This window comes from Protopterus annectens, chromosome 13.part0, assembly GCF_019279795.1.
Source record: "Protopterus annectens isolate FY-2018-M chromosome 13.part0, PAN1.0, whole genome shotgun sequence".
Classification (NCBI taxonomy): domain Eukaryota; kingdom Metazoa; phylum Chordata; order Ceratodontiformes; family Protopteridae; genus Protopterus; species Protopterus annectens.
In genome coordinates, this window is record NC_056747.1 from 430,809,430 (window position 1) to 430,881,518 (window position 72,089).

Consider the following 72,089-nt stretch of genomic DNA (forward strand, 5'->3'; position numbering starts at 1 on the left):
AGTCCACTACTGTCAATACAGGCAGTTATTTGGTTTGATTTGGGGAAAACACATTTTTGAAAAATGAATTTTTGGCAGTGAGTTTAGGTATTTTGTTGGGAACACATGGATATTTGGCAAGAAACAATATGCTAGTGATTCTTGATTTAAAAAAAAACAGTTCTGTAGGCTGTTAAAGATATAGGTCAGGGAAAAGCTAGAATAAGTTATATTTAAAAATAGGAAAATCAGAATGTTTGTTAGTATTTAAAAAGATTATAGGTGATTGGATTGGGGAAATAGACTTTTGGGCTGCTTTCTCATGGATGTTGGCTAGCTATGATGTCTTATTAGGTTTCTTAGCCAATGCAAACATTGAAACATTAATTATTTTGTCGTAGCTTTGGGGAAGATTTGTTTTAACTTTTGTATTTCTGTTTATTCGTGATTTGCAGTGCCAGTATCCTCTTCTGTACTTGCATTAGATATTGACATTGATTTGATCGTGTTTTGCTCTTTCTTAGTCATAGAGTTGATGTAACACTTGTGCATGTATGGCTTTCTTTATGCGTAACTGTCAAATGCCGAATGAAATGTGATTATTACTCTGTAAATAGAATGTGTGTGCAATTCTTTATCTTGAAATCAACTGATTGTACTCTTGTTGCTTTTATCTTGCTCACCTTTGAGCCCAGATCATGGCTGAAAATAGGCAGGGATCATATTGATTGCTATAACCAAATAGAAGTAAAGGAAAATGAAATGGTACCTGTCTATGATGGTGTAACAGGTGGTGTGGCTAAAATGAAATGGTACTCCACTGTCTATGATGGTGTAATGGGTGGTATGGTTACTGTGCTTCAGTGAACACATCTGTTCTGTGGTGCTAGCTTTATGCATTCTGTTGATGTTCTTCATTCCACATTGCTGCAGTCCTAACTATTGGGGTAGTCCGCTGTCCAGTCGGCCCGAATACCAAAGTATATGGCTGACGTCGGTCAGGGCGCATTAGACTGACGTCAGTACGTCAGGGTACTAATGCGCATGACCGACGTCATATCCTCAGTCTTTTTTGCCGCATGGTCCGATGCAGAAGCAATTTTGCGAGTGCAGGTTGGCGTTCTGAAAATTTCTGAAGCCAGAGTTTCAGACCGAATCAAAGTTGGCTAAGTACCCCGTTGGGGAATATTTTGGTTTTTCTTGCCTCAGTATTTAACCGGATGTCAGAAAAAGTGAATAACTGTATTTCTTGTGGGAAACAGATACCTCATAGGGATTACCATACTTTGTGTATACCTTGTTTAGGGCCTGAGCACGACGTTGTTGGATGCCGTTCTTGTGCTAGATTTAACAAACGCACTATTAAGAGAAGGTTAGACTGTGCCAGGTTAGTGTTTGGGAAGCGTTGTAACTATAAAATGCCGTCGGATGTTCCGGCCGCTTCGGCTAAAAAATGCAAGGACAAAACAGCAAAGCCTAGAGGGGAAGAACCGACAGTCCCAGACGTCGGTTCTTTAGAGGGCTCAGTGGTGCCGGAGGTTTTGCCAGGTGTTTCTTTAGAGTCTCAGGGAGAGACTTTACTGTTACAGGATGTTTCCTCTCAGGAAGTAGGCCAGGCTGAGGGGGCTTCTCAGGTGGCTGTTCTTCCCTCACTTCCTACGGTGGTTAGGGCCTCCCCTTCTGTTTCCAAGGCTTCCTTAAGGGGCAGGCCAAGTTTTGCTTCAGTGGGGGTTTCTCCTACTGCTTCAGGGTCTTTGCCTAAGAAACATATGCTTAAAATGGCAGAGGATTTGATTACTATGATAAGGGGTTCTATGCCCCCTCCTGATAAGAGGCCTAGGGTGGAACCTGAGCTTGAGAGTTTTGAGCAATGCTCGGAGGCTTCTGAGTCTTCGGCTGAAGACTTGCAGGAGTTCCCTCCTTATTCTGATTCTGATGTGGATGATTCTACTCCGTCAGCTTCTCCTCCTGAGGATTTTTCATTTTCAGAGACTTTGCATTCCATGAGGGAGCATTTTAAATGGGAAGGCCAAGATTTCTCTGATTCCAGGAAAAGGCTTAGGGAGTTCTTGTTTTACCCCAGCATAGGCCTTTAGCTATACCTCCTGTTTTGAATGTGGTGGAAGATGTTTTTGCAGAGGCTTCCTGAATCCTGATTCTTTGCCTCCTGCCCCTGTTAAACCGGATAGATATTATAGGGTGCCTGAAGCTCATAAGTATCTTTTTAAGAGTCCTAGGGCAGACCCGGAAACTGTCTCTCAGGGGCCTAAAGGTGTAAAGGCCTCAGTTGTTAAAAATCCTGTCCCTCCTGATAAAGAGGCAAGGGCTTTGGATAGATGGGGAAAGAAAGTGTATACTTCTTCCACTTTAGCCATGAGGGCGTTGAATTGCCAGTTCCACATGTTAAAATATCAGAATTATCTTCTTTCACAGTTGAAATCTAAGGTGGATGCTCTAGCGGAAGGTATTGACTGTAAAGAGTTGCAGGATTTAGTTCATGTGTCTGAACAGGTGGGTAAACATTCCTTGCAATGTGGTTTTGATGCTGTACAGGCCTCCTCCAGGGTGGCTGCCACTGGTTCTGTTCTTCGTAGGCACGCCTGGTTGAGAGATCAGAATTTAGCTGAGCATGTTAAGACAAGAATTTTGGATGCTCCTTTGCAATCTGATGTGTTGTTTGGTTCGCCTGTGGAAGCAGTTTTGAAGAAAATGGAGGACAAGGCTAAATCTATGCAAACTGTTAAAGATTTTTGCAGGTACAGCCTCCAAGTTTAGTAGAAATTGGCCTGCTAAGGGTTGGACTTATCCTGCTTATGATTCCCAGTCTAGGGGTAGGTCTAGACGTGGTAGGGGCAGAGCTCAGGGTTCCTTTAGGCCTAGGACAGGAGTTCACCTGCTCAGACTTCTGGTGAGGGCAGGGGTCAGTCCTTTCGTAAGCAGACCCAATGACCTGCCTTTTCAGCTGCCAGTTCATTCTCGCCTGGCAGCACCGTTGGGAGGAAGGCTGTCTCTTTTCAAAGAAAATTGGGATTTAATTACCCAAGACAGATGGGTTCTGGATATCATTCACCACGGTTACAGGTTTTATTTCCATACCTTGCCTCCTTTCAAAGGCATGCCAGACATTCCTCCTCTACAAAGGCAAGAGGCGCACAAGCAAATTTCTCTGTTACTCCAAATAGGGGCCATTCAGCCAGTTCCTGTGCCAGAAAGGGGCCTAGGATTTTATTCTCGCCTGTTCCTAGTACCAAAGAAGGGGAACACGTGGAGACCAATTTTGGATTTATCTATCCTCAACACTTATCTGGACATTCCCAAGTTCAAAATGTTGACGTTACAACAGCTTTTACCTTTACTGGGCAAAGATCACTGGATGGTAACTTTAGATCTCAAGGAAGCTTACCTTCATGTGCCTATAAGATTAAGTTGCAGAAAGTATCTGCGTTTCGAGCTGGAAGTTCTCATTATCAGTTCTCTGCATTGCCCTTTGGCTTATCTACTGCGCCCAGAGTATTCACGAAGGTTCTGGCTCCAGTGATAGCTTACTTCAGGCTACAAGGATTCAAATATACCCTTACTTGGACGATTGCCTGATTCTGGCTCAAGAAAAGGAAGACCTTCTACAGCATCTGGAATATGTCATAGCAGTGCTAAGATGCCTAGGGTATTCTGTGAACGAAATAAAGTCCAGTCTAGTACCCTCTCAAGACATGTGCTTTCTGGGTGTGAGACTGAATACAGCAGCCCAGATGGCCTTTTTAACCCCGGACAAACAAAAGAATCTTTCCAGTTACTTCCATCAACTATCTCTTCAGTCCGGGCTGACTGCAAGGACAGTCCTTCAAGCCTTAGGGTTCATGGCATCTTGTATTCTGGTGCTTCCCAATGCCAAACTGCATATGAGGAAGCTACAATGGTATCTCAAAATGTAAGGACACAGCACTGCCAGGATTTGGACACTGTCATTCAAATAATACCTTGCATTCAAAAGGAATTTTTGTGGTGGGCTCAGGAATGTCACCTAAACAAGGGACTCTCTGTGACCCGGCCAGAGGCGAGTCAGATTCTAACGACAGATGCCTCAGACATTGCTTGGGGAGCTCATCTAAATGGAAAGTGGATACAAGACAAGTGGCCTGCCAGACTACAGCATCTACATATCAACATGAAAGAGATGTTAGCAGTCCAGTTTGCATTAATGGCTTTCAAGGAGTTACTTCTTCCAGGGCAGGTGTTGATTCTAACAGACAACACAACTGTCATGTGGTACATCAACAAACAAGGGGAACACATTCTTACCCATTGTGCAGGCAAGCAATGATTTTATGGGAGACTGCGCTCAGCTTGCAACTAACTCTTCAGGCAAGGTTTCTGCCGGGAGCACAGAACTCCTTAGCAGATGTGTTAAGCAGACAAATCATGGATCCCCACGAGTGGAAACTGGATCTTCATGTATTTCAAAAATTGACAGTGTCATGGGGAACTCCAGACATAGATCTGTTCGCTTCTCCACTAAACCACCAGCTGCCAAAGTTTTGCACAAAGAAGTTTCATCACACAGCTTGGAAAGTGGACGCTCTTTCTTTCAGTTGGAAAAATCTTCATGTGTATGCGTTTCCACCTCTGCCTCTTCTTCCAAAAGTGCTTCTAAAGGTCAGACAAGACAAGCCAAGGATGATTTTAATAGCTCCAGATTGGCCTCGGCAGCACTGGTACCCATTACTGAGGAGTCTGGTAAAGAAGCCTCCATGGCCTTTACCCTTGATTCCACACCTGTTGTCTCAGAGAGAAGGTCACCTGCTCAATGTCAAACTTCACTCTCTTCATCTAACAGCCTGGCATATTCTGTTTTGAAAGGCAGCAGGTCTCAACTTCCTCAACAAGTTTTAAATGTGATTATGGAAGCCAGGAGACCTAGTACAAGAAAAGTGTACGCAGAGAAATGGAAGAGATTTTTATTTTGGAGTGCAGCAAACAATTTGGAGATTTCGGAGCCAAATTTGAGTGTGGCTCTTCAATATCTTACTGAGTTATTAGACAAAGGTTTGTCTTTCTCTTCCATTAAGATTCATGCTGCAGCAATTTCAGCTCACTATGATTGTGACCCACCATTGTTTTCGCATCCTTTGTTCAAGCAATTTCTTAGAGGGGCAAAGAATATAAGACCCCCACGTAGAGCTCCTACTCCTGCTTGGGATCTCAATTTTGTGTTGGAGAAACTTACTCTACAACCTTTTGAGCCTGCGGCTGCTGCTGAATTGAAATACTTGTCTTGGAAGACTGCTTTTTTGTTGGCCATTACTTCTGCAAGAAGGGTTTCTGAGTTACAGGCCCTTATGGCAGTGGAACCTTTTTTGATTTTTCATAAGGATAGGGTATCTTTACGTACTAATCCTTCCTTTATGCCTAAGGTGGTTTCTAGTGTGGCTTTAAACCAAACTATTCATTTGCCTACTTTTTATGCAGATCCCCAAAATAAAGGGGAAAAGATTTTGCACACTTTAGATGTACACAGGCAATTGCGTTATTATTTGAGCAGGACTAAAGATTTTAGGCAGTCTCAGCAGTTGTTTATTTCTTTTGCTTTGAGTTCTCAGGGCAAGCCTGTGTCAAAACAAACTATTTCTAGATGGATTGGGTGTTGCATTTCATTTTGTTATTCCCATCATGGCAAGGAAATTCCAGCTGGGATTAGGCCTCATTCCACTAGGGCTACTGCCACTTCAACAGCATTTCTAAGGCTGGTGGCAACTAAGGATATTTTGGAGGCAGCTACTTGGAGTTCAGTGCATACTTTCTCTAAGCATTATCACCTTCCTCTCTACTCTAAGTCTAGGGCTGGTTTTGCCACTGCTATTTTGCAAGGCATGTTGTCAGTTCCTGCTTCCTTATGATTTGCCAGCCTCCCTTACCTCTGCTTTGGGATTCTACCCAATAGTTAGGACTGCAGCAATGTGGAATGAAGAACATAGTACAGTTTTGTACCTACCATAAATGTAGATGTTCGAGGATCCACATTGCTGCAGTCCAATTTACCCTCCCTCCTTCCCCTCTGTGTTTAGGGGTGGTTGTGTAGGTGAGGTTGTATTCTGCTACTTGTGTATATATTGTATATATATATTTTTTGGTGCAGGTATTTTGGGAGTTTTTGTTTTTGGCCTTATCTTTTCAGGGTCTTCTGACATCTGGGGCAAGAAAAGACTGAGGATATGACGTCGGTCATGCGCATTAGTACCCTGACGTACTGACGTCAGTCTAATGCGCCCTGACCGACGTCAGCCATATACTTTGGTATTCGGGCCGACTGGACAGCGGACTACCCCAATAGTTAGGACTGCAGCAATGTGGATCCTCGAACATCTACATTTATGGTAGGTACAAAACTGTACTTTTCTTGTATATTACATATGTATATTTTCATCTTGTAGGTAGCATTTACAGATTACATTGGGAAAAATTCCATAATTCAGTGTTTGTGTGTGTGTGTGTGTGTGTGTGTGTGTGTGTGTGTGTGTGTGTGTGTGTGTGTGTGTGTGGAAGAGAACACCTCCCTGAAGCTAGCACTGGTTGTGTACTGAATGCTGACAGTGAGAGCATTTAATACAGACTTTGTCAGCTGTCATATAAGTTTCTAGTTGCACTCTCTATATTGTACTAATTGGTCCACAATACTGTATGGGAGGACATTATTGGTTAAGATAATTTTTGCACAGCTGACCATCAACACACGTCATCCCTGAATGCTGATGGTAGGTAAGGTGATAGGTGTGATGCAGCATCTCACCCTGTGGCTGCTGATGCTGTGGATGTAGTTCCTAATGGGTTTCACACCAGATGCTGGTCCTCCTTGGTCTCTAGTCTGTTGGGTCTTATTCTGCATGTCTGCATAAACTTAGCAGCCGTACGGTATGGAGGGATAAGTTTGCAAACAAATTCTGATGGGTAGTGAGAATCGTCTCAAAGACTCTCGAGCATATGTAGTCAGACCTCTTTGCTCTCTGTAGGAGAGTGGATGCACAGCAAAGTCTTTAATCTTGATACCTGAACTGTTGCTTCAACTGCTGAGGTAAAAATAATAAAGGTGCCACTTTCTTGGCATACAGGGATAAAGCCTCGACTGTGGTGCAGTCTACACAAGTTCATTTTCCAGCACATGCCCTTATTGAAGCTGAAAAGGACAAGAGAGGAGCGACTCTGCATTGCCTGCTAACCTGTTTGGGTGCGAGTAATGGGGTGTGTGCCTATGTGCATTTGTCACATGGTTCTGTGAAAAAGACGGTGGTGGAGGGAAGAAATCCAGAGTGCTAGCTGTTTTAGTGAACAGGGCAGTCTTAATCATGGAGGGTTATTTCACTTGTAGAAGTGAGTAACACACCTATTCTGGTGCATTTTACATTCTAAATCCTGAAACATGTAACTGGATATGTTCTATAGAGTCAGGGCTAAGAATAAGTAAACTCCTTTAATTGTCATGTTGTGACTGTAGTTTAAAAAATCCCTGTAAATCTCTGAAATAATTGTCAAAGCCATCTCTTCTAAAACCAAAGAAATCATTATGCCCTGTCCTGGTCAGCCCCATTGTACAATACAGTGCACCCTTTGGCATATGTCTTTACTAAACACATCAAAAAAAGGCAGCAGAAGTTCCTAAAGAAACCAATCTCTAACCGTCATTTAAGATGACGGTTTTAAATATTTTGATCATTCTTCTGGCACTTTCATTTCATGTGGCTTTTTCATTTCATATTTATATGACTTAGTTTATTCATTTTTTTGCTGGCTCAGTCTATTCATTCTGTAACTCTTTATAACTCAGAAGTCAAATTTCATTCACGAGATGAAAGTGCTCATTGTGTTGGAATGCATTTTCTTTCATTTGAATTCCTGCGTCTGTTTTATGGGGTTTTTTTGTCTTTACAATTCTCCTTAGAGTCTTTAAACCGCTATGTCTTCTGGGAACCAGGAGCCGCCAGACCTCAAGCAGTATTTAAATATTTCTCCATATCACCTGTAATCCCCACTGGCACTGTGAGCGAAAATACATTTCTTGATTTTATATTGATTTATATCTCATTTAATCTGTTTAATTTCAGCTTAATTTTGTGGTTCAAAGAAAATGTTGCTTTCAATGTTGTTGAAAATGTTTAAAACCCTGCTGTGAATGATCCCCATTTTATGATAAAACGGTGCGCTCCCCCACCCTGAATATCTCCTCCACCACTGCCCCATTATTCTCATGTCGTTTGCAGTGCTACTTTCCTTTTGCTGAATGCATGGGTTGTCTTTTTTGATGATGTTGGCCACATTTTGGATTAGTACGAATTTGCCACGTCTGAGGATTTGTACTTTTCTGGGTGATGCTTTAGCCTTAGAACACTCATAGAGGTGTCGCTAAACTAAAATAGAGGGAAGGAAAACCGATACTGTTGATGGATAATGAGGAAAGCAAGTAGAGAAAGTTGGAGCTAGTGAAATATGGTGGGAAGGTTCAAGGGAACCGAAGGGAGGAGGTGTAGAGTGATGCTGTATAAAGCCAGGAAGATGAGCAAAATATCATATCTGCCAATGACTGAGTATATGGATGTAAACATATACAATGTTTTATTTATTATTTATCCTTCGTTAATCAGATAAGTCTCACTAAGCTAGTAGCCATTTTTCAGGAGAGACCCGAGATGTCATTTATATTACTAGGCCAAATTTTGCCAGGACATCAGGGAACTTCACCTACTCTTTTGAGCTGTTAGATGGTGCTAGAGGGCTCCTACAGCAACAAGGGAGAGACCTAAGGGAAACAGCAGCATGGAGGAGGTTACAAAAGCTATGGATAGTTTAAAGGTGGAAAGTGAAAATTTGGAGGAAATGTGTTCATTATAAAGCTTCATAATGCAAACAGATTCCTGTGTGGTAGATGTTACAAATGAGCAGTGTTTAGCTGTCTTTATGGAGAAGGAAGTGAGCAAGTCTGTTGAAGTGGTGCAGATAGCAGAAATGATGTTAGGAGGGTTTGCAAATTATGTTCTGATAAAAATAATTAAGCAGGATGATCCAGGTGGTTGTTATGCTGTTTCATGGGGTGAGATGGCAGAATTTTTTCAGAAGTGCTGAAGATGGTAATGTGGAAAAGGAACCAGGTGATGTGGCAGAGAATGCAGCAAATACTTATGCACCAGTGACAGAAAGTAAAAGAAGACAGCAACAAACTCAGGAGGAGTCTGGTTTTGTGGCAGCAGGTACTACAGTAACTAAAACAAAGGCAGCAGTGATAGCAGTCAAGAAAGAAGAGCAGCAACAAACTGCAAGTAAATCTATTTGTGACAATAAGAACAAAAATGACAGTCACTGCCATATTATGTTTGGAACAGTTTGGTAACTGTTTTGGGATTTAAAGGTCAAGAAATTCTGTCTTTTTGGACATAATGTTTTCTGACTTAACATTTGTAACTGAAGGACTGATGATGAAATTTCTGTAACTGTGTATCAGAAAGAAAGATGTTTATCCATGGAACAATTATTTGTCTCCTGGTAGTAACACGCGTGTTAAAAAATGCTACTTTGCAGTTTAGAACTGATGAACTGGAGGAAGACTATGTTAAAAATGCATGCAGGGAATGTGTGAAACTGTTAGTACCGTGAAAGTTAGACATGAGAGAAACGTATGGAATGCACGGTGGAGGCTGGAATATGTTTTGAAATGTGTAAAAACATGGTGAAACACTTGCCAAGTGTTATTTTTATGGCTGGTCATAGAGAGACATTAAGAATGCTGGCCAGCCTAAATCATGTTTCTTTTGTGGGGACTTTTCTCATTTAATTAATGGTTGTGACAAGGTACAGTGTAACCAGTACTGGGAGAAAGTACGTGTACACTAAGAAGGTGTGTGCCTGAGTGCAGGATGAGTAAAAAATGGGACACTTTTGGTATGTACCCTATAAGTACCTACAGCAATTAGAGAGGCCTCAGAGGTTTTAGAAAGGTGATCAAGGGAGTCCAACATGTACCTTACATGGACTGACCAAAATCCCTGTCACTATACTCCATATCATATAGCCTTTTTATGGGACACTTATGCCTGGCCTACAGAGCAACCCAAGACCCAAACCTTAATGAACTAACTGCATATCCATAAATAAAATGGGTCTATGGCCACCCATTACAGGGACTTAAATATGGCCTGCGAGTTAAATAGGACATGGTGGAGGGACAGGCTTATATCCCAGCAACTGCCATGTCGTCAGAACAGGCTACCAATTCACATGAAACAGAGCACCTCTAAGACATAGTTCAAGAGGGACATGGATGAGTGGATGGGGAACCGTAAATTCTTGCTGAGGTTAGTGCCTAACACCCTCCGGGACATGGGCAGTCATGACTAAATGCAATCTTGGGTATTGGCTAGTACCTTTATGGTATTATAATTGGTTGAAACGGCTAAGCTTAAAATGACCATCTGGCCAATAGCCTAGTAATCTCCTATGATCCTATGTAAAAGAATAAAAAATATGGAGGGGAAAAATCGAGAGAGTGGCTGCAGGTAGAGAGGTCAGGAGACGGAACTGATACTTTTTTGAAGTTCTAGCCAGTTGAAAATTTGCTTCTAGGATCACTGTTTTTATACATAAACACAGGAAAAAATATTCAGTTGGAGAAAGAGTAAAAATATTTCCCCTAAAATTAAAAAGAAGAAAAAGCAACAACTTTGTTGTACATTCAGTAAATGTGAACAGTATTAACACTATAAAAAGGATGTTATCTGTTAGAGAAAGTAAGATCCCTGACAAGTGAAGAAAGACTGCAAAGAGAAAAAAATGAGTGGAAATATAATATGGAACTTAGGAAGTGAGCATTATTCAGGAGTGGCTGTATAGTATTTAAAACTGTGAAAATGCTAGATGTAATATTGGTAAGGCTGGGAATGTTAATTGTTGTGGATGTGAGGTGGAGATTACATGTTTATAGAATTGTAGCATTATATTCATGTATAACTAGCAAGGAAAGAGATAATCTGTTTCATCAAATATTAGACTATGTAATGGTTAACCAGAAAATTATAATCACTGGGATCTTTAATTGTGATTTAAGGGGAAAATGTAAAAAGAAAGGGAAAGATGTAAAAAAAAATATAGGAAGTGATTAGTTGTGGTAAATTCACTGTGTGAATCAAAAGTCAATGGACTTGAAGGGTGGTGCTGAAATTGATTGTTGTATTATCAGAAGGTTTGTGTTAGCAGATGGTGATACAGTTGTAATGGGTTTTTCAGACCATTTAGCAATATGGATAGAGGTGATGGAAGAAAGCGAGTATATTTAAAATAGGAAAGGGAATAAATGAGAGATTTTTGGATGAAACTGGCGAGCGGGAAGTATTGAATAATGGAAGGATGATATGACCATGAAGGATATCTATAAAAAAAAATTATCTGAATGGCAGATTGTATTTAAAAAGAAGTATAAAAAGTGTTTTTTTTTTTTTTCATTGGCAGGACGATGTAAGAAAGTAAGAGAACGTGAAGTTTGGGAAAATGTATAGAAATGTATTAGAGAATTTACAGAATAATGTAAGAATGTTTGTGATATGGAAAAAAATATATAAAAGAAATCATTAAAAAATAAGCCATTACTCTTTAGACAGAAATATTTGCAAGGGAGAAGGGAGGTAGTATATGTTGCTGTTATGTGTATTAAGAAGACATTGAGGCTTGGGTGTTCATTTAAGTAGTTTATTGTATACAAACACATCAGGATGGATGGCAGAAACTTAGTGACTACTTGCTTACATGCTTACATGCTCACATGCTCACACTCTGGCTGCCCACTCCAAATGGCACTCTTGCTTGCATGTGCTCAGTTCTTACATGTATGTGCTGACTCTTAAAAGTATATCACACACTCTGATCTACATCCTCCTCCTTTACTGCGCTGTCTCATATAGACAACATTTTAATAGGCATGCGATTATACAGACACTAATAAAGAAAAACAAAGGTCATGTCCAGGTTGCTGTGTATCTGAAAGTATTTTTCAAGATGAGACCTGATCTCATCATATAATAGAACTGAGTTTAGCAACAGTGATAGTCACTAGGGAATGTTCTGCTTGAGAAGTCTCATGGATTTTCTCAGGAACAGGGATTGCTGATGGAATGTCCTCTGGACAGGAATATTGGACAAGTCACTCTGAGAACTAGAGTGTTTTGTCACAGGCAATATACTGTAACGCTGGTTCGGACACTGGTAAATTTGTTTATTTTTTTATTTTATTTTACATTTGTTAACCAGGACATTCCGACTGGACCAGGTCCATTTTCAGCAGAAGCCTGGGGAGAAATGCTCCAGCATCAAGTTATACAAATACAGTACATCCAGCATAATACACAAAACAGGTTAAATCATGTATGCTGAGCATAGTAATATAACAAGAAAGTAAACACTCCAGGTAAAAGAAGATACAGAACATAGCTAATTCCATTCCTTGTGTTCCACAGTGTACAATATTGGCTCTTGACTCAAACTTTTCACAAATCTGGTGTAATCAAAACCTTTTGATGTCTGCATCCTCACTCTCTCTCCTTTTTTCAGTGAACTGAGCAGTTTGCTGGTTGCTTTTTCAATTGTTGGGCTTTTACTGCTTTGTTGTTGTTAGTATTTAGAACCAACAAATTATGCTGTTTGGTTATGTGGTCCTGGTTTGTCTCGACATAAGTGCCTGGGCAGGTGAGCCAAGATGATCATCATGAGGAATGTTACTGAGATTTAACAAGTTTATAAAAACTTTGGTATTATCACATCTGGATTTATCTAACAGCTGTTTTGCACTTTGAACTGCACGTTCAACCAAGCCGCTTGACTGAGGGTATTTAGGAATACTTTTAATATGAACTAAGTCCCACTCTTCTGCAAATCTCTTGAACTGCAGATTAGTAAACTGTTCACCATTGTCAGAAATAACTGCGTAGACTACTATGGACAGAAAAATGTTACTTCAACTTACTAATGACAGTACTGGAAGTTAGGTTGGGAAGCAGGTCAATCCTGAACCAATTTGGAAAAAAGTCTACTAACACCAATTAATGATGACCATTGCACTCAAAGATATATGTGGCTACTCTCAACGAAGGTATTTCAGGAATCTGGCATAAATGACATGGTTCTTTTTGTTGATGCATCTTTGTACTTTTACATACTGAACAAGATGAAAGTACTTTCTAAATATCTCTTGACATATCCGGCCAAAATAATAGACCTCTCGTCCTTCTTTTGTCAGACTCAGTTCCTGGGTGGCCATGATGCAAGATCTTAATATACTCTTGTTGCAAGGATTTTGGAACAATCATTTTAGGGCCTTTCATGATGCCATTGTCTGATAAAATCTCATCTCTGTATGGAAAATATGGTTGCATTTCTACTGGTAAACAAGATTGCTTTAAACGCCATCCTCAACTGATAGAGCTTTAGCTTCTGGAGAATTGGATCTGAATCTGTGTGAGTTCTGAGTTTATTGAGACAGGTGGAAGAAAAATTTCTCACTTCCATGACATCAGAATCAAGTTGCTGATTGTTATGCTGTTTTTTGTTTTTTCTGGGAGATCTGGATAAAGTTTCCTCACGATAAAGAAGTTTGCCTTTTGTGTAGATACGACTGAAACTGTATTTTTGCAGTTTGAGCATCATGTATTGCAATATGGCTGGAAATGTATGCATGCTCTTTCTCAATAATAATGAAATAAGAAAAGAAAAGCAGGAGTGTGGAGAATTCAAATTCCAGCCTCAGTTGTAAAACAAAATGAACGCTTTATTGAGTATTGCGTTTTCGTCCAATAGACTTCATCAGATCAAGTACATACTTAAAAATCAAAGCTTTATACTAAAATTCATACTGTTTGTAACCAATCATGTTTCACTTCTAATTAAATAATAATAATAACAACAAGAGGTTGGTGGTCAGTTTCAATCTGATAGGTTGACCATAAAGATAACCATGCCAAAATGTCTTTCTCAATCTGGGCATATTGCATCTCAGTCTGAGTGAGTTCTTGATGCACAGACTACAGGTCTACCCTGTTGAAGAATGACTGCAACTAGACCAGACTTAGAAGCATCATAGGAAAGATTAACTGGTTTGTGAACATCATAGTAGCTAACAGTTGGTGGGTTAGCAGTTATTTGTTTCAGGACATCAAATACACACTGGTGCTGTCCTGAATATGACCAAATTACATCTTTGCATGTCAGCTCTCTTAGCGGCACTGAAAGTTGTCTTAAATCTGGAATGAACTTGCCTAGATAGTTGACTGTGCCAAGAAAATGTTGTAGGGTTTGGACATTACCTGGAGCTGGCATCTTGAGAATTGCTGTTTGCTTGGAAGGATGTGGTCATAAGCCTGAACTGGTAAACAAGTGACCAACATAAGTAACTTCTAGTAGCCTGAGTTTGCACTTCTGAGGATTTAGTTTGAGTCACTTCAAGTGCTGTTTCCAGAACTTTCTTGAGGTTTCTCTCATATTCAGCTTAACCTAGTACAATATCATATACTATAATAGCACAGGGATAGCCAGAAAAAAATTGCTCCATTGCATGCTGAAGACTTCACTGGCAGAATTTATTCCAAATGGCATTCTCAGACATCTGTATCTGCCAGATGGTGTACCGAATGTGGGTAACAATGAAGATTTTTGGTCAAGTGAAATTTGCCAAAATGAACACACTGCATCTAAGACAGAAAACGGTGGTGTTTGGCATGAGGGCAGCAACCTCTTCGACTGTGTGCATTGGATGATAAGGCTTTTTTAATGCTTTGTTCAGATGTCTTGTATCAATACATATTCTGATATCATCTGAGCTTTTCTTGTGAGCTACCACCATAGAGGATACACATTCATTTGGTTCTTCTACTGGACAAATTACTCCTAGCTGCACCATTCTGTCTAGCTCAGGTTTGACTCTGTTCTGCATAGCTACTGGAACTTGCAGTGTTGGTCTGATAACTGGGCTGCTTCTGAGTCTATCTTCATAGAGTACACAACTGGTAGTTTGCCTAGTTTATCTGCAAAAATATCAGCATACTCAGAAAAATAGTTTGGGGGAAATTTGAGCTGTTGTCGTGCAGGCTTACATGGTGAGCTTCTTTATTAAGTGAAAGTAGTCCCATTTTCAAACTGTCTCTGAGGGCTAATAATGACTGCATGTCTCTCTTGACTACAAAAAATTGCAAGTCATAGCTAGTCTCAGCAGAGTAACATGGAAGCACTCCTGAGCCTTTGGTTCAAATCTCTTCACCACCATAAGCAACATGCTTCACACACTTTAAATCAAGTTGTTCTGCAGTTTTTACTCTAGCAAATGTTTCTGCTGACATAAAATTGCACTTTGAGCCAGTATCTACTTTGAACTGTACAGGACACTCATGATTTCATGCTTTGCCCACAAATCTACTGCATTGGCTGTTTCACCAAGCACACACACTATCAATGTAAAAAGTAGGGTCGCAGCTTTCTAACTGATCAGCTTGCCTCTTGGAATGGTCTCTTTTAATAAAAAATGTGCTTTATTTGATTTACAAAACCTTTTGAAATGATTCAACTTATTGCAATAATGACACTGCTGACCAAAAGCTAAGCACTTTTCTCTTTTGGGTTCATGAGTACCACCACAATTACTACAGTTGACTATAAAGCTAGGTGGGGGCACATGTTTTGACTTTGTTGACTCACCCTTATGCTTCGCTGAGCATGCTCTGGAATTTGCCAGAAGGACTCTGGGAGTTTCCCCAGGGACTGTTACAGGACCTGTAGTAGCTGCCATGTGCTTGGGCCTGTTTCTTTTAACCACATGCTGCATACTATCAACATGAGCTTTGTCACTGTGCCTTCTGCAGCTATTCTCATCTCTAAGCATACTTGTGTGCTTTTCTGTAAGGTTGTATATCTGACAAAACTCACTGGCCTTATTTAACATTAAATCACTGTCTTGAAGCAAAATCTTTCTCACTGTGTCATTATTAATACCACACACAAGCCTGTCTTTTATCAATGCATCTCTCAAATCACGAAATCTGCACGTTTTAGCCTTATTTCACAAGTCAGTTATATATGCTGCAAAAGTTTCACCAGGGTTTTGATCCCTTATGTAAAATAAGTGCCTTTCCATTATAGTATTTATTTTGGGGGTTGCATACTTCTCAGTTTATGTTTTAAGCACTCTGGGTCTTCCCTTTTCAACTGGTACCACTCTATGGCAGCCTTCCCCCTCCCCTGCAAACACAGCAGGTGCATACATAAATGAGTGCTCTCTTTCAATGGCCTGTGAACCAGCTAAATTAAGCAGAATAAATGCCTTTGTATGTGTGGCTTTGTCGGAAAAAAACAGCCTGTATGAAAGTATCGTATTCCTGCTTCAACACACTCCAATTTTCTTCAATAGCATTATCAAACACAAACAGTGCAGGTCAGTGAAATCTTTCTGACATCCCACAGATTATAGTAAAACATAATGCAGAAGGGCCAATGTAATTATGTATGAACACTCTCAAACACCAGGTACTTGTAATAATCAAATGCACCATAAACTCTTCGAAATACTGTACTTTGTGAAATATGGTTTGAAATGACTGCACTTTGTGAAATAACTACACTGTAATGCTACACACACTTGCAAACACTTTTCACATTTCAGATATTTCAAATAGTTTTAGTTAATACAAAAAAGTAGCATATAGTGAAAAAATATGGTCGTTTTTCCCTTTGTTGTACATTTTGTGTTTCAGATATTTCAAACATTTTCATAATTGTTTCAAATATTTGTATCACTATGTCGCAGTTTTAAATATTTAATTTAATAAGAAAGTCATTTCAAGCATTCTGAGTGCTTGGTTTTATATTTATAGCAACAAAATCATTTAAGCAAGTTTTAGTACCTGGAATTTGTTTCTGACCTATTTTGTGAGTCATTTGAACAGTTGGGATGATCCACACCTGTATATTCATCCAACATTAATCGGTTGCTTCATAGCTGTAACTCTGGGTCCCATTCTAACATCATGTCACTCTTATGTACATTAAGAAGACATTTAGGCTTGAGTGTTCATTTAAGTAGTCTGTTGTACACAGATACATCAGGATAGATGGTAGAAACATTAAACTTAAATGAACCAGTCAGTTGCATACTTGCATGCTCTCACTCTGGCTGCCCACTCCAAATGGCACTCTTGCTTGCACGTGCTCAGTACTTATATGCATGTGCTGACACACTGGAAATCTTCTTAAATGTATATCACACACTCTGATCAATAGTACCTGCATATTTGGGTAAAATAGTAAAACTGGATATTAGTATAATGAGGGAAAAGAAAAATGTAAAAGGACAGGTAAAACGAATACTAGAGAAAATTGAGTGTTGCAGTGCAACATATGGAAAATGTGTATAAGAGTAGAGAGAGAATAAGATAGAATGGAAAGTAAAAAAAAAAAATCAATACAGAATGAATTAAGGAAATTTAAAAAAAAAAAATTTGTAATTACCGAATTGGATGTGTTTAAGCCTTTTGCGCCAAAGGTGAGTGTGCTAGCTGTTGCAGCACTGACACTGCTATTTAACATTACAATGTTAACAATAGAGTGACAACAATACAGAAGTATGGTCTGCAAGCAGCACACATGACAATGGAAAGAGCAGAAAGGAGATGAGTGGCAGTGTACATCCAAAAAAAAAGATACATTATAGAAGATGGGAGGTTGAGAATAAGAAGGGGAAAGGCAAACAATGTAGAATTTTTTTAGAAATATTAGCAAAAAAATGGAGGGAAAGCCTTTGGGCCTTCTGGTGGTTTACCATAGTATATAGTCCATCAGATGCAGATAAGCATGATGGTAGAAACAACATTAAAGAGTGGATGAATAAACTAGGATCTCCGGAGATGTGAGGCCTCCATCTTCTGCCAGTAAATAAACAGTGTTGGCAAACTCCTAGATATGGAGGGAAAAGGCATGGCAGAAACTGTGCCTACTGAGTCTGAGCAGAAGGTGATTGTTCCATTAAGGAAAACTGATATTCTGGACCTAATTCTTATCAAAAAATTGGCTGTGTAGAACCAGTAGACAACAGTAAGCATGGTAAAATGTCGTTCACAGTCCCTGAAGCAGGCATTGCAAGGACAACTTAAATGTGTCTTTGGGTCTGCTGGAGGCTAAGCTTTATCCATCTGAAGTTTGATGGAAAATAATACAGATTGGTAACAGCAGATAATATTTGTTTTACTTTATTTTATTTTATTTTGAAGTTGTTTACCAGGGTATAGCAAGAATGCCACTGGACCTATTTCAATCTTAGCCCTGGGGTAAAGATAATAGATACATGATATTAATATCAGTGGATGAATTGCAGAAGCGCATCAACAAAAGAATGACTGAAGGAATAAATACCTGCTAAAGAGAAGAATTCTGCTGACTAACAAGAAGGCTCTAGAATGAAGCAAGGGAAAAGCAATCCATATGGGAGAATGAGACCTGGAAATGGAGAAAAAAAGATGAAAAAATGAAATGGCCAGTATACCAATAGCTAAGGTCACTTATCAGGCCAAGACACACCTAGAGATCGAACTGAATGAAGGAGTCATTTTCAGACGTGTACAACAAGAAAAAAACTGAAATATATTGGAAAAGATGAAAAGGTATCTGAAGAAACAGGACATTAGTTTAACACACTGAATATATCCTCATACTGATAAAGGAATTGAGGGTTTTATAGCAGCTTGTACAAATGGACTGATGGGCAGTGAATACAGAAATGGTACAGAAAGTAGAAAGGGGAGTAAGGTGGATAAAGCAAATATGCTCAGTGGTTTGGGCCCCCCCTGTTGCTGACACAATGGGCATATTTATTTTGGGCACTGCTGGCAGAACTTTCTAGTCTGTTCTTGGTGACTGGAATGATGGCAGAGACTGAATTATGGCACAACAGTCCTGTTTCTCAAAGCATGACCCACAAATATCAGTTCTGGGCTAATGAGCTATACCTCATCTCTCAGGGTATGGGGAATCTGCACAGCAGAGTCTTTGCGGTCTATCTCACACTTCTCAGAGTGAGATGTCACTTTTGGTCATGCAAACATAGTAGATGAATCAAGAATCCATAAACAACAGCCACTATACACATACACAAGTGTTTTTTTCCAGTAGAACTCCACCACTTATGAAAGTAAAATGAAATGTAAGTTGGTGAAACATCCATTACCTTTATTAAATATATAAAGATCTGTGAGTGCTTTTTGTCCCTGTGGCTATACTAGGACTTGTGTCATGGGAGTTTGTGCTTGTGTTGACAAAAGTTTAAATACAACCACTTTAGATCTCATGACCAATACAGACATGATTTTAAACCCAAAATCCAATCAAATGTGAAAAGTCAGCTACCTAATTAAAAAAATAAATAAACAAATATAGGAAATCCTAAAAAGAACTACAGCCTGTGAAGAAATACATTTTTTAATATAATTTTATATTCATAAGTGGTGGTGTTTTACTAGAAAGACCATTTGTGTATGTGTAATTAGTGGCGGTTGATTTTGTATTCTTGGTTGGTTTGCTGCTGCATTTTGTCAGAAACATAGTAGATATCATACATATAGACTCCAGTAACACTTTTACAAATCATACATCACTGTAAATTAGTGAGAAATACACATATGAGTATTGAATAATTAATTATAAACTGACTAGTGATTTAGTTGATGAGGCAGGCAGCACCAGTTCAAGGGTATTTGTTGATCAAAAAGACATTGCTGTGAGCTTTATTTCAGGGATGTGACCTTGTCACCAGACTTTTTTTCTGGCAGCACATTTAGGTTAGAGAATAACACCCAGAATAACATTGTGGTAATCAGTAAGGTAGTCTGCATGGCTCCCTACTGAAATGTAATAACTGAAAATGTCGAGAGCCGACAAGGGAATAAAAGGACTTAAAACCCAGAAGAGTGAATCTTGAACATCGCAAGCACCCCTCCACTCCACTCTCCCCAATATGGGGCACGGCAAGATCCCCAAAGAAATGGCCATCTCGGTCTTACTATATACAAGTCCAATTTTTTGGCCATTCATTCTCCATGTTTTGAAACTAGATCTAGTGGGTCCCAACATTTCAAATGGTTTCCAGTCTGTATGTTACATGACCTACTCCACATTGTAAATTGGAAAGAGATAAAACAAATGGAGAGTAGCACAATAAATGTACTTCACTGGTAGGAATCAAGGAATATCTTGTGTTAGGAAGAATATCCCACATTGCAAACTGAATGAGAAAAGAAAGCTAGTAATAGAATTTGTCAGTACTGAGTCATATCAGTTTTGACACAACAGTGGCACAAGCCAAAATAATACTGGGAAGCATTGCGGGTTAAATACTCTATCAGATGTCTTCTTTCCTTATGTAAAGAGTTCTGGAGAAGACCCACCTTGTGCTCCATTCTTGATTATGGACTAGATGGAGGAGGAACATTTTAATGGTTAAGAGTATGCAGAGACTTTTTTCAAAATGATGAGCAGAACATGGATTACAAGAAAGAAGTCTGTGCACTGAGAATTTGCATGCTACAGGAGAGAAGGAAAACTGAATAAATTATATAGGCAAATCACAGCATCAAAAGGCAGCTGGCACCTTTAAAATGAACAGGAAGAATGTAGAGAAGGTAGTAAATTTAATGATGTGGCTTAAAGACCAATGCCAAATATTTACACAAAGGAAAAGTCATATTTCATTAGCATATATTGTTGGAGGAGATGGCATTGCTATGCTGTAGGCTTCATTGTTATCTCTGTGAGTGGGATGGTAAACTGATCTCTTTCAAACACACCCCAAGTTCAATATAAAAGCACATACAAAGACAGCACTACAAATACAGGTACACTTAAGAGATCAGTGATATATCAATAAAGGAGGAAAACATATTGAAGAAAATGTGCAACATTTGGGTCCCTATTATTTTATCAATGGAACAGGTCACCAAATGACATTTTATCAAACGTGCCATTCATCAAATCATTTTTACTGAGATTGCATTATGGTAGGGATCGGGAAATTTGCCCTTTCCCCTGTAGTGCAATCTCTGAGTTGGTGTATATAATTAGTGAGGGTGGGGGGAACAGCACCCCACATAAGGGGAGTTCATTGAACAGCATTTCTGATGAAATGCTATTTGATGATGTGATGTTTCGATGATTTAATATAGACATACATTTGTAAAGAAATTCTTTTAAGTCAGATGTATGGCTCTTTGTAGGCAGTGCCTCACTTTTTTTCATATGTGTTCTATTTAATACCTCATTTTTGCTTTCCTAACTTTAAAAATATCAGTCAAGACAGAAAAGCTAATCCAATTTCATTCCACTACTACTTTTAGTAGCTTGTGAATAAATTGTGACATGATACTTAATTACTTAAGAAAAGGGGAACACACACAATTTATTGCAAATTGCCTCTAAATTGTACAGATCAATAGATTATATTCATTCTGAAAACTGTGACAATGTTTCATTTTATTGCCATTCCCCCTCCCATAGGGGCATTTTTGAAATATTTTTGAAATAAGCGTTAAATCCAACAGACAAAGCCAAGAGTTAAATTATAGAACAGTAATTGTTTTCAAATTGCACATCTCCTTATTTTGACATAGTTAATATTGGGCATTAATTTTTACAGTGCAGTGCCTACACATTCTCTTCAAATGTCCATATGATCTGCTTTCTAGTCCATCAGTTCTCCAAAATATCATACTGTCATTATAGATATAAGACACTAAAACTCCTAATAAACTCATTCGTATCAAATAAATTAAAAGGAAGGAAGGAAAGAAAATTAACTAAGAAGTTGGCTGGAGTTTCTTTCCTGAATATACCTCTCCTAACAAAGAGGTTAATCATTTCTAAATGATATCATTATGACATTAATAATATACCTCTTTAGACAATTTCCTCTATATTTTCAAGGGTGGATAATGGTCAGCATCTCTCACAAGATGTTCTGTTAATCAAGCTGCTCTTCCTGTAGTTCAGTGTTATCCTTTACTAGACTAGCTTCCCTCAATATCGATGCTTTTCTAGCTGTGTTCCTAGCATTGCCTTTCTGTCCGCTAACATCACAAGATACGCACTTGTCCTTTCCATTTTAACCCACTCTGTGTCATTATTGTACCCTTATCACGTAAGCTTCTCCATTTTCTGAATTACCTGCCCCAGACTCTGATAACATTTGCTTTAATTTATCCTTTAAAGCTGATGATCTTGACCCAAGAGAGAGATTCTCATGTCCCAGTACCTTTTATTACAACTGTACCACCACATTTTAAGCAGTTATTCACAGTCTTTATGGATGGAAAAGTAATTGTGAAGTCAGTTTGATGCAAACATTGTACAATGTTGAGACTTTATTCCATATTGCAATATTAAACATATATTCTATCACATCTGTACATCGATTTGCTGTCCACTGCAGTCACTAAAACATTTGAATAAGGATCTTTTCCTCTAGCTTTTATTAATGATGGTATCTGCAAAGGCATTTCTGCAAAAGATCAGTGAGTCCTACATTTCATGCTGTATTGATTATTCTGCAGTTATTATAGAACCCCAAACTTAGGTTCATAGGTAAGTACTGGGCTGCCTACCCGAAGGCATATATTAGCCCAGCCACATTGTGCGGTATTCACTGCCCCTTTGGTTAGTTCCCTAGGCCCTTGATCTAGTAGCTAGTAACCTTGGCCCCTATCTAGTAGAGCTGTTGGTATGATCCCTGGTGTGAACTTTCTGTTACCCATCCACTCGTCAAGGTTCCTCTTGAAGAGTGATCGTGAGGGGCTCTGTCTTATGTAGATCGGGACCTTGTTCCATAGCAAGGGAAGTCTTTGCGAAGGGAATATATCCCTCCAGCATGTTCTATTCATTGTTGTGCTGAGGTTTATATCCCTAGAGCGTGTAGCTCGAGTAGATTTGGTTTTGCTAAGATGGAGCATGTTCAACATTTCTGGGTTGGACATGGCTCTGTATGTTAGACAGAGATCACCTCTGAGAAGGCAGTATGCAACAGAGAAAAGCCTTAGATTTTTCAATCGTGCTGCATAGGGCAACTGTTTGAGGCCAGTAATCCTCTTAGTGAGGTACCTCTGTGGTCTCTCCAGCTGCTGGAGATGCCTAGCCAGGTACATTCCAATTGGTGCATTGTACTCAATAATGGGTCTGATGAGGGAAGAGTAGAGGGGCACCACTACATCCTTAGATCTTGATGCAAACCCTTTCGTGATCAGATTGGTCACATAGAAGGATTTTCTAACCACCTTGGCAACATGGTTATCAAAGGAAAGCTGACTGTCTACTTGGGTCCCTAGATCCCTTATTACTTGTTCAGATTTCAGGGGGTTACCTCCTATGTGGTAGTTCGTGGGTACTCTGTTTTTTCCAAATGGGATTACTACGCATTTTTTAGCATTTAGCTTGAGACCATGGCTTTGACACCATGCATCAGTCTCATTAAGGCCCTTCTGGAGGATATCCACGTCGGCCAGAGATTCTGTTATAGCACCCAGTCTGCAGTCATCCGCAAACTTGGTCAACCACAGCCCTTCAGTGCTTGCCTGTACTTGTGAGAAGTATATGCCAAACAGGAGGGGCCCCAGGACAGAGCCCTGAGGCACACCATTCATTACTGGTCTGGATTCGGACATAGATCCTGCTACTCTTACTTTGTGAGATCTGTCTGAGAGCCAGTTAGCGATCCATCTTGTGACATAAGGGTTTATGCCCAGGTTGGTGAGTTTATCAATAATACCCGAATGGGGAATGGTATCAAATGCTTTAGCAAGGTCAAGATAAACCATGTGTACCTCCTTTCCCTTATCTATAGCCTGAGTAACTGTCTCAAAGAAGTCCACCAGGTTCAGGAGGCATGATCTGTCCTTGACGAAGCCGAACTGTATGGGGTCAAGTGTTTGGAGGTTCCCAATCTCTCCATTTATGAGTTCCATAATGATTCGCTCCATTGCCTTACATATTAGACTGGTCAGGCTTATTGGTCGGTAGTTCCCAGGGTCGGTTGTGGGCCCACCCTTTGCAGCGGAACCATCATTGCTGTGCGCCATTCTACGGGCACATATCCTGTCGAGAGGCTGGGACTGAACAGGGTATTCAGATGCAGAGTGAATTCATTTGGAGATCACGTATGACACAGCCTGGGACACCATCTGGTCCCACGGAGGCAGTGTTTTTAGCTTTAGATAGAGCCTTATTAACCAACGTATCAGTAATAATTGGAGTTACACAATCCCCTGGAGTAGTAATAGACCCTGTAGGTGGTGAGGGGGGGGGGGGGATTTGCACTGAACCTGTCAGCTAAGATGTTGGCAATGTCATTGGGGTCAGTGTATTTTGTTCCATTTTGTACTAGCTCAGAACAGACCTCAGCATTGCCATTTAGGTTTTTGACGTAACCATAGAAGGCCTTATGGTTATCCTTGGCATCCTTGGCAACTTTCTTTTCGAAATTGGCTTTAGTTGACTTGATGAGCGCCCTCAATGTCTTACTAATGCTGATCAGGGATGATTTTTCTACTTGAGATTTGGCCTTTTTTGTATAAGTCTCCTCCTTTTATTGTATAGTTTGCTTATGGCCGGGGTCCACCAGACTGGTTTCTTCTTGCTTGAGGAATAAGTCTTGATTTTAGCACGGTCCATGCTATCCTGAAGATGTAAATAAAGTGCCTTGGTGTAGGATTCTGCATCCTGGATATCATTATCCTTCTGCAAGGAAATAGTGAAGCTTTCCACTTCTGACGCAAGTAGTTTGAAGTTTGCTTTGGAAAGGTTTTTTATGATGATTTCTTTGACTGGGGGAGTTGGAGGGGTGAGGACATCCAGAGTTATCAGTTTGTGGTCTGATATGACCAGAGGGGGAGTGATAACGGGTGTGATACAATGGGCGCCCATATTTGTGATGACTAAATCCAATATGTTGTCTCCTCTAGTGGGAGAAGATACCAGTTGTTCAAGGGCATTTGAATTTATAAATTCTATGAACTGCTGGGCATAGGAGTTAGAACTTCGGTAGTTCTCCCAGTCTATAGCAGGGTAGTTGAAATCAGCCAAAATTATGGTGTTGGGTAGGACCTTTATATTTTCCAATGCCTCAAGGAATGCTGAGTGAGCATCTTGAGACATGGTGGGCGATCAATAACAGGCTATGACTTGAAATGTGGTTTTGCCTGCTGATAGTTGCACATGGATGATCTCTGGGGCATCATGCTGCGCCACTAACCTGGAGATGTGGGTATCCTTGATGAATATGGATACACCTCCGCCCTTTGTACTGCGATCCGGTAACTGAGGCCGGAAGGTATGATATGGATTGTAACCTGGTAGTGCTGGGGGTGCTCTCTGGAGCCTTGAACCAGGTTTCTGTCACTGCACAAACATTGATTTTCTCTATACTGAGGAGTGCCTCGAGTGCGTGCATTTTGAGGTTGAGACTGCTGGCGTTGAGTAGCATTACCCTTAGTTTTTGGTTAAATGTGCTGGTTACAGTGGTAGGTTTGTCCTTTGAGCCTTGCCTAAAAAAGGCACTATGGGGACGGCAAGAGCCTTTGCCAGTATTCGAAAGCCTAGGGGTGACGGGTGCAAATCATCTCTGGCAAAACAGCAAGGCTTGTTTATCATGTCATCCCAGGAAGACAGACACTGGATCCCCTTAGAATGACACCAGAAGCTTAGCCAATTGTTGAAATTGAAAAACTTCATGTTGTTTTGATTATTATTCCATTGTCATAGAACCCCAGACTTCAAGCTGTATTAATTATTCGTCCATTGTTATGGAACACCTTATCTTATCTATATTGATTATTCCACAGATATGGAACCCCACACATTATTCTGCATATATCATGGAACCCCGTACTTTATGCTGTATTGATTATTCCACAGATATCATGGAGCCACATACTCCGTGCTTTGATTATTCTGCGGTTATCATTGAACCCCATACTTCTGCTGCATTTGCCTTAGGAAACGCACACTGTCTTCTACCTAAATGGCTCCCAGTACATCACTTAAGATTTACTTTATCTACATGCCTGAGTCTGCTTTCCCCAGGTATTTCCACTCCACTTTCACCTGTAGGAATTGTATAATTAGGGTACATGCTGATCAGGTGACAGCAGTGAAGGACTGAGGTGGGGGAGCTTCAATGCCTAATCTCATGTCATACAACAGTGGAGAAGAAAAAACTCCACTGTCATCCATAATAGTGCTGTCAATCAAATGACGGGCACCTATATAATTAAGCTACGAATCCCTTCTCTTTCAACAAATTTCTTCTGAGATCCAAGGCTTGTTTCACTGTATGTCACTTCTCCCCCTCAGAACACTCAGTCCCTGCATTGCCTATCTTTCATACTTCTTATTTCATATTAATACTTTCATAATCATTTTTCATTTTGCATTGTATTTCCAAATTGAAAGTAGATACAGTAACTTTGTCTGTAACACATGATATAGCCATAAAGGTGATGCAGGCAACCTTCCACATTCCTTTTGCAGTATCATCAACTTTTAAACCACTATAGAATTATCTGCATCCTATGTATAATTCTGTAGAGCATTTATAACTGATTTATAGAAAAATTCCCCAAATCTCTGCCAAAAATTCTTGTAACACACATAATAATAGAGGCAACACAAAAATGATGTGATTGCACTATTCAGTCTAATTCTAGGCCTCTCTGCTTCCATCCCTGAATGTCAATTTCAGACTAGTTTTTAACTTTTCATACATTTTATTAGTAGGCCCCCATTATGTTTCTCAGCAGTATGCCTAAACATTTCTATTAATAATCATCCTACCACTACAAACTGTTAAATGGAATATAAAAAAGGGACTCACCCAATCAGTGGGTCTATATTAGATTTTTGAACACTTAGGTTGTTGAACACTAAAACATAGACACCTAAACATCAAAATCTGATAACCGCTAAAGGCCAATTACGCAAATTTTTTCCCAGGGAAAAAAATTTGTGTGGCCAACAAAAAAAAAATCTCTAAAACCCTAATCATGTGGTGGGCTTTGCCCCGCACACCCCCCTGACTAAATATACCAACTTCAGGATCTCTCTGCATCAGGGAAAGGGGCAAATCCCCGGTGACGACCATGGGAATTCTTTCCCAGGGAAAAAAATTTGCGTAATTGGCCTGTTGCATTTATTAGACTTCATTTAGGTGTCGATGTTTTGGCGTTCAACAACCTAGCATTCGAAGATCTAATAGAAACCCTAATCAGCAGGTATCCTAATTATACAATTCCTACAGGTGAAAGTTGAGTGGAAATACCCGAGGAAAGCAGCCTCAGGCATGAAGACTGAAGTCTTCACTGAAAACAGGCTACCAGCCCAATTGGACTAACCTGGTTAACAAAAGACAAAATAAAAAAAAAAAACTTCACTGCTCATTTTTTATTTATCACGTATACAGACAACTTCCAAAAAATTCTGCAACATCTGAAAAGATTTATTAATATCTCTTTCTGAGAGAGTAAAATAGATCACTATATTGTCCAGAAAAGATGTTTTAAATTTTTCTCTCAGTGTGCAATGCAAACATTTGTGGTTACTTGGTTACCCATGCCTAAGTATTGCATGCATTCTAAAAGGCAACTTGTATTTTAACCATTGCCCTAGGCTAATAATGCACCACTGTCAATGCTTCCACAAATTCTTCCATAAATCCAAATGCCAGCAACGTTTACAATAAATAGCATGACTGACCCTATAAAAAAACTTCTCCACATCAAGACTCTCTACTCCTACAAGGTCTTTCTCTTGCTGTAACCCTTTCAGTAATAAAGCCATCTTTAAGATATTATCAAAAGCATGCTTAGCAATAACCAAATCCCACACTGACCTCTATCAAATTTCATACTAACCTAGCTAGTCACTTTACCACTACTGCCATGAAGAGTTTCTAATCATGTTGTTAGATGCATACACACACACCCACACACCACACACACACACATGATGAAGGATGGCTTTGATATTTCCCTTTGTATGGGACTCGCTGCAGTTACAGCTTTCCTCCCTGATTCTGATATGTGCTTTGTTTCCATTATCAAACTGAATAGTACAACACGCATAGACTTCATCTCTTCTTGCAGATCTTAATACATAAACCAGTATTACCTGGAGTTTATACCTGAGCTTGCCCTTTAAGCACTTGTCTTGTCTCTTCCAGTATAGTTGCTACTATCAAATTGTCAGCTTTCTCCTTGTAAACCTTGGCAACTACAAACTTTCAGAAAAAAAATCATATTCATGTTTGTTCTCCTTCCATTTTGTTCAAGCTTCATAATTCCAAAAATGTTCCCCTGTCATAATTGTACTCTCCTCTTTCACTGTCTCCATCTTCTTCTGGCTTTTTCCGGTTAGGGGTTGCCACAGCGAATCTCCTCGTCCGCTCATGATTGGCAGTGAAGTTTTATGGTGTCGAGTTGTCAACCTGATGCCCAACCTTCCACAGAAGGCACACACATGCACTCATGCCTAGGGCCAGTTTATAGTGTCCAGTCGACCCACTGCATGTCTCCCTATTTATTGTAATTCTTGAAACATTTTATTTTATAAATTAACTGCCAGTGCTTTCTAATAATCCAAATAATTGTAAAACAATATATTGATCTGTTAATGACGGACATAAAAAAAAATCATACTTCTTATCTTATAGCTCTTCCATATCCAATCGTATGCATTCTGCTTACACTGTAACAGAGTCATCCCTTTCTAATAACCTACTTACCAGCTCCCCTCAGTTTTCCCTCCACCACTCTGTATTTTTTCTTATATGTTCTAATCATCTGGGCCATGTCAGAGCTTACTTCTGTTTTAACTTTGTCTTAAATTGATCCCATTCTGTTAAGTCATCTCCATTGGACTAGAGGAATAAAGTCCTAAGTATAACCCAGTAGACATGGATCGAGTTAGTGGATCAAGTACCTATTGGAACTGACAAGGTGGGGAAGACAGAAGCGAACTGTGTTGGACTGGCCATCTCCCATAACTTTAGGGAGATATTATTGGATACATTACTAAGGCCTCACATTAGAGCCCCAGTGGAAACCAGAGAATATATAGAAGAACTGGCTTCATGAATGGAAGAACAGAGAAGTTATGAGGGGCTACATTGCTTGCAGAGGTGAGTGACAGGCCCATGTATCCACTCATCACATGCTGTACACTGCAACTGCTTGATTGCATGTTTAAAGCAGGAAAAATAAAAACTACTCTCAAAGATGACAGCACCGATATCCAGGGCTCAGCTCAGCTGTTGACCTATGAAGAGCAAGTGGACTATTGGGCTTTTATTTCTCAAGGAAATAGATATATGTAAACAAGTGGAAATGGAGGATTGATGGTCATGGGAGAAGGAAGAGGAGTAGAAAAAGTATAGCAAAAAAAAAAACATACTTTTAATAATGTTTGCTGAGTATGCCTGTCTGAAATGCCACCATTTAAATTATCTTTGGAAATTTTACTTGCACAGTCCCTGGTAGAATATATACACTAAACGATGTTGGCTAATACTGTTGCATGCAGGAAGATAACACTCCATATGCATTCCTCTCTGATCAGTCCATCTTGTTTGTTTTCCTTCAACAATATTTGAGCTACTACCCAGAGTTCCAACTTTCTGAAGTATGTAATACCATATTATGCTTAACTGGACTGGTCAACCATTTATATTCCATATCATTAATGCCATCTGTCTTGCATCAAGGATTTCACTGTTTTGCCATTTTCTATTTTATGCCTCCAAAGCAGTTAACTAAATCGATTTGTATAGCAATTTTTCTTTTATATAGATGTAGCAGTGTTGTAAAAAGTCATCTCAGCCCCAGTATAAGTAGCCAGCAGTTTACAAACCAAACTACAAGCAAGCAGTGGCAGTAGTTAATTAAAAAGAATGCTAATCACCAGATGCCACAAAAACTTTTAAAATCCTTGTCCTCTAACATCAGAAACCTCTTCTTAGGCATAGGAAATACTTGAATTCAAATCTTTACTTTTTATTTTATTATGACTACCAGATCCAACAACTGGACACCCTAATCTTTAATCTCTTATGACTCTAAATGCCTTACACCCTAAATAGGTCAGCATATATAGTCAGTGAACCCACTTAATTACATTGCATGTAGCTCAGTCCAACTCACTAATTTATCTTGTATGTAAGACATAAAGTCAAGGCCCTTGACTGACTGGTACTCCTGTGATTTGAATATGTATCTGCTGAGCTCTGACTTCTTTCCTTTCATTTACATATTTCTACTTTCTTCAGCCAATTATCATATTTCTCTTTTAAGCCCGTTTGTTTCCTAAAGTCCTTAGTGGCATCAGCTTTGGAATCTGTGATGATGATTGTCTCTGACTCGCATGTTTATCTCTGCAGCATATTCCACCAAATACATGCTAATTCTCTTAATCCCACAGAGAAATGTCTCATGTTCAGCAGTTTTGTGTGCATGTTTGCTTAGAGTCTGGACTTCCATTATTTTCAGTGTTGAATTCTCTCTCTCTCAGTACACTCAATTATTCTCCCGTTTGACTTTTTTTCTTTTAGTTTTTTCCCTAGTTGAAGTTATTTGAAATCAATCTGTACTGTCTGAAAAATATATGCACACATTCCCACTGCTTGAACTATTCAGTTTATAGTCCATTAACTTAACCTAAACCATGGAAGCAACCAAGGAACACTTGTTCTTTCTAAACCACCATGCCTTGTGTGGGTAGTTTGACTTTGTTTTCTTTCGTTGGTAAATTCTGTTTGGGAGAAAATATTATAGAAAAGCAAGACAATATGAATTTCCTCTCTTTCAGTGGATTGAATGTAAATCACTGATGAGCTACTTAATTTTCTGAGAAATGAGAAACGGTGTAATGTAGCTTGTCTTCAATAATGAAAATGTTTAAATGTTTTTATTCTGATGACAGACATGGTTGCATTTTTTTTATTCCCTACAGCCTTCCCACACACATGCCCAGATGATACTCAAACTTATTTGATCTAAATTGTCCTGACATTAATGTTAAATAAATATCAACCATCCTTCCATCCCCACTTGTCTTGCTGAGCTCCCACTATAACACCCACATCAATGACCTTTTTAACTTCAGCAGTATCTGTTATTTTGAGGCAGAGTTTACTATAAAATAGGCTTTACAGATTTGTGTCAAGTAGAAGTTTATTGAATAGTAATCTTTTAAATTGACAGCTATCAAATTAATTATGTGTTTGGGTATTGCTTAAGGGTACTTGGGTAGTATTTCAATCAAAGCAGATCAAACTATAGAATCGAGAGGCTGAAGCAGAAGATGGGGGAGAAGTGGGCTTATTCTTTCTAGTGTGTTCTAATGCTATGGCCCAGGGACATGAAAAGGAGCAGACCTGAATGTACAAAATGGAAGATGGAGACTGAGTGGGAGGTGAGGGAATTGATTTTATATTTCAAAGAAAGAGGGCCAAATTAGAAGGACAACATTGACCAACCCATGCCCAGTAGTAAACAGGGAAGATTTGGTAATAGTGGCAGAGTTGTTTGGGAGAGGCAGACTAGATCAGGTAGAAAATGGAGGCTGTAAGGAGACAGTAAGGGACAGATAGAGAACAGCAACTGAGACAGTGGAGATGTGTAGGGAATGTATAAATTGACTGAAAATGGTCAAGAGTTGAAAGAGCAATAGAAAAGATGAAAAGAAATGGGTCCCTGCTGTGATGACCAGAGAAGAGAGTTCCATCAGGAGCAGGAAACAGCAGCAGGAGGAGATAGCCATAAGGAATCAAATGAAACAGAGCCATGAGTCTACATCAGCAGGAAGCTCCTTGGTGGAAGAGAAAAAAAAGGGATGCAAAAGAGTTGTGTATCAGATGGTGAGAACCATCCAGCAGGGACACAAGGGGAGTCTGAAAGTGGTTTATCTGGAGCAGGAAAGGATGCAAGTGGATGGGGTAGTGACACAGTAAAAGAAGATAAGCAAAATAAGAAACCCGGTTTGACAACTGTAAAGAAGTTTTTATTATTGGAAACTCAGTCACCAAGAGAATAATAGCCTTGGCAAGGGAATCCAGTAATAGGTTATAGTAAAACTGGTCTCTAGGCCTAGACTTTGTAAGACTTAGGAAGACATGGCCAAAGTTTTCAAACTTAGGTGCATAGGTGTATAATAGGCTAATGACCATTGGGACCTTTTTAAGCATAGCCATGCATCCCAAATCTTTGATAAATTCTGGTAATCTTAATAAGTGTAAGCAGGGCCTGGGATTTTAAGCACTTACAAGCAGGAGCCTGAGAGATGTACCATTTAAAGGCTGCCTATGTCCATAAGTGACAAGTGTCAAGCCAGAGGTAAATTTCAGGTTACCCAGCCAATTGTCCAAGTTTCACTTGAAACTGGGTTAGAGAGGATATCGGTTTCACAGGAATGGGGAGCCTGTTCTAGAGAACATTTAGTCTTTGGAATATATACATGTTTCTCCAGCAGGTCCTATTTATATCACAGGCAAGGTTTAAGTCCTTAGAATGGATATTTCTGGTGCTGCTTATTTTACAGATATGTAGGAGGTCCATCAGAGTGGGGTTTAATAATGCCTTCTATGCTAGGTATATATCTCCCCTCAGCAGCTTGTAGGAGACAATACATGGAAAGGGCATTGAGACAGTTTGCACAGGACATGTTATTCATACCCTGTATTCTTTTAGTGAGGAACCTTTGTGGACATTACATTTGTTGGTTAGCTGTTCTATACCTACAACAACTTTATTACCAGCTGAGATAAGTACAAACTTGCAGTCTTATAAGATAGTACTGCATTTTATTTTTCTGTTATTTGTTTCATTGAATATTGTGTTAACGATAGTACTGCATTTTATTTTTCTGTGTATTTATTTGCTTCACTGAATATTGTGATCTCTTTGTCTCTCTGCAGTTAGTTTCCTGCCCTCCCTCACTGTTTTTGTTGTGGTATTAATCTTGGTGGCTTTGGAATTGCCTGCCCCTCCTGTAAAATTGTGTTTGAACATTCCTCCTGGGTCCATTTCATTTGCTCACTCAGCCGAGTACATTGAGATCATATTTTGATTTCAGACACTCCTACCAGTCCCATCTGTTCAGCTCTATCCCGGTCTAGTGTCATCAGCTCATTCTACCTAATAGAGAGAGAACATTTGAGTAGGCCAACCAACTTAGGCCCTTAACATTGAATTATCTTCAGTTTCTCCTTTCTCCCTTTCTACTTTTTCTGACTGAGTGTGCTCCTCAACTGATAAGTATATTTTTGGCACTTTTTAACTGTTCAGAGTTGAATTAAACAATAATTGAATTCAGTTCAGAATGCAGTTTGAATACATTGCTTTAATATTGCTACACACTCAAGTGTGCTAGCTTGCACTGCACTTGAATTGTTTTTAGTGCTGTTTCAGCTGCTTTTCTGTAAAAAAAAATAATTCTAAGCTTGTTTCCTGCCTTTCCTGTAACTAGTGTAGTCCAGTTACAGATTTGCTGTATCCAGGACTGTTTGTAAGCTTTTGAGCCCCCCAAGCCTTTCTGTGTTGGAGGGAAGCATTCTAGCTTATCAGTGGGAGTGGTAAGCACTAGGTAGACTAACTACCCAAGAGTGGTTTCTGGCCCAAAAATGGAGGTTTATTGGCCATTAGGGCAGTTTTTTCCATCTCTTTCAACTTTCTGGTTTAAAAGCCCATATTGCACTTGTTTCCTGCCTTTCCTGTAACTAGTCCGGTCCAGATACATATTTGCTGTATCCAGGACTGTTTGTAAGCTCCTGGGAGGTGCCAAAGTCTGCTCTTAAATTTTTCCCTTAGATCTGCTAGTTCTCTCCTCTCCTGCACTTTTACTAGCTTATTAGTCTAGCACTTTACCATACCAGACTTCTTGTAGCAATTATTGTAGCGCACAAAAGTACTACCAGCACTAAACATTCTACAAGGAAACAGCTCCAGTACTTATTATTAATGCCCATTCCTCCAGGCATGTCTAAAGATCAGTTCCCTGTGCTTTCTCCTGTTAACCTGGTGAACTTGGGCATCTTGAGGCAATGTAACAACTGCCTCATGTACACCGACAACCTTCTCCTCTTCTCTTTCAACACTTCAGTCTTGCGAGAGATGCACTTATATATCCAAATTGGAAGCCACGCACTCTCCAGCCAAGACCCGGAATAGCTGGTCAAGAGGAGAAGGTCAACACTTGCACCACACCACATGGAACACAAAGTCATCCAGAACACACACCAGCACTGCCTTCACATAAAAACACAAACCACACACCCACCTTTGTGGAGACTCTCATTAAAAATCTACCCAAACAGCAGAGACCTCCAAGGTAGAAATTCACCTGACCACTACAACCCTAATCACGAGACACATAACTCTCCTAAACAGTGTGCCATTCAACCAAAGCCCCTAAGGCAAATAGGATGCCGAGCACACTCGTCATAAGTGACTCGATAGTGAGGCACACTGATGTCCCACTCACTAGGTTGAATAAGGAGAAAGTAACAGTCAACTGCCTGTCAGGTGCCAGGATATGCCATATAACACACACACACACAGGTCCCTCAACAACAGGTACAAATATGACTCTGTTATTGTGCATGTGGGTGTGAATGACCTGAGATGTACCTCCCTGGACTACATGAAATGAGACATGGAGGAGCTCTCGGATTATGTAGCCCAGGCGGGTATGACCCTAACCCTCAGCAGCATTCTATCATCAATCATAATGATACCACAGTGCAAGCAGAAAATGATTGATTTCAACAATTGGCTAAGTTTCTGGTGTCATTCTAAGGGGATCCAGTATTTGTCTGCCTTTGATGACATGATTGACAGACCTAATTGCTTTGCCAGAGATGGGCTGCATCTGTCACCCCTGGGCTTCTGGATATTGGCCAAGGCTCTTGCCACCCCTATAGTGCCTTTTTTAGGCAGTGTTCTAAAGACCAAATTACCACTGTAACAGCTATAAACAAATGCAATCTGAGGGTCATGCTGCTCAATGCTAGAAGTCTTAATCTCAAAATGCACTTGCTCAAAGCACTACTTAAAATGGAGAATGTCAACATTTGTGCTGTAACAGAGACCTGGTTCAAGGCAGCAGAAAAGCACCCCTGCATTACCAGGCTACAACTCATTCCACACCTTTTGGCCCCAGAACTTGGACCAAAGCTTCAAAGGTGGTGGTGTTTCCATATTCATAAAGGATGCGCACACCTCCAGACTGGTAACTCAACATAATGCATCAGAGATACTTCAGGTGCAGCTAACATTGGGTAACACAGCGATACAGGTTGTAGCCTGTTCTAGGTTCCCAAGCATGTCCCAAGACACTCACTCCATGTTCCTAAGCACCTTGGAGAATATTAGGGTCCAGCCTAACACACTCATACTGGGCAACTTCAACTACCCCTCCATTAACTGGGAAAACTACTCATGTTCCGATACACTTGCCCAACGTTTCCTGGAATTCATTAATTCCAATGCCCTGGACCAGCTCATTTTTACCCCCACTAGAGGTAGCAACATCCTTGACCTGGTAATTACTAACATGGGCAGCAGTTGCTCTACACAAATAGTCAACTCCTCCCTGGTTAGATCCAGCCACAAACTAATCCCCTTGGAAATCCATATCCCTCCCACCCCCCAAAGGTGCAAAGGTAGCCACCATGAAAAACTACTCCAAAGCTAACTTTGGGCTCCTAAGAACAGAGGTGGCTAACTTCATGGCACCCATGCAAATGGAGAATAGTTGCTTGACCGCCGAGTCATACACCAATGCACTGTGCGAATATAGTACAATGGATCTTGCCATACCCAATAGAACCGAGACACTCTCCTCCAAAAAAAGGAAGCCAATCTGGTGGTCCCCTGCCATAAACAAACTCTACAACAGAAGACGGAAACTGATGCGGAATAAGGTGAAGTCCCACAACTGGAAAAACTCCCTTATCAAGCTCAACAAAAATTTGAGATCCCTTCATCAAATCCTCTAAAGCTAGCTATGAAAACAGATTTGCAGTAGATAGTAAAGACAACCACAAGCCCTTCTGTAGTTATGTAAAGAACCTCTACAGCAATACCCCCCCCCCCCGAAGGACCAATCACAATACCAGTAGATTGCCAGGCACCCAGTATTACTGCTGCACAGGTTAAAACAGCACTGTCTAAGGCCAAGAATGCAGCCTCTATGGGACCTGACAATATCCCTGGCTGTGTTCTGCATGAACTACAGAGAGAACTGGCATCTCACCTGTGTGCCCTGTTCAATCACAGCCTCACCTCAGGCTTTGTCCTTATCAAATGGTGCACTGCTATAGTCATCCCTTTCCACAAAGGAGGAGTGACTACAGACCCTGTGAACTATCGCCTCATTAGCCTAATGAGTCTGATATGCAAAGCTATGGAACGCATCATCATGGACCTAATAAATAAGGATGTAGGGAATCTCCAAACTCTGGATCCCACACAGTTTGGTTTTGTGAAGGGTAGATCATGCCTGCTCAACTTGGTTGACTTCTTTGAGTCAGTCACCGGAGCTGTGGATGAAGGCAAGGTGGTTCGTACAGCCTACTTTGTTCTGGCCAAGGCCTTTGTTGCCATTCCCCACTCAGGAATTATAGAAAAACTCACTAAGATAGGCATCGACCTGTATATCACACGGTGGGTTGCAAACTGGCTCACAGATAGAACCCACAGTGTGAAAGTAGCTGACTCCAAGTCAGACCGCTGACCAGTCATGAGTGGAGTCCCACAGGGGATCAATCCTGGGTCCTCTCCTGTTTGGTATCTACTTCTCAGAAGTCCAGTCCAACACAAAGGGACTCTGGCTGACAACGTTTGCAGATGATTGCAAGTTGGGTGCCATTATTAACTCCCCAAGTGATGTTGACATCCTACAGAAAGGCCTCACTGAGACCAACAACTAGTGTCAGAACCATTGCCTTAAGCTCAATGCCAAAAAATGTATCATCATCCCCTTTGGGAAAAACCCAGTTCCCATGAACTACCACATTGATGGTAGTCCACTGAATACAGAAGGCATTATAAGAGATCCGGGAACACAAGTTGACAGCAACCTCTCTTTTGACCACCACACTGCCACTCTGGTCAGAAAGTCCTTCTATGTTGCACATCTCATTGCTAAGGGTTTAGCATTCAGGAAGAAAGAGTGCATTGTCTCCCTCTGCTCTTCCCTCATTAGGCCAATCATCAAGTGCGATGCCTAATTTGTCATGTACCTCACTAGACACCTTCAACAACTGGAGAGGCTGCAAAAGTACCTCACAAAGAGAATCCTAGGCCTTAAACACTTGTCCTACATGGATAGACTCAAAAAAACTCCAACTATTCTCTGTCTCATATCATCTACTTAAAGGTGATCTCTGCTTGACTTATAAAGCCATGTTTGACCCAGCCCTGTTAGAAATGTTAGACCTAAAGAAATCCCAATCCCTTCGCACCACATGCTCCAGGGACCTCAACCTCATTACCACAATCAACAGAACATGCTGGAGGGACAGGTTCATAACCCAGAGACTGCCCATGCTATGGAATAGACTTCCCATACATGTCAAACAGAGCACCTCACTGGCCCTCTTCAAGAGAACTCTTGATGAGTGGATGGGAAATAGAAAATTCATCCCAGGGATCACTCCAGTGGCTCTACTAGACAGAGGCACTGGAAACTAAGGTCGGGTGGCATGATGCCAGGGTAATCCTATGGGCTAGGCTTGTAAAGGCTCCAGGGCCATTAGCCTAGTATACACCTATGAACTTATGGATGTACCGAGTTGGGTACATACCCTATGGGGCATTGTACTCAATGATAGGTCTGATGAATGCTGAATACAGTGGAAAAATGATGACCTTAGACCTAGATGCTATACCTTTGTTTATAAGTTGCACAGCATAGAATGAGTTCCTCACTACCTTAGACATGAGCTGGTCAAAGGCTAAATTACTGTCTGCATGTGTCCTCAAGTCTCTGACCATAAAGTCACCTCTTAGAGGTTTGTTGTCAGTATAGTAGTTACCAGGGTTGGCTGACTTCCCTAAGGATAGTATTACGCATTTCTTGGCATATAGTTGTAGTCCATGGCTCTGACACCAGTTATTGGTCTGGGACTGCCTTTCTTGGAGAACATTAGTGTAAGTGGGGGATTTTATAACTACTCCTAATTTTCAATCATTTGCAAATTTGGTCAGCCAGAGGCCATTGATGATGATGCCAAAAGGTGTGGTCCCAGGACTGATCCCCGAGGGACTCCAATGATGACTGGCCTTTTGCTAGAAGAGGACTCTCCAGTTCTAACTTCCTGGGTCCTATCTGTAAGCCAGCTGGCTATCCACCAGGTGACAGAAGGGTTTTTACCTAACCTCTTACATTTGTCAACAATACCCAGGTGGGATATACTGTTAAATGCCTTGATCAGGTTAAGTTAGGGAATGGGAACCATTTTGCTCTTGTGCACTGTTTTTGGTGAATTTCTCAAAGAAGTCAACCAGGTTGAGTAGAAATGGGTTACTCTTGATGTAACCAAACTAAGTTGGATCCAGTGTTGGGAGGTTTCTTATGTCATTATTGATGATTTCTATGAGAACTCTTTCTATGGCTTTGCATATGAGTCTAGTGAGAGGTGTGGGTCTGTACATGGCCAGCCTTTGTGCAGAGGGATGATGGTTGCCATTCTTCATTTGTGAGGCACAAAGCCTGTTTGGAAGTTGTGTTTAAAAAGTGATTCCAGAGGACCTGAGAAGTCATGCTTCATGCTTTTAAGAAAGCAACCTAGGATATTCTCAAGGCTCAATGACACAGTGATGTCGTTACATTTCACTGTGTCAGTATTCGTTACAATAAGGATCCCCTGCCAAGGGTAGCCTGACATCTGGCCAGTATACCAAAGCCTTTAGGTTGTTTTAATGTATGCAGTATGTCACTCGTATGTTTCTTGCATGTAGCATAGGGCATAAAGGTGATGTCTGGGTGTATCATTCTCGGAACTTCTTTACCTCAAGTATGAATGCCATCTTTAGAATGTCTGTCTGAATGCCTGGTTCATTTGCTGGTTCAAGCCCTGTTGTTTGTTTTTTTCTCTTATCTTTTTTCTTTTTGTGTTGTTGCTTGTGGGGTTCATGTAATTCGGAAAGGGTAAATGCCAGTGTGGAAGACAGATTTCCCATAAAGAATGTCATAAGCAGTGCTTATTTTGTCCCAGAGCTTCTCACGATCAAACGTACTGTTCTGTTTGTCTACTATCATTCAAAAGACTCTCCATAGTCAGCTTTACTCTCTGGCCTTGTACTTGGAGAACCAATGTCATACTTTTAGCAAAAGACACCATGGAAGAAAGCTCCTGCTCAGAGGGTCAGCTATCCATGAAGAAAAAGGCCAAGCAATCTAGGTCTGATTCTTCCTCAGTGCCACCTCCACTGGATAGCATTCCTGAGGTTAGTGAAAGCCTGGTGGACCCCCCAGCTCTGCCGTTGGATTCATCTGTCATGACTGTTTCAGAGGCCAGCATGGATCCAACCTCTCGCATGTCTCTGGAGGCCTTCCAGACATCTGCTTTGGATGTTCAGGTGGAACTGCAGCTGATTATTTCCAAAGGCCCTAGGGGTTTTCTTTAGATTTGGTTAGACAGAAGGCTCTGACTACAATTATGAAATGCTGTCTAGGATCTGAGCCTTCTAAATTTAAGTTTTACAAGGTGGATGTCCCTTTGAAAAAGAACAAAAAAAAAAACAAAGCATGCTTCTCTGGCTCCTAAGGACCCTCAGAGTGAATGGCAGGATTTCAGTCAGGAGTTAATGCCCTTATGGTTTTGAAATCTCATGGAGCTTCTGTTCTTGCCCCTCCCCCCTTTCCTCTACCCCTCTTAAAAGACCCAGGGAACAGGACTCCTCTGATAAGGCGGTGAATTCAGATGAAGAATCCCTTGTTTATTCATCTCAGATTTCCTCTCCTTTGGACAACGGGTCTGAGGAATAAGAGTCTACAAGTCCTGACAGTCCTTTTGAGGAGATTTCCTTTGGAGACAATCTCTAGAATGATGGAATTCTTTAAATGGAATTGTGCTCATGTTTCTGGGATTCAGCAGAGGTACTACAAGCTTTTGCAAATGGACTCTGCTAGACCTGCTGTTCCTCCTGTTTTTGCTACTTTGTTGGATGCCTTTTCTGCTGCATCTAAAGCCCTATATTCCGAGCCACCTACCCCCAAGAAACCTGATAGGTTTTATATGGTGCCTAATGACTGAAAAATACTCTATAGGTGTCCTTCTGCTGACCCCTCTGTGGTGTCTGTGGAATCTGACAAGCCATCACTGCTGCTGCCTTCTACTAAGTTACTTCCTTCTGATAAAGACAGCAGAACTATGGAAAGGCTAGGTAAGAAGTTTTATACCTCTGTTACCTTGGCTTTTAGGGCTGACAATTATCAGACCCATGTGTCCAGATATATTTTGGCTCTACTTTCTCAAGCCTTTCATGTAATTTCTGATCTCCCTGATTCTGAAGCAAATAAGTATGCTCTTTCCCTCCTAGGAACTTTTTCCCAGGTGGCACAGTATTCTATTAAGTGAACAATGATGCAGCACAGGCTTCTTCTAGAGTTGCTGCTTTTTGTCCTGTGATGAGGAGGCTTTGTCTTCAACCTTTGCCTAATGATATTAAGTCTGTTTATGGAGGCTCCTTTAGACAAAAAAACACTTGTTTGGTGAAGCTGCTGCTGATTTGTTTAAGTCTCTTCAGAATAAAAGCAAGGCCTTGCAGGAACTTACACATGTTTTTGTTTGTCTTGTGCCTAAATTTCAGAGAAATTACCATAATAAACCAGTCTTTGTTCGTAGGCAGTCTCATCCCCCCTCCCAAAGGGAAAAAAAAGGTGGGAAGCAGGGTCCTCCTGCTAAGGCTACCAAGAATACTGTGTTACAGAATTCTCCTTTTCCTGACAAACCAGATGCTGTCTGACTTGGGTTTATGTTAAGCCATCAAACGGCTGAATATCAAACCCTATCCATCAAACGTTCATTTCCTTGACTGGGAAAGTAACTAGTTGGCCACCACTTCCCTGTCTGCACTTTGGCCACTGTAGTGCAGTCTTAGAGTTGGTATATAGAGTTAGGGGTTTGTGGGGGGGGGGGGCAAAGCCCCCACCTGGGTAGGTATGAAATACTGCTGTGGGGTACACAGGGAAGTGGTGGCGAACTAGTTACTCTCCCCATTGATGAAATGAACATTTGCTGAATGAATGTTTGATGGTTAGGGTTCGATGTTCAGTCTTTTGATGGCAGTTTCATTTGATGGCTGAACATAAACCCATATGACTACCCTTTTCATTTCAGCTGCATTCCTCTTTCACTTCATCTTTCTCTATCCCTTCCTGGTTGGTTAAAGAATTTCTTTCCCCTTTTATGAGCATTCCTCAGCCCCCTCAGGAGCAGTTGGCATTCTTTCCAGGGGTGATTCAGGATTTGTGACTCTGGGAACTATTCATAAAGTTCCATTTTCTCAAAAGAGGGAACGGGTTTTACTCCAAAATGTTTTTAGCTCCCAGGAAAAAGGGCACTTGGAGACCTATTCTGGACCTCTCTCACCTAAACACCTTCCTGAAGATCCCTTCTTTTTAAAAGTTGTCCCTTCAGACCTTGCTACTTCTGCTGTTTCCTCAGGGTTTTCTAGTGACTTTGGACCTCAAGGATGCTTACTCTATATATACACACATTATATATACATATATATATATATATATATATATATATATACACACACACACACACACACACATATATATATATATATATATATATATATATATATATATATACACACACACACACACACATATATATATATATATATATATATATATATATATATATATATATATATATACACACACACACACACACTCCTATTCATCTCCTTTTTAGGAAGGGTTTGTTTCTCTGTTGCTCCCTGCCATTTTCCCTGTTCTGCTTTGCTTGTTGGCCTTTCTACTTCTCCAAGAGTATTCAGCAAATGCCTAAGAGGATCCAAGTTTTCCCTACTTGTGCAACCTCTTATTTCAGGCATCCACTCCAGAGATATTCCTGCAAAATCTTAATTTTGCCATCTCCCTTCTTTAGAGCCTGAGGTTCACTATAAATTTCAAAAAGTCGTTTTTGACTCCTTCACAGGATCATGTCTTTTTGAGTTGCAGGATCCAGACTTCCAATTTTGGTACCCCTGCCTTCTCCCAAGGCCCTTACTCTCATTCCCTTCTTCCTTTGGCTTAAATAACAGCCAGGGAATTTCTTTAGAGATCTGGGTTCATGGGCTCCAACACTCTTATGCTCCCATTTGAAAAGCCCCACATAAGAAAACTTCAGTGGTTTCTAACATCAGTTTGGCTTTGGCCTTCTCCATTTCTCATTTTCTTACCCTTTCATGTTTCATGCTTGAAATTCATTCATGGACTCAGCAGTTGGATGTCAATCCAGGACTCCCTTTCCCACCATCTCTTCCCTATCAGGAACTGTTAGATGCTTCAGATGTGGGATGGTGAGCAACCTTAGGCTTCCTAAAGGTTCAGAGAGTCTAGTCATCTCATCAACAAAAAGACCATATCAATGTCGAAGAAATGTGAGCTCTTCTAATAGCTCTTCTCACCTTTCACCCTCACTTCCCCCAGGAACTTTCAAGGTGTTTACAGACAATATCACAGTGATGTATGTCAGCAAATGGGGGAGGGGGAGCAAGATCTTATCTTCTTTTCTGGTTAGCACTCCTAGTATGGGAACTAACAATCCAGTATCAAGTGACACTTCAGGAAGTTTGCATTCCCTCGGGTCAAAATGTTGTGTCAGACTGTCTGAGCAGGTCCATAACTCAATCCCACAAATGGATGCTTCACAGGGATGTGTTTCTGGACATTGTCCACTAGTGAAGTACTCCTCAAATGGATCTTTTGCCTCCCCTCTGAACAGACAGCTTCCTCTCTTTTGTGCCATAGTCTTGGATCCTTTGGTTTGGAAGTTGGACACACACCATTTCTTGGAAGGGGATGCTTCTTTATGCCTTTCCCGTCATTCCAAAAGTCCTTTTCAAAATACAACAGGATGCTCCCAAACTTGTTGGTGGCTCCCTTTTGGCCAAAATAGCATTGGTTTCCTCCTCTTCTGCCTTTAGCCAAGGGCAGTCATCACAAGTTACCTCATAGGATGGACCTACTCGCACAAGACAAGGGATCTCTCATCCATCCCAACCTGTCCACTCTTCAACGAACACTGTGGGTGGTAAGATTTTGATTCCACAGGAGGCCAGGAAGCCCACTATTAAGAAATCCTGCTTATCCAAGTGGAAGAGATTTTGTGTTTGGGGTCTTTCTCGTAACCTGGATCCACTTTCTGTGGATGTTCTTGTAGTTCTGTCTCATCAGTGTGAACTGCTCAATGCTGGGATGGCTTATTCTTCCATTAAGGCCCATTTATCAGTTATCTCTGCTTGTCAGCTTTATCACCTCCTTTAGTGTCTAGATTTGAAGCTAAACAATTTCATAAAGGTGTCCTTCATATTAGGCCTCCCAGGAAGCCTATTAATCCTCCCTGGGATCTTACGTTTGTTTTAGAAAAATTGACCCAGGCTCCATTTTGAGTCTGCAGCTTAAGCTTTCTTGCATCATTGTCCTAGCCCCAACTTCTGCTTGATGGGTGTCTAAGCTACAAGCCCTTATAGCTTCCTTCCTCCTTTTTAGTGTTCCATAAGGATAGGGTGTCCCTTAATCAGTCTATTCATTTTCCCAATTTTTTCCCTTCTCCACAGTCCGGTGCCCTTTTGTAGGATTTGGATACTAAATCTATTCTTGAGGCAGCAGCCTGGACTTCTGTGCATACATTTACCAAGCACTGTAAGTTGGATGGAATTTCCAGAGGTAGAGCTGGTTTTGCTAGGGTCATCCTTCATGGGTTTGTAGAGAGCTCTGCTGGTCCTTCCTCCTCCTCCTCCCTTTCTTCTTTCTGAGATTTTGCAGTCTCTTTATTGTGATGAATACTGCAACAGTGAAATGGAAAGACATAGTACAGTTGTGTAAGATCTTACCATAACAGTAGATGTTCTTCTCTTCACTGTCACAGTATTCACTCCCTCCCTCCTCCCCCTAGTCCATTTGTCTTCTGGATGTTTTGGTTACGTCTCTTTTTCTTAAGACTGGCATTTCTACTAGGGCTCTCTGTTCTGAGGATGATACATCTGGACATCACCTTTATGCTCTATACTTTGAGGGGAGTATATGTGTGACATAATTGCTTACTTTAAAGCAACCTAAAGGTGTTGGTATACTGACCGGACAATGGGCTACCCATGGCAGGGGATCCCTATTGTAATGAATAATGCAATAGTGAAGAGAAGGACATCTATCGTTATTGTAAGATCTTACGCAACCGTACTTTCTTAATGTTAGAGAAAGCATTGAGCACCTGTTCCCTAGTGATAGTTGAGGTAGTTATATTGTAAAGTATTTCCTGAGGGGAGGCTGGGGGTGGGTGGGATAAAGTTTGAAATGAATATGTCCGCTAGCAGGTTTACTATCTCTTCTGCCTCAGTATAGGTGGCACCATTAACAATGAACTCTGCACACAATTGTATATAGACTTTGAGACTGCATGCATAGCTAATGAATGCCTTAAAGATCAAAGTTACCCAAAATTGGCTTTGGTAGGTTTTATTTTTCCTCTGAGTTTTTTGAGAGAGCACTTTAATCCTTGGTTCTACACCTAATTTTTGTCATGAATTTCTTCCTTCTGTTATACAGCCTATTAATGTGATTGCCTTCTGAGTTAGTTTTGTACTTATTCCTGGTGGTTAGTGCTGCCCCTGTTTAGTATTAACAAATTATGGTTTCTGTGAACAGTTCTGTGTAGGCTGCAATGTTCTTTGGGTTTAGGGGAGCTTGAAGTTTTGCCACTTTTTCTCTTTATAGTAGGAAGTTAGCCATAGAGTAATTCCTGAATGTTTAGGGTTAGTTGGGGTTCTGTATTTTATTTTTACTTTACTTTTTCACTTTAAAGGAGACTATTTTGTGGTCTGACCTTACCAGACAGGTCATTACAGTAGGTGGTGTGCAGTGCTGTCTCATATTAGTGAGGAACAGATCCAGTACATTGTGCTTCTGGTAGCCGTATTGACAGTCTGATCCAGGGAGTTTGTGGTTACAAAATCCAGGAGTCTTGGTGCCTGCATGTTTGGTATTATATACAATTCTCAGTTAATATTGGCGTAATTGAATTCACTAATAAATATGGTACTGAGCTGCATTGTTAGTGTTTCCGTTAAGTATAAATACATGTTATGTTTTCTGGGACATAAAGGGGGACCTTTAGCTTTCAAGGAAGTGGTATGGAATTTTGCCTATGGTGATTTGAATATGATGAAGCTCAAGTGCATCGTCCTGTTTGACCAGCCTTAAGGTATATTTATTTTTTATGTAAACTGAGACACCTCCACCTTTAATATGTTTTGTGACACCAAGGCCAATCGTACTTATTACATTATTTATGTTATGCATGATGACTGAAGACTTTTCCTTAATGGTATTGAGTGATTGATTAATCGTTTCATTGAGATTAGTTTATAGCTCTTGGATAATTATTTTATTCATTTTAGTATGCGAATCTAATAAGTTGATTAGTTCGTTTTGCAGCATTGTTCTAATAGAGATGCTTGTATAGCTGCATGGTAACTGGTTGATTTTCTGTAGGGAATGATATGATAGGTTGTTAACTAGAGGTTTCCATCTATAGCAAAAATGCTTACGTTAGGCTTTTTTTTTTTTTTTTTTTTTTTTTTTTTATAGAACATGTTTTTTCATTTATAGATCATGATCTTTTATATTGAAGTAAAGTATAAGGATGAGGCTGTTATCATTGAAAGTTTATTCTGTAGCTCATTGATAATTACTATATTCTCATTTTTTTATCTGTATTTCAAAATATATTAGTTCATTTTGCAGCACTGCTTTGCCAGGAATGTTAGTAGAACTGTATAGTGATTGGTTGATCTCCTTTAAGGGATGTTATGATTGGCCGCCTATAAGAAGTGTCCACCTATAGTAAAAACGTCTCTGTTAGGCATTGCAATTTTTATACTATGTTTAGTTATTACTATTATGCAGATGTATTTTTTTAGTTTACCTCAAAGGTCTACAGTTCTTTGAGATAGCGTTGTTTAAGGGAGGTCCTAGTTTTATGTTTTGAGTTGAAACATGATTGGTTTATAAATCAGTGGCTATGTTCTTGTAATAGGTGATTCCTAGTGAATCCGTTGATATTAATATGTATTTTATGGTCATCACTATTAATAATTGGCTAGGGATGTGTAATGGTTAGTCATTTTATGTCCAAAGGGACAGGACAGGTACTGAGTCTCAATGTTCATTCATGTGAAGTTAATAGATTGCTATGTAAACTGTTGCCTTTTAACCCCCTTTTTGATAAAAGGTAGTTATGAGGGATTTGAAAGTTATGAATGTGTTTTTTTGCGATCGCAATTTATGGTCGCTCTATGTATTGTCTTAATTTTTTATATAGTTTGATTGCATTCTGTTTTATTATTAGATGTACCAAGAGGTGTATTTGATTTAATTTATATTTTGGCGCTTATTAGTATTCTATCCAATAGTATGTTTGCACTCTATAGATCTTTAGTTGGCATCTGGGGATAGAGACCATTTAGTTGATTATGATTGGTTGTAAGTTTCAAGTCAACAATATGATTGGCAAAGTATATAACAGCTATAATTGGTTTATGCCTCTAAGGGAGAGATAATTAAAAAGCTCCCTTTAAGTTATTCATTTCCCTAAAGCTCAGTGATTTGCTGAAAGAATATGTAAATTTTATATGTGATCTACGATAATTCTTTTGTTTTTGTAAGGATATATTTTTATATTTTGGCCTTTACTAGTATTTCAACAGATAGTATGTTCACAGGCTATAGAACTTTAGTTGGTATTTGGGGACAGAAACCACTTAGTTGGTTATGATTGGTTGTGAGTTCCAAGTCAACAATATGATTGGCTAAGTACACAACAGCTATAATTGGCTTATGCCTCTAAGGGAGAGACCAATAAAGAGCTCCCTTTATGTTATTCATTTCTCTAAAGTTCAGTGATTTGCTGAACGAATATGCAAGATTTTATATGTGATTTACGATAAATTCTCTGTTATAAGGATATTTTTTGAAGTTTTTTGTTTGGTTTTACCTTTTAAGACTGATATACAGTTAGTTACTGGTTATATGGGTTTTATCCTGTTGTATGAAGGGCTTTAACAAACACTGCCATTCCTTGCAGTTATTACTATCATTTGCTAACATACATATATGAATTGTTTTAGGAAATGTGGTCTTCACTTCTTTGTATGCTTGAACTCCACCCCCTATCAACTATTGGTGTATTGCTCTTGTTTAATGACAATGATAAGTGAGAAGGCTCTGTGATCTATTATGTTGTAATGGTATTCTGACTTTATTTTGTTGCGGAAACCTTTCGGTTTCCGTCTCTATGCCATTGTTCTCTAAGAGAATAAATGTTATCTAAGCAGGAACTACCCGTGGCAATTCATTGATTAATAAGGATTCTGTACATGCTACCAACAAACATTCTTTCATACATTTATGTTTAAATTATTATCCTTGATGTTTCTAACCCCCAACCCCCTTTTTTACTAGTGATTGGTTCATTGATTTTTAAATGACCTATAGTAGAGTTAGGCATTAATGAATGTTTTAAATAGTAACAAATGCTTCTCATTGGTTTTAAACTTCTAACAATGATTGTGATTAGTTGTCACTTGTTTTTTAAATTGTTCAGGTGATTGTTTTGCTGTGATCTGAAGAAGGCTATTACAGCCGGACGTGCTCATCATTTTTGTTTGTCCTTTGAATAAAGTGGTTGTTTCATTTATACACTTGTCCATTGTAAGTGTTTCTCCACAGAGAACAAGCTGTGGTGTTTAGCCAAAGATTTCTTCTCTTGATAAATATTGTACTGAGCTGAATTGAGTGTTTCCATTAAGTTTAAATGCATGTTGTGGTTCTTGGGACATAAAGGGGGAGCTTTAGCTTTCAAGGAATTGTTATAGGAGTTTGCCTATGGTGATTTGAATATGATGAAGCTCAAGTGCATCATCCTGTTTGACCAGCCTTGAGGTATATTTATTTTTGATGTAAACTAAGACACCTCCACCTTTAATCCCTGTCTGTGTGGTGGCTTGTCAAAATTTGTGGAAGGCATTATAATCTTGCACTACCAAGGTGCTCTCTGCAGCTTTAAGCCATGTCTGAGTGATCGCAGAAATGTCAGCATTGTCCAGGGTGAGGATGGGCTTGTTGGGAGTGGAGTTTCTTGTTTAGACTTTTAGCATACAGCAGTAGCAGCTTTAGTTTTTATTTGTTTTGATTTGCTATGTAGAAATGATTGTCAGTCTGGTATTGTCTAAAAAAAGGCACTATGGTGGAGGACAGCATTTTAGTTAATATTCAAATGCTTAGATGGGAGAGGTGCAGATGATCACTGGCAAAGCATCCTGGTCTTTTGACAATCTCCTTCCTTGTGGACAAATACTTAACCTCTTAGAATGACACCAGAAACTACATTGTATCCCTTTAGCATGACAATAGTAACTAAGCCAATTATTAAAGTCAGTCATCTGTTCATATTGTGGCATCATCCTTGGAGAAGGTAGAATGCTCCTTAATGCTAGGCTCATATCAGGTTGGAACACACATTCAGAGAGCTCCACAATGTCTTTCTTCAAATAGTCTAGGGAGGTATGTCTCAGGTCATTTACATTCACATGGATTATGATTGAGCCGTATTGGTACTTGTGGTCCAATGACATGAGTGCTTGTAATATGCCTGATCCTGGACCCTGATAAGCAACTGATCATAATCTCTCCTTACTCATCCTGGTAAGAGGGATATCAGTGTATCTCACAATGGAAGTCTCCAATGACCAGACTGTTGGTCTATTTGGTGGCATGCCTTATGGGCTTAAAAGTAGAGGGTCCATGAGATGTGGCTGCATGTGTTGATGTTGGTGCTGTTTTGAAAGGGTGCCTCTGGGGTTGCCCAGGGCATTTGTTTGTTCTTTGTCTTGACCTTTGGAGTTTAGGAAGGTTACGTTTAAGTGCCTCAGTATATGTGGGTCCATGATTCTGCTTCCTGCTTCCTGTTATGTTTGATGGGAGCAGGATGTGTACTACTGACAACCTGATTGATATCTGGATTGATTTGCCTCCGGTGACATTGTGTAAATGTATCTCTTAAATACCTTATCAGTTTGAGAATTAGCTGGTTGTCAGTGAACATGAGGCAATTTCTACATTACCGCAGGATGCCTTTATCCACCAAGCTGGTAATGGAGAAAGTGGGAACGTTCATATCCATAGCAACAGGGCCTTTTTATTAGATGGTTGCTGTAGGAATATAAAGTCAGGAGTATTTAGTTTGCAACTCTGGGTGTAGTGCTTGTCACTGCATGAAATATTTGCTCTGTGTGCAAAAGGTATTAGTGAATTTTTAAGGTAGTTTTTACAGGATAAAGGTCAACTCAATGTGCCTGTGTCTCTACAGAGCACTGTCAAACACTTCAGAGAAAATGCTACAGTAGAGCCTGATGATTTATGGATGAAGTATTTATGGAGATACTATGTTAGGTTAGACAGCAGCCAATCAAGCAGTACTTACTGAAGAGAAAGAATTAGCTTTGTCAAGACTGGTGAGTTGTGAAGAGTCACTTAATTGGCTACTACCTGGTTACTGCTAGTGCTGGTCCCAAAACAGCTTCACTCTGCTGGGATACAATGCCCCTTTACTTCTTCTCTCACCAAAATAAAATAGTAACATTAATTCCAAGATGAGAAGTAGGGCACATACTCTTTTGGTGATCAGCAGTCTTGTCCCCAATAATGCAGGGGTCCGTAGGGTTGTTATAGATGTCTTGCAAAAAAGTGACCAGACAAATCAGAAATATCCCACACAGAGACTCATCACCTAGTCAGAGACGGTCAGGAATCCATGACCATTTGCTGCTTCTCTCACCAGGAGTAAATCAGTAGCACAAATTCCAAGCTAGCCCCTATAAAGCAGTTATCAGGCTTTGTGATGAGCAACAGTCTCCAGGAAATAATTTCCCCATGTTACTTTTCTCATCAGGAGCAAAATAGTAGTACTAATCTTAAGATGATTGAGAGAGAGAATGTGAGCTCTTCAGTGATTGGTTGCGTTAGAATAGATTCTGCAGATTTTAAAGGTATAGAGATAAAATAGGCTAATATCCTAAGAGTTGCAGTGTGCATTAAGTAGTTAGATATGAAATAGGGGATAAATCAAGCGTTAACATCCTCCGGAATCAATGACCCTTTGCTCCTTCTCTCACCAGGAGCAAATCAGTAGCCACTACTTTTAAAAGAGAAAAACGTATTGGCAGTGAATAGTCGGTCAGTATTCTGGATCTTTGGAATACAGGGGGGGGGGGGGTGCAAGTAAATTTGTATAGCTTAAACAGGGAGTCAATTTACAAAATGATAATTTTGAGCATACTGATAATACCCAATGAATGAGGAGAGGAATTACGAGGTCAAATTAACATAAGGGACAGGCAACGAGAGTGTCGAGTTAAAAAAACGCAACAAAGAGAGTGTAAGGAAAATGTAATTTCTCCATGACTCATAAGAAACAGCTCTGGCTTCCATCCTTGTATTCAACAGAAAACAGAATGTAATTTAAACACAGTGCAGTGAAAATACACTAACATGTAGAAAGTAGACGAAAGCAACAAAACAAAGCAAAATACAAGAAAGCAAGATAAGGAAAAACAAACGACCCTTTCCCTCAAAGCAGTCTATGCAGTGTGAGTGAGCTTTTCCAGTAAAACTGCTAACTAAAGGGGAGCAATGGACACATGTTAGTTCCAATGACATGTCAGAGAGAAAAAATTGTAGTAGCAAGAAAGGCCCAAAAGGTTGTGGAGAGATACCAGGCTGTAGTTATCATTCTTGGAACTGATATCTGTGCAAAATGAGGAAGGATGTGATAAAGGACAATAATAAATGGCTTTCACAGTGGACAGTGGAGAAGGGCTTAGGGTAGAAGATAGTTGGTGATACTTGACAGTGAGCCAATCTGTGTCAGAGACAGGTTTCACCTTAGCTCAGAATGGATAATAGTGCTCAGAGCACAGTTAGGATGGTACCTCTTCATAGCTTTGTTCTAAACTAAAATGAAAGGGTGTCAAAGATATATAATAGATGAATTGGTTCTGAAGCATCAGGTGGGCAGAGGAAAAAAATACATAAATCAGAAGAAAAAATAGAAAAACTGAGAATGACTTGGTGTATTACTGTACAACATATTAAGTATTGGATGGATGATTGGAAAGTTGAGAGTAGTAATATAGAAGAGGTAGATGTACATTAATGATGTCACAAAACATGAGACATTTATAAGGAGAAGTAGTGCATGGAGATGCCCGAGAACAGATTAAGCATGGCAGAGAAGGAAGGATTGAAGGGGCAGTGGATATCTGTTTAAAATAGAGATTGACAGTGATCACTCCACCGGATGCCTTAATGTGAGGTAGAAATGTAATATACTAAGGAGAAACATAGCAATGCAGAACGTTGGGTCTTGCTATTTATGCTGATGTGAGCATATAGTCAAGGTTGAATTAAGGGACTGGAAGCAAATCAAGAAGATGAACAAGCTATGGGAATGTACACATAATAGAATACTGAAGTCTATAGATAAGGGTTTGAGGAAGAGACAAAAAGGCAAGAAAAGGGAGGTGGACATTCTGGCTACACAGGAATGCATGGCTAGCAATTAGGCAGCAGGAATGGCATTCAAGACTAGGAAGAGAAGAGGGGTGAAATTGTCACAGTACAAGGAGATAACTAAACAAAAATGGAAGAGAGGCAGAGGACAAGGAGACTAGCAAATCAGCAATGGAAGAGAGGTGCACAGTACAAGGAGGCTAACAGAACAACAATGGAAGAGAGGCACAGTACAAGGAGACCAGCAGAACGGCAATGAAAGCAAGAGCAGAAATGTCCAAGCTGAATGTTATTGACAAAGGATCAGGGGAGGAAAAAAAGATGCTTAGGTAAAGTGCAGAAAGGAAGAAGACCTAGCGAGATCATAGAAGATGGGTGAAGGCAGAAGTGCAGAAGGAATAGTGCATCTTGGTCTTCATAAAGGGAAATATGAGCATGTAGATTGCCATCTATGGAAAGAGCAAGGAGAGAATAGGAAAGTAGTGGAGATACACCAATGTAAAGTTGGAGCAGGTAAAAAATTAACTTGAACAAGGGAAGAAACCATCATTGGGTGTCACACCTTTGGAACAGACTCCCACTTGATGTCAAACAGAGCACCTCATTGGCCCTCTTCAAATGCAATATGGACAATTGGATAGGTAACCCTAAATTCACCATGGGGGGGGGGTCCCACTTGTGTCCTTCTTGAACAGGGGCAATAGGTGCTGATCATGGAAATAAGGGTAGAACTAGGCTAGGCTTGTAAGGGCCCTAGGGCAATATTAGCCTAGTAACTTCCTATGATCCTATAAGGGACAGAGCAGAAAGATCCCATAGGTTGCCTTTCAGTGCTCTCCTTAGTAATCCAGTGTGCCTGCTTGATCACCAGAAAGAGATCTTTAGTAGATTACTGACCAGCATTAAAATACCTAGGGAATGACAGAGTACAGAACAGAAATATGCTTGGAATAACATGCTGATTAATCAAACAGTACTACCAGGAACAGTCATGAAGAAAATTCTACGGGCTAGGGTGGTTGCTTTTCTAAAGAGCAGAAATTGCTAGGGCAAGAACCAGTGTGCTTTGGGCCAGGAGGAGCTGTGAGTCATATCTGATCAGTTTTACGAGCAGCAGAGTACAAGTAGATGTAGTCTACATGGACGTCACAAGATCTTCTCCTTGGGTCCCACAGATGAATACTACAAAAACTGCAGAGATCAAGGGTTAGGATTAAGACTGAGCAACTGAACTGCAGCATGATTGTGGCAGAACACAGAGTTGTGATTAGTCCATTGCCATGGATAAGGAAAAAAAAGCAGTGGAGTAGATATCAGCAGTGGTGCACTATTAACATTACTGTCTTACAGCTCCTTAGTTTTCTATTATTTTTTATTTATTTTTTTTTTATGACGAGTGCTTTCATTGCGACATCTTTTACCTCCTAGGGGCACAAAGTTAGGTCAACTGGCAGTTCTCTAAATTGCTCTAAGATGTGTTGTATTTTGGTCACACATGGTCGGGTATCCCATGCATAATTAAGTCTTTGCTTTGTACTGGAAGGGTGTGTTTTCTGGGTTCAGTACTCTTCTAGTTGCACTTTTCTGTCCATCTGTAGAGGTCAAAAGGATAGGATAACCCTCTTCAAAGATAAGTGCAGCAATGAAGGATGGGTGGAGACTCTTAAAAAAAGGCTATCCATTTGAAGAGTACAGTAGCAGTTTTGAGGTGCAGTTTGTAAAAATGCAACATGATGTGCATTTTTACTGCCACCCTGGTATGAAGTATCAGTGAGGAAAGTAAAACTAATGGTAAGAGAGATGGAATGTTACCCAACATGTGTAAAATACCTAGGAGGGGCCAGCAGCAGTGGAGCGAGAGGGTAGTGGTAGAAATGAAGACAAATGTGGAGGGCATTCTTAGAGGATAAACTCCATCACCAAAGTGATCAAGCCGCATCCTCAGTACTGAATGCAGTCCATAGGCCACACAGAAAGAGAAAAAGCAAGTTACTGCTTAGGAGGGGAGGTTTGGGGGGGTATACCTGGAGGTGAGAGGAAATGAGACTCTTCTCACAAGAGCTCAGAAGAAATTAAGGCACATGCTATGGGTGCACAAGCTCATGTTTGGGAGATGTGAAATGGCCACTCTGAGCAGGAAAGATGAGGAAAGGGGACATAGGGTGCAGACAGTAGTGATCTACTACATGCTAAATTTAGGAAAGTACTTCTTTAGGTAGGGTGCTTTGGACCCATGGAATAAGTTATGTAAAGGACCAATGGAGACAAAACCCATGGAGACATTCAAGAGGAAAGGGCAGGTGGAGAATGGGGGAAATGTTATGTCAGATAAATGTAAAATAATTTCAATACAAAGGTCAGACTGAAGAAGCAAAGGTAATATAGGCAGTCTTCACCGAAATCGGCATAAGTTCATTAAGTACCCATCTTTCATATTTCAATGTCCACTTGTAATATTTTTATATGCAATTGTATTTACTCACAGCAACAGGGATATTACATTCTTCATATTTTAGAAAATATTCTTAAATGTGAAATGCCAGACTCTGAACTTCTGCTATTTAAAGCAGTTTTATTTTTAATGATCTGAGTAGATCAATGAGTCTGCTTTTCCTGGTATATATGTAAAAATAAGTCAAATAATTTTAAAACTATTAGAGCATTCCTCATTCATAGCACGCTATCTGTGAAAAAAATAAGTACCTCGTTCCAAACTGATACTGTTTTTTATCAGAACTCATGTACTGGCACATCCTGCTGCACCTGTGGTTTGCAATGAGTTTACATACTTAATGGATAACTGAAAATGAGAGTTTGAAGAATCGTGATGGCTGTTCATTGTTGATGATATTAGTCAATTACTGAATTAGCTGTGACAGCTTTTTGCAATATCTAAGAAATCTAAAAATAAAATAGACCCGCTAAATATATATCAGAAATGTATGACTGCTAAAAATGAAATCCTTTTTATCTAGAAAACTGTGTTCCTTGAAAACTGAGTCAGCTAATGTCTTGACTTTGTAGAAGCTGACATTCACATCCAGTGAACTAAGTTTGTGAGCAAATTGTTATGCAGGAAATTGTTTTGGGTGAGAGTGTACTTATTGGAGGAAAGCCGTTTCTACTGGGGGGGAGGCATGCTAAGATCCCATTTTGGAGTATCTGGAAGACATCTAGGAGAAAGGGGGGTGTCACTGAACATTGGATATATAATGAAGGGTGTTGCTAAATAACTGTATTTAAAGCAGTTTCAGTGAGATGAAAAAAGGGATGGAATAAAATGTTACCCAGGATTTGAAACCTGTGAAAGGCTCACCCTTGTCAAGCACTCTGCATGCTGCTTTCCTTGCGGAAACGACAGCACGTTCAGTATTGTGGATGAAGCAGATCATCCTAAGACACATTCTTCTTGTATGGAGAGGCATGTGGTTCATATTAAGTGTGGCTGGAGTGATGGGAAGTGAGGTAACAGTAATCATGTTGGTATTAGTAGATCCAAATGCAATGATCTAAAAGAACAGCCCTTCATTCTTTCATTTACCACCTTCATCTATTTCAGAATGACAGGAGAAAGCATCTATCTGAATGCCAAGAAGGATCAAAATACAGAATTTAGTCCTGAATTGGGGCATCAGCTCAGCAAATACTCTCTTTCACCCGTATTGCACCTCTCTGGGCCAGTTCATCTACAGCATGCCTAGGATGTGGGAGGAAAATGTAGCGCCAACCAAATCAGAATATGTTTTGATCAAATAAGTGAATCATGAAGTTGAAAGTGGTAATGTCAGAATTTTACAATATCAAAAATGACAACAGCCATGATCAACATTCAAACTTCCAAAATTTCAATAGCAAAATTCCTTATTTGCGTTTGTTTTTGTATGGGGGGGGGCAAGCTTGCCTGCATTGTCCACACCCCCTGAAATTCAAATATACCAACTCCAAGATCACACTACAGTGAGGAAAAAGGAAAATTATACGATTCACACTGTACTGCAATCTCCATTTGTAACATTGACCTCATATCAGCAAATAAATATTCACATTCACTAATGTAACTTCATCACTTTCAGTTCAGCATTAGAAAAATGTTGACAATAGACCAACCCAGTTTTGAGTAAGTGCCATTCCACATTATGATAGTCAGCCTTTGTATACACTGTATAAAATGCAACTGAGGCACAAACTGACCTAGAATGGAAAGTGCTGTGAGGCAGTAATACACACTACTGTTTTGTCTGTAGTTAACCAGACTGAAACTAATGCATGCTGTTGTACTGTATTAATATACACTATGAGCACTTTATTTATGTGCAATTAGTTAATGGGGTAGAACCACTGTGTACTTTATTCTTCTGATCAGGGATGGCCTACCTACTTCATAATGTAAGGTGACTGGAGAAAGAATAAGGCTTATGAGGACATTAACTTTAATGGCAACCAGCAAAATGACTCTTGACTCTGCATAACAGTAGTAGGCAGAGTCGAGTAAAATGATACCAGTTGTAAGTACTTCAGAATAAAATGTACCACACTAAATTAATAAGTACAGTTTGATAGATACAAAGTACATTGGCTTTTTGGGATGCCAGCTGAAAGGGATAAGTTACTCTGGAATGCAGAGAGAGCTGGACAGCAATTTCCAAGACTAAAGGCATTGATCTTTTTTTTTAATTCTTTTCAGTTAGGGTTGGCTTCTGTGGATTGGCATTTTCCAAAGTCATGTCTCCCTACGTCTATGGCTTCACCCAGATATTAGTCGCCATAGTCCCCGTTGCTACTGACAGTGATGTAGAGCAGGAGGGAGAGTCTGACCTGAGCTCGCACTGCTCCCCACAGAAGAAGGCTTGACACATTTACAGGGAGGCCTTACCCGCTATGTTGCGGCCTCTTTAGATATATCCCTCTGTGCCATCAGGCATAGACTAGGCGCATCCTTGCCTCCTAAGACAATGACCCTATTCAAGTCCCGCTTCCTCACCTACCTTTGCTGCCATACATAGCTGATATCTCCACCAGAGTTGCCAACACATCCCACCATTCCTCTTTGACAAAACAGAGATGAGCAGACAAAGCCCTGTCACTCCTCCCTTCTTCCCTGTCAGCTGCAACAGGTGCCCAAGAAACTACTTGAACATGCATTGTCTGGGTCATAGCCAGAGCTTTATCTCATACTGGAGCTGAGCTGTAAAGACTTTGACCTCACATTTACAGTATAAGATGCATTTCCAACTATATATGCCAGGCATTCATGTTTCAGTTTTCTACTTGAGAAGGCTTAACTTGAAAATGATTCTTCACCTGATAAAATCATGACATCTCCTTGACACTAAGACTTAATTTTGTATCTGTTTTACTTTGTACCTCCACTGACCCTGAAGTATAACCTGTGACAAAAACGAAGTCTCTCTTTACCAAGGTATATAAACATGATGGCGAATCTTGAGTGGAAAGGAGTTTAATTATTTTAATGTCACTTGAAGGAAAACTCGATCATCTTGACTTTCTTGGCTGTACGGAACTTGCAGTCTGTGTGCGCATCATTCTCGCTGTCTGTGAAATCTCTTGTTACTTTTTTCTAGTATTCGTCATATGTGTACTGCCTCACAGGGGGTTTCTGGAAATCAGTGAACTGAATGAGCAAGAGATAGGGAGAGGAAGCTAAATCTAACATTTACAGCCATAACAACCTCATTTAACTTGTGCTTTCAGATTCACATGGAGTCCAGAGCAACAAGCACATTAACAGAACCGAAGTGTGGAACTACAAAAAGGCAGACACTAAGCTTGGAAAACTTTTCTGAGACTGAAATGTGAGACTACAGATAAGAGGATTAAACAACTTGTAGATAAAATGGGAGTACATATAACCTGAAGATGAGAGTCTAAGAAAAAGAGTAAGACAAGGAGAAAAAGGGCCAAATTTGTTTATCGGGGAAGTTAAGGAGATGCTTCATGAGCTAATGAAAACAAAAGAACATAAACAGGAGTGTGAAGAAGTTCTAAAAGGGTTACCTGACCAGCAAAATAAAATCTAGAGAAAGCTCTAATAGGACAAAGTATATAAAGAAAGGATTCTGTGCATACATAGGCAGGAAGGTCACAAATACATCAGGAAGAGGAGTACAGCAGGGATTTAGAAAAGCAGAAACTCATAATGGATTTTTAAATTCTGTCTTAAAAAAAAAAAAAGAATAAATGAAGATTGTAAGCTGAGAATGGGAAAGGACAACATCTAACAGTTGACATACCGAGGGAAGTTATAAAAGGGGTTATAGGAAGAACAACAACAAGGTCCTAAAGACATACCTCTCAGGATCCAAAAGAATATTGCAGTGTACTTGAAGATCCCAGAAGAGCAGTTTTCAAACAATAACTTTGCAGTGGTGAGAAGTGAGGCTATAGTGATACAACTGCAAATGAGAACAAGAAGTGACCTGGGAAACGTCTGACCCACCGGGAAATTAATTGAGAATATGCTGTGTGTGTGTGTGTGTGTGGGGGGGGGGGGTCTAGTTTGTTTCCTGAAGAATAACAAACTGCAGGATAAATATTAACACACATTTATGGAAAATAGGCCATGCCAGTCTAACCTGATTCTTTTTCTAACACTAGGTTCTACTGGAACATGACAAGGAAAACTAGTAAGCACTGTGTGCCTTCACTTTGTTAAAGCCTTTGACTCTGCCCCACCTGCACAGTTATAGACAGAATGAAGAGATTTGGAGTCAGAGAAAAGTTGACTAAATAGCTAGAAAGTTGGTTGGTTGGTTGTCAGACATCAAAGGCTCATAGTTAGTGGGCCTTCCCAAAAGAAATCAAAGTGCTTAGTAGAGTTTCAGAGACTTGGTGCCAGTATTTAAAATCAGGAGGGGCATTAAGAACAGGATCATCTTGTTTACAGATGAGACTGAAGTAACAGAGACAGATGGTGGAGCAAATCCTCAAAACATCCTAAACAACCTAGTAGAGTAGAGTGAGAAGTGATATATCTAGTTAATACATGAAAGTGTAGTGAACTTCAACTGGACTAAAATAATCACACAATGGAGTACCATCTGGGAGGGCTGAAACAAAACATGTCAAGAATATTGTCTTAGCATGATAGTGACAACAGCAATAAACTCCTGGTATCAAAGAGAAAGTTGTTGCAAAGGCCTATGTGATGCTGGGTTTGTATCCTGTGGAGAACAGACTGTAAGGAAAAAATACCCTTTCTATAGACCCTTGGTTAGGCAGAATCTTGAGTATTCTGTTCATTTCTGCTGATGGTACAGGGATAAGAATATAAAAATTGGTCATTAAGATATGTAAAAAAGCTACCAGGATAAGGGGAAAGGGTGCTTACATTAACTAAATTTGGCCTCATTTGAGAAAAGATGAAAAGGGAGGCATGATAAATGCATTACACAATGCCTTCTAAAATTCTCTTACAATTGTAGGGACATATTACATTATCTGTTTATGATTCAGTGATTCCTATGGATCTTTTACAGGCATTTTATGCTTTCTTTGATTCACAGTCCACAATGGTGGGAGTTGATCCACATTATTACACTGTTCTTAAGCATTTGTTGTTGTTGTTTTTGCTTTTGTGGGAGGAATTGTGATAACATCTCAAAAAGAAATGGAGAGGAAGGAGGTGCATCTTCCATGTTACGGGTACACAGCTCAAAACAGAAATTAGAACATGCTTTTCTGGAACAATTTATCTTTGACAGTAAGGGGCTCTAAGACCACTGAGCACTAAAAAACGGAATAGGGTGAGAGATGGGCAAAGAAATGGGGCAGAGGAGGAGCAAATGAAAACTACTAGCAACAAAACATTGGTCAGACTGGATACAAAATGAGTTTAGCTCTGCTGTCACAGCTGTGTAATATATGAAACAATTCTAAGGCTTCAAGAACTAGTTGTCACTCTCAGATGATTACTAAACATGGCTCTGACACCTCTTCTTAAAGCAGAGGTTTCGCAAAAGCAAGTCATTTAGGAATACTTTCCGTCAAAGTATTTCAAATTGTTGAATAAATCTTATTAGATTGCTACTAATGAAAATGATTCCTAAAAATGTATACACTAACACTCTTCCAAATATACTTTGAGAATGCAAACACTTGGGCATGCATACATAAAGTCAAAGGAGTCACACAATGACAGCTTCACTTTTACCACACCTTGCCCTGCCTCACTAGTAACTTCCAGACTGTCTGCTCCTGTTTTTAGAATTAAGACAGCAACTCCCTGCACTCTGGAAAGCAGTGTAGAGTCTGCAGGAATCAGTAACCTGTAATAAAAACTGCACTGTGCATTTCTGCTTTTGACATACTGGATTGGTTATCTAAAGACAGCCTGACACTGTCTATAGAATTAACACAGTAATTCCAAAGACTCTGCAAAGAAGCATAGAGACTGAAGGGAAAAGTATCACATGTAATAAAAAACAAAATTACACTACTTTTAACATGCTAAGTTACAGTATCTGCTTCTGCTATATTCATTGTGTCAAAGACCCACATGGTCTTTGAGGGATGTACCCACATATTTAAAAAAAGTTTAATTTCAGTAGGTATAAGAGTTTTGCTCATTTTCTCATCCACTTGCTATTATGATTTTTTTTTTACTGCTAAACTAGCCTCTTGATGTGCCTTTATAGATTTTGTTACTGAAGAAACCATTTTGAGCTGAAGTGTATGCTTTGCACTCAGATGTGCCATACTATTGATCTTTGGTTCCTGACCTTTTCAATGTCCATAATAAATAATATGAATAGTAAATAAGCTACTGTTTGAGTGACTCTGTGGGTATTTTATTGAGTTACTGCTAAAACTGGAAAAAAAAACTGGGGAACTCAGAAGGTCTACTGTTTTTATGGACTGATAATTGGCAAGTAATTTGTTTTTTATTCACGGGGGTGGGCTTTGTAACCGTCAATGACAAGGTTATGGTAAATGAGCAATAGTTGATTATTAAAGCAGAGACCTATTTGATGCTGGGTTGCATTGAATAATGTCTTCGACACTAGTATAATCATTTTGTGTGTGTCGTCCATGACAATGGTAGATCCACTGGAAATGAATCAATAAATATGGAGAGATAATGGACACAGGACTGAGCTTTGGGGGGATCTTAGCTTTGTGTGTGCCACTCCAGTCAACATTTCTATTGGTAGAAATCAATAGGAATCCAGTATTTAATTTAATTTGCTGTTTTTTTATTAGACAGCATACCTTCATATCAAAAACACAAGGTTTCAGGATGTGTGTCATCTGACACTGAGAGTGTACAGCTCCCTAAAAATGCCAAATTCATTGGTTACTATTTTCGATCTATAGACAATTTTTATGGTAGTGTTTTCTGGATGCTTTTGGCTATTTCTATTTCAAGCACTACAAGGTTCATTCTTGTTTAAATCTGAGTTTGCCATTGCTTGAAGAATTATTTCCTGTTGAAACCATTAGGGTTTTGTTATTTAGATATGAAGATAATTGTCTTAACAGCAGATTCACAAATGTCATAGTGACTTGGACTTGACTGTGATTCACGGATCCAGAAGTCCTTTTACTATAAATGAAGAGAGCACCAACTACCCATCCTTGGTCCCATGTTTTCCTACGTTTGATTGGTCAGTGTATACATAACTGTTATAACCAGGCCTGACGCTGTGGCACTTGCCATCGAGGAGGTCACATTTGCTGATTTGTTCAATAAGGTGGCCATGAAGTAGCTTCTATAATAGTTTTTTGAGAGACAGAGATCATCATCCATGGGCCTAAGGCCTGATGGAACCATAGGAAATGGCAGTTCTGGTACTGGAGTGACACTGATATGTTTTCAGCTGTAGGACAGAATTCCTCTTGTAAAAGGTAAATTAATTGGGGGTAAGTGGTTTTGCAGTTGTAGGAGAATTCATCTTGAGGAACTTATGGAATAGAGTGTATGTGACTTTTTTTTTTTTCCTAACCTGTTTAGTGATAAGGATTCTTAATTAGAATGTAGGTATGAATTCAGAATAGAAGGCAGCAGTACTACATAGTAGAGGTGAGTGTGTGGGATATTTTCTTATAGATGTGAGTGTGCTCAAGATGAATATCCCAACACTATCCATCATCATTATAGAATCAACATTTGACAATTCGCTGAATATCCTATTGATGTTGCTTTTAAGAGACTTGATTTCTAAAATATTCTGGGTTGACCTAGGAAAAGCACAACAGGAACCAACAACCTTGGTGTAACAGAAACCTTTTGCAACTTTGGTTATAATTCTAAAATATGTTTTTAGTTCTAAACCATTTGTTTTTTTTTCCCATCATCTAAAAAGTAAGATATCTACACTTTCTAGGCATGATCTCTCTAATAGTTTTTTTTTTTGCAGATATTGTAGGTATTTCATGGGTAGGACCTTTGTTTTAGTCTAAGCAGTTAAGTAGAAATAATTTATTGGTTCCATCATATAATAAATTGCTCTTGGTGCAGTGATGGGGTAGTTGTCTCGGTGCAGTTGCTGCCAGTTAATTTATTGTAATTCCACATAAAATATACTTTCTTGAGTTTCCCATAACAAAGCAGATGTGCTTTAGAATGGGAAAAGGTTTTGTTGCCTTGAGAGGCCATGAAGAGAAAATAGTGCAGTTACCACTGTGGTTATTGGGTACAATTTTTTGGTGATTATACACTTCTGGAAAATTCCAGTCCAGTAGTAGACTAAAGAATCGCTACAGACACCAAGGTAAAAGTGCACTTGCTTTGTTGAATCCTAGGTTAGCAGCTTCTAAAACTGAATCAGTGTATAATTATACATGTATAACTGTATATCTGTGTGCACACTAACGAATACATGTGTGTGTGTGTGTTTACATGTGTATGTGCACCTTTGCATGCTCTTAACTAGTTTATGCAATCTAGACTCTGGAAATAGCTGTTAATTCAGAGCTGTTTATTATTGTTTACTGGCCGTAGACTAAAACCTCAAGTGAAGCAGTTGTCTTACAGTAACAGTTTTAAGAAAGCAGCAGCATTCATATACAAATGGCACGTTGTAAAATGTTTTCTGCTACAAACTGAACTTGTAAAACAGTTGCTGTTTTAAGGTAGGGCAATTTGCTCATGGGTAATGGCTGGTTAGCTTTTGCTACCATTAACTAAACACTGGGAAAGGTGGTTCTGACACTTGACTAGAATACCTCACTGCAGAATACTCATGGTGTTTCTTGTTTTAGCTATTTATTTTTATTGTTTCTAGGTGGTATGAAGGCTTCCAGCTTAGCTTAAAAGAATGTTGTAAATAATTCTATGTTATTGTAAAACTTAATATGACCCACAGGCTTGTGTAACAAATGTAAGAAAACTGTGTCTGTTCTGAGCTTCAAAAATGTAACCACAGTGCACCCTGCTGGAAGAAAGCTGATAAGTAAAGGATTTTAAGACTGTGTTTGATCTCAAGCAAGGTAGAAAGGATGTCTGCAGCTAGAAATTCTTACTTTTGTCTTAAGACAATAGAATTACTAGGTTTCACATGTAAAGTGCATTTTATTACTGTAGCATCCTGGCAGGTACAGCTCAAAGAAATATTAAATTTTGAGTTCTGTTAGCCTGGGAAATCCGAGAAGAGACAGGAATGATGTAATCTGAAATGACTCTGCAGTACTGTGCATTATCAATTTAAGCACAGAAAGAAAGTATAGCATTTTGTATTTGTCTTCAGACCTGCTAACTCACCAGCACTGTGTCTTGCTCTGCAAGTAGTTATTTAGATCTTGGTATTTCTCTTAGAGAGAGAGAGAAATATAGCCAGATTAGTCTAGCTGTTTTCTATATTTATGTCAGACTGTCCTACAATATTGTTTTAATGTATTTTCCTGTCATTTCTCAACTGTCTATTATTACTGTGTTGAATTGACAAGTGGTGTCTTGTGTTTTTTTATTATTTATTATTAAATATTTTAAACCTTTTAACTGTGGCTAGTCTGTGTATAGAGATATTTAAGCTCTTAAGAGTACTTGCATGTATTTGCTGACACTGTATAGGCCATTTCTAAATAGCCTTCAATTGTTAGTCACACTTACCAATTGGATAATAACATTGCACAGTAGAATTGGACACCCTTTGTAAGAGCCTTTATAGTAGCTGGTAAGGGTGGTAGGTGGCAGTCGGTACTACCTTATAGTCTGAGCAGAAGGGGTATAGCTGGAGAACCTATGCCAGCCTTCCACCGGAGTGTCTGTGTGTTTGTATATAATTCATATCTCAAAGTGTGTGTGTGTGTATATGTGTCAGCTACTTGGGCAGGGACATGAAGCACTGGTTGGACAGAGAGGGTGCTGGAGGTTTTGGCTTGACCACTTGGCTGAGATCTGTACCCTATAGCTGTGCCAGTGGGAGTCTTACTGGGGATCTGGAAAAAAAGGGAGAAACCAGCCCCAGACTGACAGTGATCTCTGCATGCTCTTAAGGGAAATTGTACTTTACTGTGTGTGTACTTGTTATCCTCCCAATGTGGACGCCCCTCACTGGTGCTAGTTGTGAGAATTGCAGCTCCTTGATTACTGGGCCAGTGCACAGATGTTACAGGTGGTTTTACTCTTATTTTGAATTGTGTAAGTTTAGCAAGTTCTTGTTAGGTATTTTGTTTGTCTTTCTAGTTATATTCACCAGAAGCCCTTTTTCTGATTGTCTTTTCTTAAGCTCCTGTCTTTTGATTGATTTAATAGGCCTTGTATGCCTATTGTCTTGTACATTTCTGGATGGACTTATTTTTTGCATGCATGTCTTGAAAATAAACTATTGCCATATCTTCCTAATCATCTATAATTTTATTTTAATTCTGCCTTTCTCCACTTTTTCAACTCTCTTTTTGCTAGTATTTCTTCTTTCTTGATGGCTTTAATGAGAAAAAAGATTGGAATTGCATGCAAATGCTTTCTCTTCATGTGATTTATAGTTTTTGTTCATAATGGTCCCACTTCTTGGTACAGTATTCTAACAATGTAGAAATAATGCATTAAACTTATTGCATTACTGGAAATCTCTAAGGCGACAATGGGGTTAAAAAGTAAAACAGGACCCAGCAGCTATTATTCAGGGCTATATCTTACTGTTTATAAAACAAAAGAAATACCCACAGTCCCACATGACAAAGGACCCAATAAGAAAGGTAATTTTGAGAAGACATACAGTGTTAAGTTATGCAACCAAAATGCACACTGTATCTAGCATTACTGTAGCTGGCCAGTGCAGTCTCCTTTGCATCTCTAGCTTGTGGAATGTGAATTTGGATGTACCAGCACTCGAGAAAACTAACAGACAATGGAAACATGATAGAGCACACTGTGATGCATAAACATACAGATGTAGGACTTGGTAGACTGAATATGTGGTTGACATTTACAGATATTTTCATGTAAGGGAGTGTGTTCCATGAGAGTAATTGTTGCAGAGATAATAGCTGCATGCGTTCCTCTATTTCTGTCATATACCAGCCAATTTACACCACAACAGACAGACTGCATAGATGGTAGCTGTTGTATAACAGTAACAGCCTTAATTGTGAAGGTGGTGTTAGTGGGGAAACAAATCTGAAAGGGAGGGAATATTTTGACAGTGGCATAACTGGCCTTGAAATAAGTAAATATAGTTGTTGCTGACCTAGTAAAAGTCTGGTCCCAGATATTCTGGCATTTACCTATATTGAACTTAAGACCAATTGATTAAGACCAAGCATAGATTTCTAACATGTAGGAATCAATTATTGTAAAGCTTTTACTTTTAGAAATAACAATGCCAACCTTTAGAAAGTCTACATACTTGCAGATTCAATATGTGTTCTTAGGAATCATAGCAAATACAGTGTAAAACAAAGCAGGTCCTAACACTGATCACCAAGGAATGCCAGCTTTCATTGATAATTAATGATAAGTATTGAAATTGCTTCTGTGCATAGCTACTGACTGTGATCTATTAACCATAATAAATCTGTCTCCTAACATATGGATTTATATCTGCAGCAACCATTGTCTTATGAATAACTGAATGAGACAGAGTCAGCAGCTTTGGGTATATAAAAATATGCCAGATAGCAAATCTATGTCTAAGGTGTATGGCATCTGTTCATAAAATTCTTATTAGATTTGTTAAGGTAGACTTTCCTTTATAGAGACCATGTTGAGAGATGTCAAGTGATTCCAGTTCATTATGAAGCATCTACCTAGGATTTATTACAGGTTGACTGGATGGTAGTGTTTAACCTCAGCTCTTTTACCTTTTTTAAATATTTGAGTTGCTAAAGCAAGATGTTCTCTTAATACTCATAATACATAAAGACTGTGCAGTGCAGAGGTTTGATACAGGTTGGTACTCCTAATACTCAGAATACATTGACTGTGCAGTGCCCAGGTATGGTATAGGCTGGTACTCCTAATACTCAGAATATATAGACAGTGCAGTGCCCATGTATGGTACAGGCTGGTATTCCTAATACTCAGAATACATAGACTGTACAGTGCCCAGGTATGGCACAAGGTGGTATTCCTAATACTCAGAATACATAGACTGTACAGTGCCCAGGTATGGCACAAGGTGGTATTCCTAATACTCAGAATACATAGACTGTACAGTGCCCAGGTATGATACAGGCTGGTATTCCTAATACTCAGAATACATAGACTGTACAGTGCCCAGGTATGGCACAAGGTGGTATTCCTAATACTCAGAATACATAGACAGTGCAGTGCCCATGTATGGTACAGGCTGGTATTCCTAATACTCAGAATACATAGACAGTGCAGTGCCCAGGTACGGTACAGGCTGGTATTCCTAATACTCAGAATACATAGACTGTACAGTGCCCAGGTATGGCACAAGGTGGTATTCCTAATACTCAGAATACATAGACTGTGCAGTGCCCAGGTATGATACAGGCTGGTGCTATTAATACTCAGAATACATAAAGATTGTGCAGTGTGCAGATATGACACAGGCTGGTATGCCTTAAATAAAGCAATTCATGGAATATGCAAAGTACATACATGTCATTGTTGTGAATACATATTGACCTTATTTGCATGTATGTTATTCATAGGATCAAATTCGTCATAAAGACAGCATATGTTTTGTAGGCCAAAACTGTCTGTGCTGTACAGTGGCATATGCATTACAGTGTCATACGTCACTAAACTTGTTAAATTATGGGCATGCAGTGCTCAGCCTGTGTGCATTATGCTGTGATCCCCAGGTGATTAATTAAAATGCCTGATGCTAGGTATCCTTCTCTCCTAAGCTATCAATGTTATGCTTACATTATGCATTTTTTATATTTACATTTCATACCCTGATACAAGACATTCCTCAATATGTTTTAGCTGCAGTTTAACTTTGTTATTTTAAGTTATATTTAAGAACATAGATTTCTTTATCGTTTTTATTCAGTATAGTTTTTTTTTCACCTTTCGACTGTTCTTCACAGTTTGAAGCACACATGAAGGTTTTCTGAACTGTAGCATTCGAAGAACACACGCTGCTCTGAGAGTTGGCTTCAGATATGAAGTACGGTGCACTACTTTTTTTTCGGGTCAGTGTTGAGGAAATGTCCACAAGAAATATGTAAGAATTAACATACCATTAGTATGGTATCCAGCAGAAGGCATACTGTTGTTTGTTTTTGTGCAAGTATTTTCCATGACTAACAAAATATTAATAGTTTGCTTTTCCATCAAAACGATCAGTTTGTGTTTTCTTGTGTAGTGTTTTAAGACTCGTTGCTTTCTAACTTTTCTATAGCTTTACATATAACATTAAATCCCTGTATATACTGTATTTTTCTCTTCTCTGCAATGATTGGTTACATTAGCTTGTTAAGTTTGTATCTTTTGGACTTTACTTCATCAGCAACTTTCATATGTTAAGTAGAGAAACCATGATTTTTTCTGCTTTTTATTTCTGTTAAATAAAATTAAGAATTCAATACACAGGAGGTTCAGATTCAAAAGTTTACTAGTGTACACCAGGAGGCAAAAAACGTACAAGTACAGAATTTTGTCTGACATGAAACAGGAAGCACACAATTTTATATAGGTTTAACATTTAAGCTATGCCCACCTTACTGACGTGATATGTCACAGGGCATCTACATCACTTTAGCTTACAGTTCTTTATTCATTAAATCTGCTGATGCTGTATATGTTAAAAAACTTTTCCTCTAGATACAATACGGCCTTGCTATCCAGCTGGTCAGTCATAATGTCTTTCTGTAAAGTTACTTGTTCAAGGTTTCATATCAGTTCGAATACAATAGCAGCTTCAGTCTTTTAATGCATGTCTTTGTTCTCTGTTACACATTCTCACACAGCTGCGTGCTATCTTAGTAACACATATACAAGGCCAAATCATTCCAACAGGAAAGAGCAGAAGATTTCATTATTTCACACATTTAATTTCCTGACCCAGCAGATAATCACTTGTGAAAAGCATAAACATTAAAACTTGCTAAGCTAGCATTCTGCCAGGGTCAGAGATCAGCTTTGCTTCAAGTCACACTGCAGTTTCAAAACTACTTACATTTACACATGAATCGATTGTACTGTTATATGATTAATAGAATAAAATGCATTATATACTACTTTGCTTTTAAACTAGCATTTTTCATATATTTAAATACACATTTTTCTAACACTTTCTCACCTCACGTGTTTTTAATAGAACAAGCTTCCAATCTAAGGTCATGTTTTCTTCCTTTCATTTATCCAAGTCTTCATATATGCATAGCCCCACATACCTCAAAAATTAATCTCCGATTTAGCTTAAAGCCAGAGTCACACACAGTACTCTAAGCTCTTCCATGATATCCCAAGGCTGTATCTGTGACGGTCTAGCAAATGGGATGCATTGCTTGGCCTCTGTCATGTTTTCACCCACATTCCAGACTCTTTGATACCCTGTCCTCTTAGGGGATACATGACTACCCATGTAAGGAAATCCAGCTTACTACTCCTTGTGGCTACTCTTGACAATTTGAGAATTTTCATCTCTACATCTCTGCCATTACATTATGCATTAGGCAAGTTCATTCATTCATTCAAGCTTTTACCAAACTGAAAAAAAAATATACACACATTTTATATATAGAGATATGTACTCACCAACAGAAGTTTCCTTCCTACTGTTTTATACAGAGTCAACTTACTGTGACAGACAGAGAAACTTTTTATTATTTCAATTATAAGAAGTTGCTGTATGATATGATACCATAAATAAAATTAAACATTCTGTTTGGTAAAACAAAACCGCAAACTCTTATATGAAAGTAATCCTGTTTAAAATGTACACACTTTTAAAAATATATACACAGAACATTGAAGTTACAACATTTAATATTCATGAGACTGAATTTGGCATAGGGCTTTTGAAAGCACTGTATGTTACATTTGTCATTTGTGTCACATACAGTGGCATATAATAATTTACAATCAAATAATGGTTATAACTGGGGCCAATATCTATTAGAAATACTTCATTTCTTATTCTTGCATATTTCATGCAGTCAAATATGACAAACACCTTCCTAAATAGCTAGACTGCAAATACAAGGTTGAAACCTATTTTCTTAATTCCTTTACATATTCCGCTCTGTAAGAATTTGACACTCCATAAAAGCTAGAAAATCTGACAATGCTTAGCAGTTATAGATCTTTCTCTTCTAATTTATTATTTTCAGAAGTAATAAACAGCTATCACTTAAATCACTGATCTTAAATTATTCAAGTATTGTAGTCCTAGTTCGATTGTATTTATTAACCTTTGCGTATTCGGTGCACAATCATACAATAATCACCTTTCTTTCTCCTTTAATGTTTCTTTTAATAGTTAATTTATGAGTATGTTTAAACCAGTTAATCAACGTTCTGATATGTGCAGTCACTTATTTATATACTACCTCAAATACGGGGGGGGGGGGGGGCATTTCCAGGTAGTTACAAGCATGAAAAAATGCAATGTGTATACATACTGTTCTGTAAAAAGAAATGTGATTGATGCTTCAAGTTTCTGTCCATAGGTTCATAGGTTCATAGGTTTATACTAGGCTATCTGCCCTAAGGCATTTATAAGCCTAGCCCAAATTTTTGTGGCTTACGCCACCCCTTATATGAAAAAATACTGTGCCCATTAGTTTGTTGTGCCTCTGTCCAGCAGTGACACAGAGATGATTCCCAGGGTAAACCTACGATCTCCCATCCACAGGTCTAGATTTCTCTTGAACAGAGTCAGCGAGGTGCTCTGCCTCACATGGACCGGGATTTTATTCCACAGCATAGGGAGTCTCTGAGTGATAAATCTATCCCTCCAGCACGTCCTATTTATATCCGTGCTAAGGTTTAAGTCGCTTGCTCTAGTGGTTTTGGTGGATTTGGATGTTTTGAGGTGCAGCATGTCCATTAATTCGGGTTGGACATGGCCTTGTATGTCAGGCACATGTCACCTCTGAGCAGACGGTATGCGACTGAAGAGAGCTGGAGTTTCTTCAATCTGGCAGCATATGACAGATTTTGGAGTCCCTTTATCCTTTTGGTGAGGAACTTTTGGGGTCTCTCCAATTGCTGCAGATGTCGAGTGAGATACATCCCGAATGGGGCATTGTACTCGATCATTGGTCTGATAAGTGAAGAGTACAGGGGAACTATGACCTCACTAGATCTGGATGTGAATCCCTTCATGATCAGGTGGGCAATGTAGAAGGTCTTTCTAACCACTTTAGCAACGTGAGTGTCAAAAGAAAGGCCACTGTCAACCTGGGTCCCCAGGTCCCTGATAACCTCTTCTGTGGTTAGTGGATTGCCACCTATATGATAGCTTGGGGTTACCTTGTTTTTCCCGAAGGGTATGACTATACATTTTTTGGCGTTTAACTTCAGGCCATGGCTCTGGCACCAGCTATCTGTTTCCGTGAGTCCCTTCTGAAGGATATCCGTGTCCGATGCACTTTCCACTATGGCGCCCAGTTTGCAGTCGTCTGCAAACTTTGTCAGCCAAAGTCCTCCCATGTTGGCCTGTACTTCTGAGAAGTAGATGCCAAACAATAGGGGGCCAAGGACTGAGCCTTGTGGGACACCACTTGTGACAGGCTTGGAGTCTGACATAGCGCCAGCAACTCTAACCCTGTGGGTTCTGTCCTTAAGCCAGTTTGCAACCCATCTTGTGACATATGGGTTTACATTTAAGCTGGTAAGTTTTTCTACAATACCCGAGTGGGGTATTGTGTCAAAAGCCTTTGCAAGGTCAAGGTAGGCTGTATGGACTGCCTTTCCCTCATCAATGGCCTTGGTGACTGTTTCGAAGAAGTCGACCAAGTTCAAAAGGCATGATCTTCCCTTGACAAAGCCAAACTGGGTCGAGTCCAATGTCTGCAAGTCCCCTATATCTTTGTTTATGAGCTCCATTATGATCCTCTCCATAGCTTTGCAGACTAGACTTGTTAAGCTTATGGGGCGATAATTACCAGGGTCCGTGAGGCCGCCTTTGTGGAGTGGGACCACAGTTGCCGTACGCCACTCCTTGGGCACGTATCCTGTGGTAAGACTGAGATTAAACAGCTGCCTTATGTGCGGGTTTAATTCCTCATTTAGCTCGTGTAGCACACAGCCGGGGACACCATCCGGTCCCATTGATGCTGTGTTTTTAGCTTTAGAGAGAGCAGCTTTCACCTGCGCATTTGAGATGTCCGGGAGGCTACACTCGGCTGGGATAGTTATCTCTCCTTTAGGGGAGAGGGGTGAAGTTTGCACTGAACCTGTCTGCCAGTATGTTGGCAATGTCTGTGGGTTCAGTGATTTTTGTATCATTTTGGACTAATTCTGAGCATATCTGGGAGTTTCCACCCAGGTTCCTAACATAGCTGAAAAAGGCCTTATGATTGTCCTTTGAATCCATGGCAATTTTTCTCTCAAAATTGGCCTTAGTTGATTTTATGAGTGCTCGTATTTTTTTACTAATAATGATCAGGGGTGACTTCCCTTTTATGGATTTTGTTCTATCATGTAATAGCTTTCTCCTCTTATTGTAAAGTTTGTTAATGGCTGGAGTCCACCAGACTGGACGTTTGCCCTTTGTGGAAAGAGTCTTGGTTTTATTTGGGATTGCCTGATCCATGCAGTCCTGGAGGTGTTCATAGAAGGCATTTGTAAGGGCTTCCACAGCTTGGGTTGTGGTTTCCACTGGCTCAGG